Genomic DNA, 63,312 nt, shown 5'->3' with positions numbered 1-63,312 from the left:
GGAGGGAGTAGCTAGGGGCTGTGTGCAGGCAGGGGGTAGATCATGGTGCGAAGGGGGTAGCTAGGGGATGAGTACAGGCTGGGGGTAGCTAGGGGCTATGTGCAGGCAGGGGGTAGGTCATGGTGCGAGGGGGGTAGCTAGGGGATGAGTACAGGCCGGGGGTAGCTAGGGGCTGTGTGCAGGCAGGGGGTAGGTCATGGTGCGAGGGGGGTAGCTAGGGGATGAGTACAGGCCGGGGGTAGCTAGGGGCTGTGTGCAGGCAGGGGGTAGGTCATGGTGCGAGGGGGGTAGCTAGGGGATGAGTACAGGCCGGGGGTAGCTAGGGGCTATGTGCAGGCAGGGGGTAGGTCATGGTGTGAGGGGGGTTGCTCAGGGTGCAGGGAGGGAGTAGCTAGGGGCTGTGTGCAGGCAGGGGGTAGGTCATGGTGCGAGGGGGGTAGCTAGAGGATGAGTACAGGCCGGGGGTAGCTAGGGGCTATGTGCAGGCAGGGGGTAGGTCATGGTGTGAGGGGGGTTGCTCAGGGTGTAGGGAGGGAGTAGCTAGGGGCTGTGTGTAGGCAGGGGGTAGGTCATGGTGCGAGGGGGGTAGCTAGGGGATGAGTACAGGCCGGGGGTAGCTAGGGGCTATGTGCAGGCAGGGGGTAGGTCATGGTGCGAGGGGGGTTGCTCAGGGTGCAGGGAGGGAGTAGCTAGGGGCTGTGTGCAGGCAGGGGGTAGGTCATGGTGCGAGGGGGGTAGCTAGGGGATGAGTACAGGCCGAGGGTAGCTAGGGGCTATGTGCAGGCAGGGGGTAGGTCATGGTGCGAGGGGGGTAGCTAGGGGATGAGTACAGGCCGGGGGTAGCTAGGGGCTGTGTGCAGGCAGGGGGTAGGTCATGGTGCGAGGGGGGTAGCTAGGGGATGAGTACAGGCCGGGGGTAGCTAGGGGCTATGTGCAGGCAGGGGGTAGGTCATGGTGCGAGGGGGGTTGCTCAGGGTGCAGGGAGGGAGTAGCTAGGGGCTGTGTGCAGGCAGGGGGTAGGTCATGGTGCGAGGGGGGTTGCTCAGGGTGCAGGGAGGGAGTAGCTAGAGGCTGTGTGCAGGCAGGGGGTAGGTCATGGTGCGAGGGGGGTAGCTAGGGGATGAGTACAGGCCGGGGGTAGCTAGGGGCTATGTGCAGGCAGGGGGTAGGTCATGGTGCGAGGGGGGTTGCTCAGGGTGTAGGGAGGGAGTAGCTAGGGGCTGTGTGCAGGCAGGGGGTAGGTCATGGTGCGAGGGGGGTTGCTCAGGGTGCAGGGAGGGAGTAGCTAGGGGCTGTGTGCAGGCAGGGGGTAGGTCATGGTGCGAGGGGGGTAGCTAGGGGATGAGTACAGGCCGGGGGTAGCTAGGGGCTATGTGCAGGCAGGGGGTAGGTCATGGTGCGAGGGGGTAGCTAGGGGATGAGTACAGGCCGGGGGTAGCTAGGGGCTATGTGCAGGCAGGGGGTAGGTCATGGTGCGAGGGGGGTTGCTCAGGGTGCAGGGAGGGAGTAGCTAGGGGCTGTGTGCAGGCAGGGGGTAGGTCATGGTGCGAGGGGGGTAGCTAGGGGATGAGTACAGGCCGGGGGTAGCTAGGGGCTGTGTGCAGGCAGGGGGTAGGTCATGGTGCGAGGGGGGTAGCTAGGGGATGAGTACAGGCCGGGGTAGCTAGGGGCTATGTGCAGGCAGGGGGTAGGTCATGGTGCGAGGGGGGTTGCTCAGGGTGCAGGGAGGGAGTAGCTAGGGGCTGTGTGCAGGCAGGGGGTAGGTCATGGTGCGAGGGGGGTTGCTCAGGGTGCAGGGAGGGAGTAGCTAGAGGCTGTGTGCAGGCAGGGGGTAGGTCATGGTGCGAGGGGGGTAGCTAGGGGATGAGTACAGGCCGGGGGTAGCTAGGGGCTATGTGCAGGCAGGGGGTAGGTCATGGTGCGAGGGGGGTTGCTCAGGGTGCAGGGAGGGAGTAGCTAGGGGCTGTGTGCAGGCAGGGGGTAGGTCATGGTGCGAGGGGGGTTGCTCAGGGTGCAGGGAGGGAGTAGCTAGAGGCTGTGTGCAGGCAGGGGGTAGGTCATGGTGCGAGGGGGGTAGCTAGGGGATGAGTACAGGCCGGGGGTAGCTAGGAGCTGTTCTGTGGCCCACAGCGTGGAAACTCCTACGCTAGAGGCAGAGCTTATCTGCCACAGTGAGAGCAGCGGGAGGGGCTGAATGCTCCGAGTACAATCCTGCTGAGACCGTAGCTATGTACCCAAGGCGCCTGCCCTTCCCCCTGTTCGCACGGCTGTGGTGCCCGAGCTCGGCTATGTCTCCTCCCGCTCGTGGCCTCGCTGTCCCCTGCAGAGTTGCCCCTCCCCAGCTCCAGCATATCAGATGGGATACTTAGCAAAGGGGGCTTCCTTCTCCCCACCTGGGGTGCTCTAGATTTCCGCCTTGTTGCCTGTGGCAATGTTGCATGGTGCTGGGAGCTGCCCCTTCTGGCTGTGCTGCAGGTCCTGTTCCAGAGCTCTGTATAACTAGTCTGGCACGGCCTTGTGCACACGCACTGCCGTGGGGCACAGGGGTAGAGCTGGTCTCCTGGTGAAAAGGCAGGTACCTCAGTCACACTGGTGCTCTGCAAACCGCCTCTCCTGCACCTATGGCCAAATACTATCCTACGACTAGCTCTGTTCTTCAGTCGCTCTCAAAACACTTTACACAGGAGGGCAGTGTCGCTCTCCATGCTGTACGGCTGGGGAAACTGAGGCCACATGACTTGCCCTAGGTCACCCCGGCCAGTACCCTGTCCATTAAGCCACGCTGCAGATTCTGTAGGTCAGGCCGTCTCCCACCTAACTATCCCTCAAGGGAGGGGGGTGATGGCTAACTGCGAATCGTGCTGGGGGGGCAGCATTGCTCGCTCTGTCCTTGAGAGACACGGAGGAGACGCTCCTGCAGGCACAGGCTGCCAGGGGTTCGGCTGAGCACGGAGGTATTTTTATCATAGTTTTTACCTTGAGGCAGCAGCAGTGTGTGAAATTCGTTCAGCTGCCTGACGAACGTACTCATTGCTTGGCTGTGCTGACTGCCTGCGCTGTGGAGCGCTGGCCCTGGGAGAGTTCCTGTCCTATGGAGTATCCGGTACGAGGTGTGGGATCGCGCCGTGAGCCAGTCCTGTGCTCCCCCGCTCATCAGGGTCGGGCAGCATGAATGATCTCATTCCGTTGCTGCTCAATATCCCTTGAACGCTCCCGAACCGTCAGGGTGGTCAAGCACTGGAATAAATTGCCCAGGGAGGTGGTAGAACCTCCATCATTGGAGATATTTAAGAGCAGGTTAGACAAACACCTGTCAGGGATGGTCTAGATAATAGAGTCCTGCCATGAGTGCAGGGGACTGGACTGGACCTCTCGAAGTCCCTCCAGTCCAGTGCGTCTGTCACTATGGGAAGTGTGCTTTGGGGCAGGAGGGGACACAGGGACATGAGACAGGCGCCTCCGGCCCAGCGGGGGTGTAACAGCTGAGCAGCCGGCTGCTCTGTTGTCCCGTTGCAGCCGGAGGAGGGGCCCACAGTGGAGGGCGGCTGGGTGGAGAATTTGGAAGCAAACCCCCGCCTGAAGAGTCAGGTGTGGCTGTGCAGGGCGAGCTACCCCCCGACATGTATTTAGTCCTCGGGCCGCCCTAGGAGGGCAGCAACCCAGGCTTGATGCTCGCTGGCCAGGGCCCTCTGTGGCTCTGCTGCTGGTCCCCAGGGCCAGGAGGCAGGGAGAGAGCCTGCTGCTCTATTTCTCATTCAGTTAACAGTCCTGGCAATGCCCTGGGTGCAAACAAACCCTAAATGCACCCCCCAGCCCTGGGACTAGGGCCCCTTCCAAAAGCCCCCCTGGAGAGGTGGAGCGGGGCTGACAATCTGACCCCACGTCACCCCCCCAGCGGGACTTGGGTCTAATCAGCAGGTCGTGGCCCTGCCAGAGTCTCCATGAGCAAAAGTGGCTGACGCGCAGAGAGCCGTGGCCTGCGTTCCCCCTGGAATGGTGCTGTTACCACGGCGGTGGCTGAGGGGGTTTCCATCAGCCCCGGCGACAGGACTGCCTGGGTTCCCCCAGCTGGCTCCAGCCAGAGTGGCTCCGGCGCGGAGCCGCATCACCTGCTGGAAGGGGTGCAGACGTCCCCAGCACGGCTCGTGCAGGGGGCTTGGAAGATGCTGTGTGCCACCACCAGACAGATTCCTACCAATGCTCTAGCCCCCATCCATTCCCATTCACCTCGCGCTGCCCGTCCCTTAGCCCAGGGCAATAATCTAGGCATGGCCCAATATCTAAACAAATACTTTGCCTCAGTCTTTAATAAGGCTAAAGAGGATCTTAGGGAAAATGGTAGCATGACAAATGGGAATGAGGATTTGGAGGCAGATATTACCATATCTGAGGTAGAAGCGAAACTGAAACAGCTAAATGGGACTAAATCGGGGGGCCCAGATAATCTTCATCCAAGAATATTGAAGGAATTGGCACCTGAAATTGCAAGCCCATTAGCAAGAATTTTTAATGAATCTGTAAACTCAGGAGTAGTACCGAATGATTGGAGAATTGCTAATATAGTTCCTATTTTTAAGAAAGGAAAAAAAAGTGATCCGGGTAACTACAGGCCAGTTAGTTTGACATCTGTAGTATGCAAGGTCCTGGAAAAAATTTTGAAGGAGAAATTAGTTAAGGACATTGAAGTCAATGGTAAATGGGACAAAATACAACATGGTTTTACAAAAGGTAGATTGTGCCAAACCAACCTAATCTCCTTTTTTGAAAAAGTAAGTTTTTTTTAGATAAAGGAAATGCAGTGGATCTAATTTACCTAGATTTCAGGAAGGCATTTGATACCGTGCCACATGGGGAATTATTAGTTAAATTGGAGAATATGGGGATCAATATGAACATCAAAAGGTGGATAAGGAATTGGTTAAAGGGGAGACTGCAACGGGTCCTACTGAAAGGCGACTGTCAGGTTGGAGGGAGGTTACCAGTGGAGTTCCTCAGGGATCGGTTTTGGGACCAATCTTATTTAATCTTTTTATTACTGACCTTGGCACAAAAAGTGGGAGTATGCTAATAAAGTTTGCAGATGATACAAAGCTGGGAGGTATTGCCAATTCGGAGAAGGATCGGGATATTATACAGGAGGATCTGGATGACCTTGTAAACTGGAGTAATAGTAATAGGATGAAATTTAATAGTGAGAAGTGTAAGGTTATGCATTTAGGGATTAATAACAAGAATTTTAGTTATATGTTGGGGCGCATCAATTAGAAGTAATGGAAGAGGAGAAGGACCTTGGAGTATTGGTTGATCATAGGATGACTATGAGCTGCCAATGTGATATGGCTGTGAAAAAAGCTAATGCGGTTTTGGGATGCATCAGGAGAGGCATTTCCAATAGGGATAAGGAGGTTTTAGTACCATTATACAAGGCACTGGTGAGACCTCACCTAGAATACTGTGTGCAGTTCTGGTCTCCCATGTTTAAAAAGGATGAATTCAAACTGGAGCAGGTACAGAGAAGGGCTACTAGGATGATCCGAGGAATGGAAAACTTGTCTTATGAAAGGAGACTTAAGGAGCTTGGTTTGTTTAGCCTGACTAAAAGAAGGTTGAGGGGAGATATGATTGCTCTCTATAAATATATCAGAGGGATAAATACAGGAGAGGGAGAGGAATTATTTCAGCTCAGCACCAATGTGGACACAAGAACAAATGGGTATAAACTGGCCAACCAGGAAGTTTAGACTTGAAATTAGACGATGGTTTCTAACCATCAGAGGAGTGAAGTTTTGGAATAGCCTTCCAAGGGAAGCAGTGGGGGCAAAAGATCTATCTGGTTTTAAGATTCTACTTGATAAGTTTATGGAGGAGATGGTATGATGGGATAATGGGATTTTGGTAATTAATTGATCTTTAAATATTCAGGGTAAATAGGCCAAATCCCCTGAGATGGGATATTAGATGGACGGGATCTGAGTTACCCAGGAAAGAATTTTCTATAGTATCTGGCAGGTGAATCTTGCCCATATGTTCAGGGTTTAGCTGATCACCATATTTGGGGTCGGGAAGGAATTTTCCTCCAGGGCAGATTGGAGAGGCCCTGGAGGTTTTTTGCCTTCCTCTGTAGCATGGGGCATGGTTGACTTGAGGGAGGCTTCTCTGCTCCATGAAGTCTTTAAACCATGATTTAAGGACTTCAATAGCTCAGACATGGGTGAGGTTTTTCATAGGAGTGGGTGGGTGAGATTCTGTGGCCTGCGCTGAGCAGGAGGTCAGACTAGATGATCAGAATGGTCCCTTCTGATCTTAGGATCTATGACCTGTAGGGCCAGCAGAGGGCTGAGACATAAGGCCCAGATCCTCGGCTGGTGCAAACCAGCCTTCCCCCATTAAAGGCGTGGAGTGAAACTGGCTTAGGCCAGCTGTGGGAGGATCTGGCCTGTGGCCATGTTGCTAGTCAAGGGTGAGTGTAGCGCCCACCATGCGTGAAAGCATCGAGCATCGCCGTGCGGTACTGGAGCGTCCACATGCAAGCGCCAGTGTGTCCTGGTTCTGCTCAGCCTGCAATCAGTAAGAGATGCTGTAACAGACGCTGGGCAAAGAAAGGAAACGCCCTGTACCCTGAACCCGTCTGATGGAAACAGCCAGCCAGTCTGGCGGGTACCGGAGCAAAGTTGGGCCTGTCGGGCCTGGGTCTTCATGCACTAACATTGTTTATACACCAAAAACACAGCAAGACGCAAACATGAAGGTTTACGTGGAGCGAGAGGAACATGAGAGCACAGTTACAGAGAGAGAGGGTTATGTGCACACAAAGGGAGACAGAGAGGGGTACACAAAGTGAGAGGGACACATGCATACACAGGATCACAGGGAGAGAGGGACACGCACAGCCAGGGTCATAGGGAGTGAGAGGGACACACACACACACACACACACACAGATGGAGAGAGTGATATGCACATACAGGGTTACAGGGAGAGAGAGGGACACACAAACCAGAGGGATCCAGGGAGACAGATGGACACGCACACCCGGGGTCACAGGGAGCAAGGACACGTACACAAAAGGTTACAATTACAGGGAGAGAGGGAGACGCACACACAGGGTCAGAGAGAGAGGGACACGCACAGAAAGTGTCACAGAGAGAGAGAGGGACACACACACACAGTGTCACTGGAAGAGAGAGAGAGACATGCACAGAAAAGGTCACGGAGAGAGATGGACACACGCACACACAAGGTCACAGGGAGTGAAAGGGACACACATAGAAAAGGTCTCAGGGAGAGAGACGTATATGCACAAACACAGGGTCACGGAGAGAGGGACACACACAGGGTCACAGAGAGAGACACAGATGCACCCACACAGGCTCACAGAGAGGAAGATGTACATGTACACACACAGGGTTACAGGGAGAGAGAGGGACACACACAGAAAGGGTCACAGGAGAGAGAGGGAGATGCACACCCAGGTTCACAGGGAGAGAGAGGGACACACACGCAAAGCGTCACAGGTTTGCCTTTGACTTTAGAGCTGTGATCTTTTCCCTCTAGGTTGGGAAGCTCATTTCATTGTTTCCTGGGGGGGCCAGAAACCGGCTCAAAGGGCTAGTATGTGTTATGGCTCGTTGCACTGCCAGGCAGTGGACATCGGATCTTGCATGTGTAACTCATTGTTAATTTGAGCAGCCTGAGGCTGTGGCGGATTTAGAATTAGTGGGGCCTTGTGCGCAGCTTCATTTCCGGGGCCCCACCTCGGGACCCAGCCAAGAAAAAGGACATTCTCTCTTACCTCCCCCCCATTTTCCATTCTTTTCTTCTTCATCCTCCTCCTACATTATAAGTAATAGGAAGTAAATGAAAATAAAGTGAGGTACCTTGACTGGGGAAGGGGGTTGGGGGGCAAGAGGGGGAGCAGGTGTGCAAGCTTTGGGCTGGGGCAGGCAGTTAGGGTGCAGGAGGGATGCGGGGGTCAGGCTCTGGGAGGAAGTTTGGGTGCAGGATGCAGGCTCTGGGCTGGGGCATGGGGTTGGGGTGTGGGAGGGGCCAGGGGGGTGGCATTTGCCTTGGGCAGTGTGGCTCTCAAAGTGATCGGCACAGCCCTCTGGCAGCAGCTCCTAGGCAAGGGGGCCAGGGTGTCTCTGTGCGCCACTGCCCGCAGGCGCTGCCCACAGCCCCCATTGACCACAGTTCCTGGCTAATGGGAGCTGGGGAGTCAGCTCTCGGGGCGGGGGCAGCGCACAGAGACCCCCCCATCCCAGGGGCCGCAGGGACATGCCAGCTGCTTCCGGGAGCGGTGTGGCGCAGAGGGAGGGAGGCAGCAGGGGCAAGGGGCCGCCTTAGCCCAGCTGTGCTGCTGGTGGCCCGTCTCTGCGCCCCTTGGTGAGAGGGGGGCAGAGGGTCTCCGTGCACTGCCTGGGGTGGAGGCAGCGTGCGGAGCCGCCTTCCCCCTGCCAGGGGCACTCAGAGGCCTGCCAGCAGCCGGCCACTTCTGGGAGCAGCCTGGGGCCACCGGCCCAGGAATGCAGGCAGCCTGCCTGAGCCCTGCTGTGCCACCGGCTGGGACTTGGGGGCAGGTTGTCAGATGAGATTTGTCCTGCATTTTGGGCCCCCCCTGTCATTGGGAGCCCCATGCCACCTCACTGTTTGTTTCATGGTAAATCCGCCTCTGGCCTGAGGCCTGTTAAAGATTTAGCCAGGATTAGGTAACGTTTAACAGTTAGTGTGTTTGCTCTTGGACAACTGGTGCAGTCAGCCCTGATCCCTTTCTCACGTGAGTAGTCTTTATTCATGTGAGCAATCCCATTGGTCTATGGTAAGCCCCATAGATAAGTTGGAGAGGAGGGGAAGCCTGGGCCATTTACAGATATGCTTTTTATCTTCTGCAGAGGAGTCAGCATTAATAGGGTCCAGGATGCTCTGTTTCCTTGGGAAGAGCCCTCTGCTTTTGGGGAGAGACACCAGCACTGTGTTGGTGGGGCCTGGAGAGAGAGTGCTGAGATTCATAGATGCATTCATCAATGCCATGGCCAGAAGGGACCATTGTGACCATCTAGTCCATGGGTGGGCAAACTTTTTGGCCTGAGGGTGCTCCAGACTGGGACCAAGAGGATTGGAGAGTGGGAGGGGGATCAGGGCTGGGGCCGAGGGTTGGGGAGAGGCTCAGGGGTGCAGGCTCCGAGTGCCGGAGAGGGCCATTGGAGCACGTGGGAGCCGGAGCGGGGCCATGCCATGGATTCTGGGAGCCGCATGGAGTAGCCCCCAACTCACTGCCCCAGCAGAGCCCTGGAATGGCGCCGAGCCGCATGGTACAGCCCCCAACCCAGCGCCCTGGCCGGAGTGGGGCCAAGCTGCATGGTGTGGCCCCTGACCCAGCACCCTGGCTGGAGTGGGACAAGCCACTGACCCCGCTCCCCAGCAGGAGCTCGCGGGCCAGATCCAGCTCATGGGCCCGGATTTAGTCGGACCTCCTGTACAGCACAGGCCAGAGACCTGCCCCACAATCATTACTACTGTAAGCGGGGGAATAGTCCCGCTTTTGTGGGGAACTTTCCTGGCTTCTGCACTACCCCGGTGAAGTGGGCTAGTGAAAGGATCTGAGTCCTCACTCCCACTTCCTTTACCCAGAGGCCTCTCTGCTCTTAAGGACTCCCCTTCCACTCTCCTGTCTGGCAGAGACCTCGTAACCCCGACAAGGCTGGGCCCAGGATTCCTGGGGGGCTTGACCCGCAATCTTATCATGGTCACTTTGGGCAGGGGCCAGGATGTCCCCACTCCGGGGTGCTCTCTCTGCACTGGGCACTTCCCTGGCCCACTGACCATCACATACAGTTCAAAGCAAATATGATTTATTAAACAGCAACCAATTTTTAAAATATAAGGAAAGAATGGGAAAGGTGAAAGGAAAACCCGTCACCCTGCTCTGTGGCCCGGGGACGTCACAACCAGCGTCTCTGGAACGTCCGGGCAGTTCAGTCTGTTCCTCACACGTCCCAGGCCTCCTGCCCAGGCCCTGGCTGTGCTGCAGGGAGGCTGCGGGTCGGACACTTGCTCTGGCGGTGGCCACACGCCCTCAGGCTCTAGGTGGCAGGACCCTTCTTCCCAGCGTCATCTCCCCGTCAGAGTTATGATCCACACCCAAGTCTGGCCTGCAGGGTCTATTGGCTGGGGGCGTCTCCCTGCACTGGGCCCACTGCCCAGGGTTCTCCCTCGCTCTCCCCAGCTGCTCCCTGCACCCGGTTCTGGACTGCTCCAGCGCCAGCTCCTGCTCCATTCTCCTCAGCTCCAACTCCAGCCCCAGCCTGCCTCAGCACTGATGCTGCTGCTCTGTCTCCAGCCCCCCGGGCTCCTTTTTCTGGCCCCTCTGCCTCTGGTTGCTGCACACATACAGCTCTCCTCCCAGCACAGGTCTGCTCTCTGGGCTGCTTCTGTGGCTCTGCCCCCAGGACCAGCTTCCTGGGCTTCTTCTCTGGTTGTTCTCTCTGGCTGGCCCAGCCCTGCTCCATAGCTCAGCTCGGGCCCCTGCCCTGCTCTCTCCTTAGCTTGGCCCCACTCTGTCGGACCCAGGCAATTCCAGCTCACTGAGGATGGGACACCCCTGGCCTCCTGACTCCTTCATTGGCCTGCCCACCCTTTCAATCAGGCTGACCTGAAACATTGGTCTCTCCCCATTCCCCCTGGGGACTGTCAGTCTCAGGGTCCTGACTTCCCATCAACCCTTCCCCTTTCTTATGGTACTGGGAGGTACCCAACCCACTGAACGTTAGTAAGGGGCCAACAGTCCCCTTACATTCCCCCCCTTGCTAAAATGCTGCCACAGGTCACAGTATTCACACCAGTGCATCCGGGCCCCTTAGTAACAACACATGCCCACATCATGTCATATACAAAACACTAACGATTAAGAAAAGAACATTTAACATTCTGTGTCTACTTCTTCATACAATACATAACAATATTCATTAAAACACTACGTAGAACAAATAACATCATCATTTCCAAGTTTAACAGACAATATAACCTTAGTAGTTCTCTAGGACCTTCTTAAGACTGATGGTTCATTACCCATATTTTCTATTGCCCTGTCCCTGGGTAACACCAGGTCAATGTGAGGGATCTGGCCATTTTCATCAGGGTTTGGGTTTGCCCCATTGGTTTCAGTCTCCTCAGGAAATGCTGCTTTATGCCTCCTACGAGACTAAAAGTCCAACGTTTGAGCTGGTCCCTGTGTACTACTCTCTCAGGACCTCCTCGTTCAGGCTGGATAGTGTAAACCAGCAGTTCAGAATTGTTGTTGGTGGCCACAGTGTGGGGATTTGACTCTCACTTGTCCTGTATTTTATTATGTCTCCTGTGTCTATGTCGACGAACTGGTACACAGTCACCAAGTCTGATGAGAGCCCCACTGGACTTGCGATTGTAAGTCCTTCTCCTAGTTTGGACTGTGTCTTTAGTTATACCGAGAGCAACTTCACTGGCTGTCTTTGGCCTGTCATGGACACGTTTGACCCAGACATCAAAATTGGTCACCTCATCCTTTGAAAAGACTTCTTGATGCTTCTGAGGCAACGCCCTTAAGTTAGCCACCTGTGCAGGAATCAGCCCTTTGAGCGCTGCTTGAACTGGCACTGGCAGTCTCCCACCACATCTTTCTCAAGGAAAGGTAACTTGTTCCCCCTTCTCCCTTCTGATCACCCGCAGCTCATTGCCATTCTCTTCAAATGTTACCTTCACCTGAGGAACCAACTCCTCAGGTCGGTGAACCTCTGCAGTTCTGTGTCCAGGATGCAACTCCACAGCCTTTGCACTCGAGTTTAGAAGACTCACTGGTACTCTTCCTTTGAGGGCATTAGTCAGTACATTGGCTGGCTGGAGCCCATTAGGTAGGTTTACCCCAGATGTAGGCTCTACAAGAGCTCGCTATCTATTGGTATTTGCTGGTACCCAGCAGTGTTTGTCAAGGATCTTCCCTCTCTGAGGAGGAATAACAGTTTTCTGCCCACTTTAACATTTCCAATCTGCCCCACGGGGCCCAGGGAATGATTCTGCCTCTCTGCTTGAGCCAGTACTCTAATTAGCACAGCATTCTTCTTAGAGTGCCCATGATGGTTCATCATCGTAGTTCCTTCTCCTGGCAACAGTAGCTCTTTCAGATCATCATAGAATCATAGAATATCAGGGTTGGAAGGGACCTCAGGAAGTCATCTAGTCCAACCCCCTGCTCAAAGCAGGACCAATCCCCAATTTTGTTTGCCCCAGATCCCTAAATGGCCCCCTCAAGGATTGGACTCACAACCCAGGGTTTAGCAGGCCAATGCTCAAACCACTGAGCTATCCCTCCCCCCGAGATCACTAATGATATTCATCCCTAGAATCCCTGGCACTCCTTCTCCCATATGGCTCCCTTCAGAGGCTTTGTCTTTTCAAGATGAAGTTGCATTTTCCTGGCAGTGACTGACCCATGTAGTCTATGACTGCTTCAAGGCATCCCGCCACTGGGATTGCCAGTCCATTAACTGCTGTTAGATGTACAAACCATGTGCTGTGCATGGTCAGATCCTTGTCTTTCAAATATTTTTGAAAATGCGACTCAGCAATGGTGGTGACTTCAGAGCCAGTATCTAACAAACATCTGGTCTTCGCCCCTGCTGTACATACTTCAGCAGTTACACAGTCTCCAAATGCTCGCTTGCAGATGTCACTAGATATGCTAAAAGAAAAGGAGTACTTGTGGCACCTTAGAGACTAACAAATTTATTAGAGCATAAGCTTTCGTGAGCTACAGCTCACTTCATCGGATGCATTTGGTGGAAAAAACAGAGGAGACCACCCCCCCACTGTTCCTCTGATATTCTTGTTAACTGCTGGAATTAGCCTACCTGCTTGTCACCATGGAAGGTTTTCCTCCTTTCCCCCCCCTGCTGTTGGTGATGGCTTATCTTAAGTGATCACTCTCCTTACAGTGTGTATGATAAACCCATTGTTTCATGTTCTCTGTGTGTGTGTATATAAATCTCTCCTCTGTTTTTTCCACCAAATGCATCCGATGAAGTGAGCTGTAGCTCACGAAAGCTTATGCTCTAATAAATTTGTTAGTCTCTAAGGTGCCACAAGTACTAGATATGCTGGCACTGCCCGCTTTCCTGTCAACACTGTGTGCAGAGTGATTTTCCACCAAGGAGTGGCCTAGGAATCCTTCTGCCACTGCTTGGCATTCTACTGCAGATGGACCACTCGCTCCTGGTGCCCCATTGGTTTCGAGAGTCTGGGACTCTGTTCTCCTTCTGCATGGACATTCCCAGCTAGTATGTCCTGGCCTTTCACAAGTGTAACAACTTCCCTGCTCATCCTTCAGGGGGATCCCGGTGCCTTTGGATATTTTGGCATACTAATGGGATTTTTTTCTTTCATCAACTCAGTCATCACTTTCAGCATCTCTTCCTATTGGACCGCCAGTTTTTGGATGCCTTCGCTTAAATTTTCCAATCTTAACCATCTGTTCCACAGGAACTTCCTTTTCTTCCGACCACATAATGGCAGCCTGCATGAGTTCATGGAACTTCTTACCAGGCTCTTCCTTCAACCTTCTTTTCATTTCACAGTGGAGGGAGTCATCCCAGAGCCCCTGCACCAACTGCTCTTTTAGAACCGTATCTGGGTCTGGAACTTGTTGAGGGTCTCGCCGCTCCACTTTTCCCATTCTCTCCTGGAGATCATACTTGTAAGCCCAGATAGTTTCACTGGGCTCTTGCTTTCTCTCACAGAACTCCTTTAGTTGGGTTCCAATAGGTGCCTTGTCTCCATACACTTCTAGGAGGAGTACAAATACCTTTTCCCACATCTTTCTTGTCTCTCATTGCCATGAACTTTACTGTGGCCTTGGCCTGGCCCTTGAGGTGTTCCTCTATGAAGTCCAAACAATCTTCTTCAGGTACTCTTAGCACACGCAGAGCTGCCTTCACAGACTTGACCCACTCCTCTACCATAATGTCTCCTGGTCTAATCAGGAAGTCACCAAACTCTGTGACCTTCTGCTCCCATAGGACATAAATAATCGGGGGTTTCTTAGCTTCTGCTGCCTGTTGGTCTATTACTGCCTTAGTCAGCAATAAGGCTTCTCTCTGTTCGGTTCTAGTTTGTTGTAATGCCTCAGCTTGGTCTGATAATCTGTGCTGAAGTTCAGCAAACTGGGCCTGTAGTTCTGCAATTCCAGACATGGTAGGAACTCAACCAGTGAACCAATGGGGTGGACCTTATGGATAGGAATCTGTCCATGATGCCAATTATGTAAGGGGGAATGCTCCCGCTATTGTGGGGAACTTCCCTGGCTTCTGCACTACCCCAGTGAAATGGGCTAGCGGAAGGATCTGAGTCCTCGCTCCCACTTCTTTTACCCAGAGGCCTGCCTGACCTCGAGGGCCCTCCTTCCACTCTCCTATGGGGCAGAGTCCTCGTAACCTCGACAAGGCTGGGCCCAAGATACCTGGGAGGCTCCAGCCCCCTGAGGTCCGACTGGCGGAGTCTCAGAGCAGCAGGAACAGGAAGTTGCCCAACAACTGGACTCTGCCCTGTTCTGGACTGTGTGCCTTGTGCTTTCTGCTACCCATTTCTGCTGCCCCCCACCCCCAGCTCATTTTCCTGGCATCCTGACCCAGCCTGATGCCTGGCATCTGACTGGTGGTTCTGATCTCCAGTTTGTCCCCTGCCTCTGACCCCTGGTATCCTGACCCAGCCGACTCTTGAGAGTTCTGTCTCATGATTGCAGACTCTGACTACTAGGTAGGCAGGCTCCTTGAGATGATCCAACGACAGGGGGGAGGGGGTAGAGGAGCGAGTGATGGGGGTGGGGCCTTTTGCGGGGAAAGAGATGGAGAAGAGGCCATGGACTTGAGAGAAGAGGTGGGGCAGGGCCTTGGGGAGAAGAGGCAGAGCAAGGGGAGGGTCTTGGGGGGGAAGAGGTGGGCCAGGGGGCGGGGCCTCGGGGGTTCAGTTACCAGCAATTACAAAGGTGGCAACCCTTTTACCCTTTTTAAATATTGGCACAACATTGACTTTCTTCCAGTCTTCTAGAACTTCCTTAGTGTTCCAAAACTTACTGAAAATCAACATTTAAGGGTCCAGCAAGCTCCTCAGTCAGCTCTTTTCAAACTCTTTGATGCAAATTATCTGGACCTGCTGTGTTAAAAATGTCTAACTTTAGTAGTTGCTGTGTGACATTTCCCTGAAATGATAGTGGAAAGGAAAGAATGTTGTCATCATAAGATGAGATTACATCATCCGTTTTCCCCCCCAAATACAGAACAGAAATATTTACTAAACACTTCTGCCCTCTTTAATCATGAATAATGCAAAAAAAAAATTCTACCTTTGCCATATAATAAGGACCAATATTGTTGTCAGGATTCTTTTTGTTCCTATGTATAACTAAATCCTTGCATGTCTATGTCTAGGATTTGCTTACCTCTGTCTAGGATTATGAGCACAGAATAAATTGTGGGCAACTGAAGAAAGTGTCTTGTATGATTGATTTATCAGCAAAAAAAAAAAAAGTGGAGGGGGAGATGATAGCCTATCAACTGGGGTATAATTTGTGTCTTATTCTGTTGTAACAAAAACATATGTTTGTATTTTATTTGTATTTTAGAACTGCTGTTACATGGGTAAATAAATATTGGCTGCTCTTAATGAAACTTAATCAGTCAACAGCCTGACAACAGAGACTAAAGTCCAGGTTGTAACAGAGCAAGACTTGACCATTAACGTTCCAGGTACAAACGATCCGTGAGTGCAGGGGTATCACTCCTGAGTGACACCAGCATAAAGGACAGTAGACTCAGGCCAGTAACTAGAGGCCAGGTGGGCCTTCCCTGCCAAAAGTTTCCTCTTATTTGTTTAATTAAGAAACTCTCCTTCTATTGGCTGCAGTTTTGGGTAGTTAATGAGAAACCCTGGAGATTGGGAAAGGTCACTGGCTAGGCCGTATAAGGCGCCTGCTCTTCTAGTTCCATTTCTGCAGCCACACAGATCAGAGCAAACACCCAGTGCGGTCCAGGTCAAGGCCCTCCCCTGGGAGGAACGAAACCAGCACAATGTCCAAACTGGTGGAGTGTGTCCCCAACTTTTCCGAGGGCAATAACAAAGAGGTAAGGGGCTGGGTTCTCTCTGTGCTGCGTGACTTGCTTTGTGGAGATAAACTGTGTGCAAGGGCCTTGGCTTGTTTGCTTTTCACCTGCCCTGGGTGCTGCTTTGTGTTGATTGCCTCTGGGCCAAAGCGATGGCATTTGGGCCAGAGTTAATGCTTGTAGCTTGTCCTTGGATGACAGCTCCTCTGACACGTATCTGCGGCAGCTTACAGCATGGCCCCCCGGGTGCACGGCCCAATGACCTCACCTCCCCCGGCGCGTCTTAAATGCTCTCACGGGAATCCTGGGTGAGACTCCCTGAGCTCCAGGGGCATGGAGAGGCCCTGCGGTGCGCATGTCACAACCCTTTGTTCCAGATCACCTCTGCTGCCCCAAAGGGGAGACTCGTGGCTGTGGCTTGGCTCCCACGTCGTCCGAGCTGGGGCTGAGCGAGGATGTCATCCCCTCCCCCGGAGCGCTCCTGGCTGGAGCAAGCTAGTTTTTTCAGTGCCATGGGGAGCTGCTGAGGAGACCATCCAGCTCCAGGGGCTTTGGCACTGAGCAGCCTTGCTCCGGTTCTCCAGTGGGGGCCAACTTGTGCGCTTGCCACGCCCTGCCCTTGCTCCGTTGCTGCTGGTGGAGGTTTCCTTTGCCCGGCCAGCACTGGAAAGGCCCAAGGCCAAGCTCACTGCCCCGCTCTTCTCGAAGAACAGCAGCTGGAATCCCCACTCGCTCCTGCTGCCCTCTGGTCCCAGCGGCTCCTCCTCCTCAGAGCTCCCAGGGTTAATTACAGGTGGGGCCAGCAGCACCAGCACTTCCCTGATTCAGTTGCTTATAAGTTTGCCAAACTTTAACCATTTGGGCTGAAATTTTCCATGGCAGGTGTTGTCCTCAGCCTTCTCTTCAGTTTGACTTTACATTTCACCCCGAACAGTTCAGTCATTTCTGAGAAAATGGTCAGGGAAAAATACATCAGTTTGCCCATGTTAAAAAATTTGGACCCCTTTCTTATGAGGAGCTCCAGTGTTTGGAGAAGGCACTGGAAACATGGCATTCCCGGCCATTGTGTCTGGAAAGTGCCTCTGCCATCCCTCTAAAAATCCAACCCGATTTGGCCACAGAAAAATCGCAGTTTGCACACATGCAGCTTGCCCTGCGTTGTAATGTCTATCTGCACTGAGCAAGCTCCACCCAGGGCTGAGCAGCTGTTTGAGGAGGAGACTGGGACACGGAGCGGGGAAGGGCACTGAGGCGGGATGGGGAATCCAAGGAGACAGCCAGGGATGGGGAGCCAGCGGTGTGTGGAACGTGGGTGATGGTGGGAAGTGACGGGAGAGCCAGACAGGTTGCACAAAGAGCTGGAAGAGGGAGAGCGGAGGAGTGGAGACTGGAACTGGCTAGGGGAAGAGAATTGGGCTGGGATGTGGGGAAGAGGTGGGACTGAGACAAGGACAGGTTTCAGGGGAGGGGGAAGAAGGGTCTGTGACCTCTAGAGAACATGCAGGCCCCCGCCCCACAGAGCCTGGGATCTCTGAGTCTCACCCTTCCTCTGCTGCCAGCAAAAATCTGTGAAACCCACTGGCAGAGTGGGTGTCTCTCCCCCGTCTAGTGCTCCTCTGGGCGCCGAAAGAGGCAGGAGTCTGGAGGAAAAAATAGCATGTGATCATGTCATTGAAGGCAGTGCAATCCTGCATGTGCACCAGGGGGCTCTGTTAAGGGTCCACGGGCAGCCTTGTTTCTGGCATTTCCGAACTTTTGAGTGTTTGAGTTTGCAGCGTTAGTATTTTTAGCATAGCTTTTGTGTGAAACTCTGATGTGTGTATTTGGAGGTGTATAAAAGGGGCATCAGGCCATTGTGCTGGGTGCCCCCGCCATAAAGTTCAAAATCAGAAATAAAATTGTTAGCAGAAGACAAAACGCCTGTTCCCCACCTCCCCCAGAGCAGCCTTCACCAAACCCCTCTTTCTGCAGCAGTCTGTGTACACAGAGGCCCCTTGAAGGCCAGCTGCCCTAGGCTAGTCCAGCCCCTCCCAGGGAGAACTCGTCACCAACAGCCCCCGCTCTTTTAAACTGAGGGCCCCTCTGCTGAGCAGCGCTGTAGCTGCATGGCACAGAGAGAAAGGCGTCTCTCTAGCATCAGGTCCTGGGCCAGGCAGGGCTTTATAGCTCAGAACCATCACCTTAAATTCAATCCAGGAGTCACGAGCAGCCGGAGCAGACCACAGCCACTAGAAGACAACAGTCATGTGTTCCCACCAAGCAGCAGCACTGCCTAACAGGCGCTACTGCACTCTGCATCGGCCTACACTCTGGGCTTGAGTTAAGGATCTGACTGTTTGGATCAGCTGATTGGATTTTCGGAGAACAGCATCTTGTTGCCACAGCAACACAAGGTTCCAGCCCCAGAGCTTGGTACGCTCCCATCTTATGAAAAAGCCAGTTGAGAATGTTTTCACACACAGCTTCTTTCATTGCCACGTCCTCTGGGTGCCCAGCTTTGTGCTCTGATTACTTACATTGTGAGCTCTTTGGTGTGTGTTTGTACAGCGCCAAGCACCGGGGGGGCCTGGGCCAATACTGGGGCTCCTAGGCACTACTGTAAAAGTAATAATAATAAATGGACTGCAGCTTTAACCCTGCCTTCTGTGCATTGTATGTCTTCAATTACATGATCACATGCCGATTTGCAACTCATACAATAGTAGACCATTTTTTCTACTTCCTTAGTCACATGTGTAACATCTTGTACACTGGCTTCTTTTCAGAGCAGTGTGGCCTAGCAAACAGAGCACAGGACTGGGACACAGGAGACCTGGGCTCTGTTCCTGGCTTTGTCACTGACCTGCTGAGTGGGCTTGGACAGGTCACATCACAGCTCTGTGACTCAGTTTCCCCACCTGTAAAATCGGGGTGATGATACTGAACCCCCCCTCCCTTTGTAAAGTACTTTCAGATCTCCCAATGAAAAATGCTAGATGTGAGCTAGGGATTATTGTTGTTATTATCGATATTAGTCTTGTGCGCTCACACATTTTGAGATAGGATCCTCAATTGGGGTAAATTGTCATTGTTCCATTGACCGCATGATAATTTACAATGGCTGATGCTCTCCCCCACCCCTGTTCCACTGTACCTTAACCAGGTGAGCACCAATGGGGAGAACAGCCGTGTACCAATTTCAGGGTTCCCTCCCCACTATGAACTCTAGGGTTCAAATGTGGGGACCCGCATGAAAGACTCCCTAAGCTTATTTCTACCAGCTTAGGTTAACACTTCCCCAAGGCACAAACTCTTTGCCCTTGGAGGGTACGCTGCCACCACCAGGGAATTAATCATTCTTTGATTAACAAAGAATCAGGGAAAGGACCACTTGGAGTTCCTATTTCCCCCATATATCCCCCCCAAGCCCTTACACCCCCTTTCCTGGGGAGGCTTGAGAATAATATCCTAACCAATTGGTTACAAAGTGATCACAGACCCAAACTCCTGGGTCTTACGACAATAGAGAAATCAGTCAGGCTCTTAAAAGAAACAGAACTTTATTAGAAAGAAAGAAGGTAAAAGAAGCACCCCTGTAAAATTAGAAGGGAAGCTAATCTCACAGGGCAATCAGATTTAAAACACAGAGGATTTCCCTCTGGGCAAAAACTTTAAAGTTACAAAAAAGAAAACCAGGAATACACCTTCCTCTCAGCACAGAGAAAATCACAAGCCAAAACAAAAGTAAGCTAACACATTTTCTTGCTAGTACTTATTAATTCTAATGGAGTTGGATTGCTTGCTTTCTGGATCTCTCTCCGGCAAGCACACAGAATAGACAGACAAAAACCTTCCCCCTCCCACAGATTTGAAAGTATCTTGTCCCCTTATTGGTCCTTTTGGTCAGGTGCCAGCCAGGTTACCTGAGCTTCTTAACCCTTTACAGGTAAAAGGATATTGTGCCTCTGGCCAGGAGGGATTTTATAGTGCTGTATAAAGGAAGGTTGTTACCCTTCCTTTATATTTATGACAACCCACAACTCCCACTGCCTTCAGGGGGCCAGGCTTTCCTGCTGACATCCGTGGGCAGTGCAAATGTTTAGCATCTCTCAGGTTGGGCCTTCGCTTCTTTCCCAGACTGGCAGTTCCAGCCATTCTCAGCACCCGTGTGCTCTGGCTATTGAAGAGGAGTTTTGCCCTTTCAGACATGCAGTGTTGTTGTAGCCATGTCAGTCCCAGGATATTCAAGAGACAAGGTGTCAGCAGACCAGGTCAGAGGCGGTCAGGCCTAGTGGTCAGAGGCTGAATGCCAGAGACAAGGGTGGAGGCAGAGTCGGAGTCAGGAGGCAGAGCCGAGAGTCAGAACCCGTTTACCAGGTGTCAGGGAAGGCAGGGGCTGGGCTGGCTCTGAGGCAGGAGCAAGGCTGGAACAGGATGGGCACAGGGCTGGGCGCAGGGCGGTGGAGGAGCAAAGCAGGAGCAGGGCTTGGAGAGATAAGCCCAGGGAGGCAGAGTGTCCATGGGCATTGAGAGGTTTCAGAGTAGCAGCCGTGTTAGTCTGTATTTGCAAAAAGAAAAGGAGTACTTGTGGCACCTTAGAGACCTTAGAGAATAAATTTGTTAGTCTCTAAGGTGTCACAAGTACTCCTTTTCTTCATGGGCATTGAGCAGCCAGCAAGCTACTGCTGCTGCTAGCTTTAAAAGTGGCCAGCTGGCTTCCTCCGCCAGTCCTTCCGGCAGCCTGGCGGGCTCGTTAGGGTGTCGGGGTACTGAGCAGGCACAGCTGGGGGCCTCACTCCTGACACAAGGCGGAGGAGGTAATGTCTTTTACTGGACCAACTTCTGTTGGGGAGAGAGCCAAGTTTTCGAGCTGACGCAGGTTGCATATGACCTACAATCTGATTGTCCATAAACAACTTCCCTGAGTAAAGCACCTGCTGTAAAATATTGTTACTCTGTTACTTGAATGCAGGTGACCTTGTATACCAGAATTTGTACTTGATTTGAAAGGTATCAGTATATTTCTAAGTGGACAGCAACAAGGGTATTGAACAGTGAATTATCTCATACACCGACATCAAAATGTCTCTGTCACGGACTCACTGGCCCGGTGCTCTCTCCCCTGGGAGTAACCCCCTTCAGTGTGTCATCCTTTCGTGAAGGTTGCCCTCTCCGGGGTTAGGCCCTCTGGCCCCCTTGCCTCCCAAGACCACACATCTAAGCTTTCCGGACGCCTGTCTCTCACCATGGGCCCCCTCAGGGAGTTCACTCGCTCTGGACCCTCAGGGCCTCCATCCCCAGAGGGAGCAATGCCACCGCGATCGCTAGCCTGCAGTGACTCTCAGCCAGCCTAAAACAGAGGGGTTTATTGTGTGCCTGGAACACAACACAGACAGTTCTCAGGGCCTTGAGCACACAAAATCTCAGCACAGTCTGGATGGGACTGTCCAGCGTCCAGGTGGCTCAGGCTGCTGTTTGTCCCTGGTCTAGAAGCCCCCTCCTTCCAGCTGACCACCATATATCAACTTCCCCAAAGCCCCTCCTCCATCCTTCATCTTCAGTCCTGGGCAAAGAGATCACCTGGGCCCTCTCTCTTCCATCCCTGCCAGGTCTGATCACCAGAGTCCCCTCTTCTCAGCCCTTTGTCCTTCCCTTGGCCAAAACCATCTGGCTCCCAAGATGGGGTGGGCCTCTGGGCCTCCAAGTCACTGGTTACTAAGTTCCACAACATCCAGGCCCTTGTCCAGGGGCCAGCTTGCTAGGCAAGGTCACACCTGGCCCTTTGCAGCAATAAACCCCTCTCTGCCACACCTTGTTACACATGCAGCACGCAGGGAAAACCGACACACGCAGTGTTCATGCACAACGCTAAGAAAATCTCCCCCCTTCACCACAGTATGCTTGTTTCCAGATGGAAAGAATTTACTGAAAGCTACATTAATGAAACCCCATTAACAGTGTTACAGTCTTGCTGCAATTTAATTCTAAACCCTTGTATTACATATGCTAGCCCTTTTCCATTATTCTGTGTTGCTATACATCATCTGTAGTCAGTTTTCTAAGTACAGCATACTGTCTAATATTCATATAAATGACTTCTGTGGACTGTCTGGCATGCAGTGTAATACATAGGTTACAAGCAGCTCACATGCATCTCTATGGTTGTAGGAAAAAACAGTATATGGGAACTTTGTATTATGTGAGCAATTCTATATGTTCGTGTAATTAAATACATTAACATGACGCATAAATAACAGGGGCCAGGTTAAGTTGCACATTACGAAGGAATAATCAATCACACAAATAAAATGGGAAATGACTGCCTAGGAAGTAGTATTGCAAAAAAGGATCTGGGGGTTTTAGTGGATCACAAACTAAACATGAGTCAACAGTGTTAAACCATTGCAAAAAAAGCGAACATCATCCTGGGCTGTATTAGCAGGAGTGTTGTAAGCAAGGCACGAGAAGGCACTTCCACTCTACTCAGCACTGATTAGGCCTCAGCTGGAGTGTTGTGTCCAGTTCTGGGTGCCACATTTGGGGAAAGATGTGGACAAATTGGAGAAAGTCCAGAGAAGAGCAACAAAAATGATGAAAGGTCTAGAAAACATGACCTGTGAGGGAAGATTGAAAAAATTGGGTTTGTTTAGTCTGGAGAAGAGAAGACTGAGAGGGGACATGATAACAGGCTTCAAGTACTTAAAAGGTTGTTACAAGGAGGAGGGTGATAAATTGTTCTCCTCAACCACTGAGGACAGGACAAGAAGTAATGGGCTTAAATTGCAGCAAGGGAGATTTCCTAACTACCAGGGTAGTTAAACTCTGGAACAAATAGCGCAGGGAGGTTGTGGGATCTCCGCTGTTGGAGTATTTAAGAGCAGGGTAAACACCTGTCAGGGATGGTCTAGACCTATGCTTCTCAAGCCATCTGATGTGGGGGACCGGCAATTTTTTTTTCCAATGTGCGCGCAGACCGGCAGCCGATGGCTCGTGGACCGGCACCGGTCCCCGGACCACCACTTTGAGTAGACTGGACTAGACAATACGTAGTCCTGCCTCAGCACAGGGGACTGAACTAGATGACCTCTCAAGGTCCCTTCCACTCGTACATTGCTCTGATTACACTGAGCAGCTACTTTTCAGTCCCCAGTGCAGGCCGTGATTTGGAGCTGGCGGGCGACATTACGGGCTGTGCTTTGAACATGAATGATTCCTCTGCGAGCAGACGTTTGGCTCCCGGCTCACTTTTAGGGGTGCATTTGAAACATTAACAAACCCAGCCATGCCTTGGCTCCTTTCTTTAGCAGACTTCATGCTGGGCTGCCGATTGAGAGGAAGCGTTAATGGGCTGGGCGTAGCTCTGAATGGCGGAACACCCTTTTTCGGCTGTGCTCTCTTGCAGGTGATCGATGCCATTGGTGAGGCCATCTCTCAGACACCGGGATGCATCCTGCTGGATGTGGATGCCGGCCCATCCACCAACCGGACGGTCTACACCTTTGTGGGGAGTCCAGATGCCGTTGTCGAGGGGGCTCTGCGTGCAGCCAGAGTGGCTTTTCAGCTCATTGACATGGGCAGGCACAGAGGTGATCAGGGTGGTGGCGGAGCAGGAGGGCAGGCTGCTTGGCGGGGCCCAGGAGAGTGAGCTGCCAAAGGTCTCAGCTGTCAGGTCCAGCATGGATCTGGCTGAGGTGATTTGCCAAAGCCAACGCAGAGCAGCAACTACTGGCCCAAACCGGAGCAGCCATGAGTGCGGGCTGTGCTTGAGTCACAGGGTCTCCCTGGGAGCACTATTCAGATTGCTACTGGACGGCTCTCCCTCTCCGGTCTCATGACGTTAAGGGTTTTTCCTCCCTGTGATGTACAATGGAAGCCGAGCCCAGCGGGCAGCTATTAAGGGAGCCGTGCGCTCCCTGCAGCTGGAGCTACATTGCACAAACACAAAGGGCAGCCACTTTTCAAACAGCCTCCCCATGTCCTGTGGGAGGTCAACAAATCTACCCAGGCAGGTGCAAGCTGCAATAGGAGCAGAGATTCCGCATCTCCCTCTGACGACCCTGAACTTGTGGTCGTTTTCTTTTTGGCTGGAATAAACAAGGTGGTCAATTGAGCAAATACAGACAGCGTAATCGTTTAGTCCTGTCACATCAATGGCCCAGATGCAGAAGGGGTGTTAGCCTAGTCCTGAGATCATAAGGAATGAATAAATAAAGTCTGGCATTATCTAAACTGGTTCGTCCTTCCCTCCCCTCGATCCCACCCACCCCCATACCCCTCAAACCTCTGTGCACATCTCTGGAATGGTGCTTTGCTTTCCTAGGAGAACATCCACGGATGGGTGCCCTGGATGTCTGTCCTTTCATCCCAGTGAGGAATGTCACCATGGAAGAATGCATTTGCTGTGCCAATCTGTTTGGGCAGCAATTGTCAGTGGAGCTGGGCGTGCCTGGTGAGTTGGTGATGGGGAGGGGAGAAAATTCTGCCTCTTTTCTGACCTCTTCAGTAATTCCACCATCTTCTCCTGAAAATAGAAAAGGAGTACTTGTACTTGTGGCACCTAACAAATTTGTTAGTCTCTAAGGTGCCACAAGTATTCCTTTTCTTTTTGCGAATACAGACTAACACGGCTGCTACTCTGAAACCTGTCATCTCCCCCTGTGCTCACATGGACACAGTACATTGTTCTGTTCCGCTTCTGCACTGGGACTGTCCTGCCATGATAAAAACAAACAAACCCCTTTTAAAAGAGTTAACTCAATGGTAAATGGGACAAAATACAACATGGTTTTACAAAAGGTAGATCGTGCCAAACCAACCTAATCTCCTTTTTTGAAAAAGTAACAGATTTTTTAGATAAAGGAAATGCAGTGGATCTAATTTACCTAGATTTCAGTAAGGCATTTGATACCGTGCCACATGGGGAATTATTAGTTACATTGGAGAAGATGGGGATCAATATGAACATCAAAAGGTGGATAAGGAATTGGTTAAAGGGGAGACTTCAACGGGTCCTACTGAAAGGCGAACTGTCAGGTTGGAGGGAGGTTACCAGTGGAGTTCCTCAGGGATCGGTTTTGGGACCAATCTTATTTAATCTTTTTATTACTGACCTTGGCACAAAAAGTGGGAGTGTGCTAATAAAGTTTGCAGATGATACAAAGCTGGGAGGTATTGCCAATTCGGAGAAGGATCGGGATATTATACAGGAGGATCTGGATGACCTTGTAAACTGGAGTAATAGTAATAGGATGAAATTTAATAGTGAGAAGTGTAAGGTTATGCATTTAGGGATTAATAACAAGAATTTTAGTTATAAGTTGGGGACGCATCAATTAGAAGTAACGGAAGAGGAGAAGGACCTTGGAGTATTGGTTGATCATAGGATGACTATGAGCTGCCAATGTGATATGGCTGTGAAAAAAGCTAATGCGGTTTTGGGATGCATCAGGAGAGGCATTTCCAATAGGGATAAGGAGGTTTTAGTACCGTTATACAAGGCACTGGTGAGACCTCACCTAGAATACTGTGTGCAGTTCTGGTCTCCCATGTTTAAAAAGGATGAATTCAAACTGGAGCAGGTACAGAGAAGGGCTACTAGGATGATCCGAGGAATGGAAAACTTGTCTTATGAAAGGAGACTTAAGGAGCTTGGCTTGTTTAGCCTAACTAAAAGAAGGTTGAGGGGAGATATGATTGCTCTCTATAAATCATAGAATCATAGAATCATAGAATATCAGGGTTGGAAGGGACCCCAGAAGGTCATCTAGTCCAACCCCCTGCTCAAAGCAGGACCAAGTCCCAGTTAAATCATCCTAGCCAGGGCTTTGTCAAGCCTGACCTTAAAAACCTCTAAGGAAGGAGATTCTACCACCTCCCTAGGTAACGCATTCCAGTGTTTCACCACCCTCTTAGTGAAAAAGTTTTTCCTAATATCCAATCTAAACCTCCCCCATTGCAACTTGAGACCATTACTCCTCGTTCTGTCATCTGCTACCATTGAGAACAGTCTAGAGCCATCCTCTTTGAAACCCCCTTTCAGGTAGTTGAAAGCAGCTATCAAATCCCCCCTCATTCTTCTCTTCTGCAGACTAAACAATCCCAGCTCCCTCAGCCTCTCCTCGTAAGTCATGTGCTCTAGACCCCTAATCATTTTTGTTGCCCTTCGCTGTACTCTTTCCAATTTATCCACATCCTTCTTGTAGTGTGGGGCCCAAAACTGGACACAGTACTCCAGATGAGGCCTCACCAGTGTCGAATAGAGGGGAACGATCACGTCCCTCGATCTGCTCGCTATGCCCCTACTTATACATCCCAAAATGCCATTGGCCTTCTTGGCAACAAGGGCACACTGCTGACTCATATCCAGCTTCTCGTCCACTGTCACCCCTAGGTCCTTTTCCGCAGAACTGCTGCCGAGCCATTCGGTCCCTAGTCTGTAGCGGTGCATTGGATTCTTCCATCCTAAGTGCAGGACCCTGCACTTATCCTTATTGAACCTCATTAGATTTCTTTTGGCCCAATCTTCCAATTTGTCTAGGTCCTTCTGTATCCTATCCCTCCCCTCCAGCGTATCTACCACTCCTCCCAGTTTAGTATCATCCGCAAATTTGCTGAGAGTGCAATCCACACCATCCTCCAGATCATTTATGAAGATATTGAACAAAACGGGCCCCAGGACCGACCCCTGGGGCACTCCACTTGACACCGGCTGCCAACTAGACATGGAGCCATTGATCACTACCCGTTGAGCCCGACAATCTAGCCAGCTTTCTACCCACCTTATAGTGCATTCATCCAGCCCATACTTCCTTAACTTGCTGACAAGAATGCTGTGGGAGACCGTGTCAAAAGCTTTGCTAAAGTCAAGAAACAATACATCCACTGCTTTCCCTTCATCCACAGAACCAGTAATCTCATCATAAAAGGCGATTAGATTAGTCAGGCATGACCTTCCCTTGGTGAATCCATGCTGACTGTTCCTGATCACTTTCCTCTCCTCTAAGTGCTTCAGGATTGATTCTTTGAGGACCTGCTCCATGATTTTTCCAGGGACTGAGGAGAGGCTGACCGGCCTGTAGTTCCCAGGATCCTCCTTCTTCCCTTTTTTAAAGATGGGCACTACATTAGCCTTTTTCCAGTCATCCGGGACTTCCCCCGTTCGCCACGAGTTTTCAAAGATAATGGCCAAGGGCTCTGCAATCACAGCCGCCAATTCCCTCAGCACTCTCGGATGCAATTCGTCCGGCCCCATGGACTTGTGCACGTCCAGCTTTTCTAAATAGTCCCTAACCACCTCTATCTCTACAGAGGGCTGGCCATCTCTTCCCCATTTTGTGATGCCCAGCACAGCAGTCTGGGAGCTGACCTTGTTAGTGAAAACAGAGGCAAAAAAAGCATTGAGTACATTAGCTTTTTCCACATCCTCTGTCACTAGCTTGCCTCCCTCATTCAGTAAGGGGCCCACACTTTCCTTGGCTTTCTTCTTGTTGCCAACATACCTGAAGAAACCCTTCTTGTTACTCTTGACATCTCTTGCTAGCTGCAGCTCCAGGTGCGATTTGGCCCTCCTGATATCTTTCCTACATGCCCGAGCAATATTTTTATACTCTTCCCTGGTCATATGTCCAACCTTCCACTTCTTGTAAGCTTCTTTTTTATGTTTAAGATCCGCTAAGATTTCACCATTAAGCCAAGCTGGTCGCCTGCCATATTTACTATTCTTTCGACTCATCGGGATGGTTTGTCCCTGTAACCTCAACAGGGATTCCTTGAAATACAGCCAGCTCTCCTGGACTCCCTTCCCTTTCATGTTAGTCCCCCAGGGGATCCTGGCCATCTGTTCCCTGAGGGAGTCAAAGTCTGCTTTCCTGAAGTCCAGGGTCCGTATCCTGCTGCTTACCTTTCTTCCCTGCGTCAGGATCCTGAACTCATAGAATCATAGAATCATAGAATCATAGAATATCAGGGTTGGAAGGGACCCCAGAAGGTCATCTAGTCCAACCCCCTGCTCAAAGCAGGACCAAGTCCCAGTTAAATCATCCCAGCTAGGGCTTTGTCAAGCCTGACCTTAAAAACCTCTAAGGAAGGAGATTCTACCACCTCCCTAGGTAACGCATTCCAGTGTTTCACCACCCTCTTAGTGAAAAAGTTTTTCCTAATATCCAATCTAAACCTCCCCCATTGCAACTTGAGACCATTACTCCTCGTTCTGTCATCTGCTACCATTGAGAACAGTCTAGAGCCATCCTCTTTGAAACCCCCTTTCAGGTAGTTGAAAGCAGCTATCAAATCCCCCCTCATTCTTCTCTTCTGCAGACTAAACAATCCCAGCTCCCTCAGCCTCTCCTCATAAGTCATGTGCTCTAGACCCCTAATCATTTTCGTTGCCCTTCGTTGTACTCTTTCCAATTTATCCACATCCTTCCTGTAGTGTGGGGCCCAAAACTGGACACAGTACTCCAGATGAGGCCTCACCAGTGTCGAATAGAGGGGAACGATCACGTCCCTCGATCTGCTCGCTATGCCCCTACTTATACAACCCAAAATGCCATTGGCCTTCTTGGCAACAAGGGCACACTGCTGACTCATATCCAGCTTCTCGTCCACTGTCACCCCTAGGTCCTTTTCCGCAGAACTGCTGCCGAGCCATTCGGTCCCTAGTCTGTAGCGGTGCATTGGATTCTTCCATCCTAAGTGCAGGACCCTGCATTTATCCTTATTGAACCTCATTAGATTTCTTTTGGCCCAATCCTCCAATTTGTCTAGGTCCTTCTGTATCCTATCCCTCCCCTCCAGCGTATCTACCACTCCTCCCAGTTTAGTATCATCCGCAAATTTGCTGAGAGTGCAATCCACACCATCCTCCAGATCATTTATGAAGATATTGAACAAAACGGGCCCCAGGACCGACCCCTGGGGCACTCCACTTGACACCGGCTGCCAACTAGACATGGAGCCATTGATCACTACCCGTTGAGCCCGACAATCTAGCCAGCTTTCTACCCACCTTATAGTGCATTCATCCAGCCCATACTTCCTTAACTTGCTGACAAGAATGCTGTGGGAGACCGTGTCAAAAGCTTTGCTAAAGTCAAGAAACAATACATCCACTGCTTTCCCTTCATCCACAGAACCAGTAATCTCATCATAAAAGGCGATTAGATTAGTCAGGCATGACCTTCCCTTGGTGAATCCATGCTGACTGTTCCTGATCACTTTCCTCTCCTCTAAGTGCTTCAGGATTGATTCTTTGAGGACCTGCTCCATGATTTTTCCAGGGACTGAGGTGAGGCTGACCGGCCTGTAGTTCCCAGGATCCTCCTTCTTCCCTTTTTTAAAGATGGGCACTACATTAGCCTTTTTCCAGTCATCCGGGACTTCCCCCGTTCGCCACGAGTTTTCAAAGATAATGGCCAAGGGCTCTGCAATCACAGCCGCCAATTCCTTCAGCACTCTCGGATGCAATTCGTCCGGCCCCATGGACTTGTGCACGTCCAGCTTTTCTAAATAGTCCCTAACCACCTCTATCTCTACAGAGGGCTGGCCATCTCTTCCCCATTTTGTGTTGCCCAGCACAGCAGTCTGGGAGCTGACCTTGTTAGTGAAAACAGAGGCAAAAAAAGCATTGAGTACATTAGCTTTTTCCACATCCTCTGTCACTAGCTTGCCTCCCTCATTCAGTAAGGGGCCCACACTTTCCTTGGCTTTCTTCTTGTTGCCAACATACCTGAAGAAACCCTTCTTGTTACTCTTGACATCTCTTGCTAGCTGCAGCTCCAGGTGCGATTTGGCCCTCCTGATATCTTTCCTACATGCCCGAGCAATATTTTTATACTCTTCCCTGGTCATATGTCCAAGCTTCCACTTCTTGTAAGCTTCTTTTTTATGTTTAAGATCCGCTAGGATTTCACCATTAAGCCAAGCTGGTCGCCTGCCATATTTACTATTCTTTCGACTCATCGGGATGGTTTGTCCCTGTAACCTCAACAGGGATTCCTTGAAATACAGCCAGCTCTCCTGGACTCCCTTCCCTTTCATGTTAGTCCCCCAGGGGATCCTGGCCATCTGTTCCCTGAGGGAGTCAAAGTCTGCTTTCCTGAAGTCCAGGGTCCGTATCCTGCTGCTTACCTTTCTTCCCTGCGTCAGGATCCTGAACTCAACCAACTCATGGTCACTGCCTCCCAGATTCCCATCCACTTTTGCTTCCCCCACTAATTCTACCCGGTTTGTGAGCAGCAGGTCAAGAAAAGCGCTCCCCCTAGTTGGCTCCCCTAGCACTTGCACCAGGAAATTGTCCCCTACGCTTTCCAAAAACTTCCTGGATTGTCTATGCACCGCTGTATTGCTCTCCCAGCAGATATCAGGAAAATTAAAGTCACCCATGAGAATCAGGGCATGCGATCTAGTAGCTTCCGTGAGTTGCCGGAAGAAAGCCTCATCCACCTCATCCCCCTGGTCCGGTGGTCTATAGCAGACTCCCACCATGACATCACTCTTGTTGCACACACTTCTAAACTTAATCCAGAGACACTCAGGTTTTTCCACAGTTTCGTACCGGAGCTCTGAGCAGTCATACTGCTCCCTTACATACAGTGCTACTCCCCCACCTTTTCTGCCCTGCCTGTCCTTCCTGAACAGTTTATAACCATCCATGACTGTACTCCAGTCATGTGAGTTATCCCACCAAGTCTCTGTTATTCCAATCACGTCATAATTCCTTGACATCACCAGGACCTCCAGTTCTCCCTGCTTGTTTCCAAGGCTTTGTGCATTTGTATATAAGCACTTGAGATAACCTGTTGATCGCCCCTCATTCCCAGTATGAGGCAGGAGCCCTCCCCTCACAGACCTTCCTGCCTGTGCTTCCTCCCGGTATCCCGCTTTCCCACTTACCTCAGGGCTTTGGTCTCCTTCCCCCGGTGAACCTAGTTTAAAGCCCTCCTCACTAGGTTAGCCAGCCTGCTGGCAAAGATGTTCTTCCCTCTCTTCGTAAGATGGAGCCCGTCTCTGCCCAGCACTCCTCCTTCATGGAACACCATCCCATGGTCAAAGAATCCAAAGCCTTCTCTCCGACACCACCTGCGTAGCCATTCGTTGACCTCCACGATTCGACGGTCCCTACCCAGGCCTTTTCCTTCCACGGGGAGGATGGACGAGAACACCACTTGCGCCTCCAACTCCTTTATCCTTCTTCCCAGAGCCACATAGTCCGCAGTGATCCGCTCAAGGTCATTCTTGGCAGTATCATTGGTGCCCACGTGGAGAAGCAGGAAGGGGTAGCGATCCGAGGGCTTGATGAGTCTCGGCAGTCTCTCCGTCACATCACGAATCTTAGCCCCTGGCAAGCAGCAGACTTCTCGGTTTTCCCGGTCAGGGCGGCAGATAGATGACTCAGTCCCCCGGAGGAGAGAGTCCCCGACCACCACCACCCGCCTTCTCCTCTTGGGAGTGGTGGTCGTGGAACCTCCAACCTCAGGACATCGCATCTCATGCCTCCCAACCAGCGGAGTCTCCTTCTGCTTTCTCCCCCCAGACATATCATCTGGTCCACTCTCCGCATTGGTACCTGTGGAGAGAACATGAAAGCGGTTAGTTACCTGTGTCTGTGTTACTGGAACCCGGACATTCCGCTTACCTCTTCTGGAGGTCACATGTTGCCAAGCTTCTTCACTGGCCTCTTGGCTCCTCTGTGCAACCTGCTCTACATCTTTAGAGCTTTGTGCCCCTAGAAGGCTATCCTGAGTTTGGTCCAGAAAATCCTCAGTCTCTCGTATACAACGCAGGGTCGTTACCTGTTGCTCCAGACCTTCAATCTTCTCTTCCAATATGGAGACCAGCTTGCACTTTGTACAGACAAAGTCGCTTCTGTCCTGTGGAAGAAAGACAAACATGGCACATCCAGTGCAGGTCACAACAGCTGAATTCCCCCCTTCCATATCACCTACCTACTACGGAGCTTTCTCAGAGACGTTGGCAAGATGTAAGCCTCACTGGGCTCACTCCAGGCGAACTCCCAGTTCTCAACCAACTCAACCAACTCATGGTCACTGCCTCCCAGATTCCCATCCACTTTTGCTTCCCCCACTAATTCTACCCGGTTTGTGAGCAGCAGGTCAAGAAAAGCGCTCCCCCTAGTTGGCTCCCCTAGCACTTGCACCAGGAAATTGTCCCCTACGCTTTCCAAAAACTTCCTGGATTGTCTATGCACCGCTGTATTGCTCTCCCAGCAGATATCAGGAAAATTAAAGTCACCCATGAGAATCAGGGCATGCGATCTAGTAGCTTCCGTGAGTTGCCGGAAGAAAGCCTCATCCACCTCATCCCCCTGGTCCGGTGGTCTATAGCAGACTCCCACCATGACATCACTCTTGTTGCACACACTTCTAAACTTAATCCAGAGACACTCAGGTTTTTCCACAGTTTCGTACCGGAGCTCTGAGCAGTCATACTGCTCCCTTACATATAGTGCTACTCCCCCACCTTTTCTGCCCTGCCTGTCCTTCCTGAACAGTTTATAACCATCCATGACTGTACTCCAAATATATCAGAGGGATAAATACAGGAGAGGGAGAGGAATTATTTCAGCTCAGCACCAATGTGGACACAAGAACAAACGGGTATAAACTGGCCACCAGGAAGTTTAGACTTGAAATCAGACGAAGGTTTTTAACCATCAGAGGAGTGAAGTTTTGGAATAACCTTCCAAGGGAAGCAGTGGGGGCAAAAGATCTATCTGGTTTTAAGATTCTACTCGATACGTTTATGGAGGAGATGGTATGATGGGATAATGGGATTTTGGTAAGTAATTGATCTTTAAATATTCAGGGTAAATAGGCCAAATCCCCTGAGATGGGATATTAGATGGATGGGATCTGAGTTACTATAGAAAATTCTTTCCTGGGTATCTGGCAGGTGAATCTTGCCATATGCTCAGGGTTTAGCTGATTGCCATATTTGGGGTCGGGAAGGAATTTTCCTCCAGGGCAGATTGGAGAGGCCCTGGAGGTTTTTTGCCTTCCTCTGTAGCATGGGGCATGGTTGACTTGAGGGAGGCTTCTCTGCTCCTTGAAGTCTTTGAACCATGATTTAAGGACTTCAATAGCTCAGACATGGGTGAGGTTTTTCATAGGAGTGGGTGGGTGAGATTCTGTGGCCTGCGCTGTGCAGGAGGTCGGACTAGATGATCAGAATGGTCCCTTCTGACCTTAGTATCTATGAATCTATGAACTTAGGCTAAAATGTCGGTCATTAAATTATCCCAGCAAGAGAAGTGTATGAACTTTGAAATCTGCCACACATGAGCAAGGAGGGCCAAGGTTTTCAAAAATATCACAAGTGATTTGGGGAGCCCAACTTGAGAGACAAGGGAGAGAGTCTAATCGTAGACGGGGGCTGCTCAGCCCTTTTAGAAGATCCACTCACTTGAAGAGTCTCAGAACCAGAGGCACCAAAATCACTGGCTGCTTTTCAAATTTTAAGCCCTAATTAGTAGGCACTCTTGAAAGTACTAGTAAAAATGTATAGGCCCTGCTGAGAGCACTTCATACATTACCTCTGTTCTCGGTGGCAGGGAAAGTGCCGAATCTCTAACTCATGACTTGGCCAGCAAATGAAGGAGAAGCTGGTTTCGGTGTATATTTGTTATATCCAGGCCGACACAAACGTAGTTATTGAATTAGGACCCGAGAACTTTTATCTCTTTTAAAAGCTTTCCCGTTTCCCTTAAGCTACGTATGATTTCACAGGGGGCAGAATGTGATGTCCATTGCCTTGGCACTTTATGTTAGAGCTGGCCTGTATTTGAACACCTTGGGCGATATCCAGGGCTTTCCCCAGTGTCCACACCCACACTAACATGCATGTGTTGGATGGTTCCAGGCCAGTGGTCTGTCACGTATGCATTTCCTCTTGCAGTGTACCTGTACGGAGAAGCAGCGCAGAAGGAGAGCAGGAAATCTCTGCCAGCAATCCGAGCTGGGGAATACGAAGCCCTCCCTGAAAAGGTTAGAGTCCTTGTGGTGTCTAGGAATGGCGGGGAGGAAGTAGCATGCTGCACATGGACCCAAAGGGGCACTGCTCACATTAGAGTGAGGGAGCTTCTGTGGATGCTCTGGGCATTTTCACTGTTACACTTACAGTCTGCCAGCAGGGTGTCAGGTGGTCTTGTGCACTGGACCTGTCATTGGCTAAGGATGGGATTTTGATAGTATCACAGTGTTAGGGACCAGAGAGATGGTTTCAATATGCTTCTCATTCCAGACAAACACTTTGTTAAGGCTGAGAGGAATGGCCGTCCTTGGGCCTGGATGGGAGGTTGACTAGAGAGTTTTGACATCACCACGTCAATGGTGTTTTCCACTTTTCTCTGAAAATGCACAAGCCAAATACGGGTATTGTGACTGGAGGAGACTTTTACCTTAAAAACTTTCAAATTCCTGGGGGAAGGGGAAGGCCTGGGTCTTAGTTAGCATCCTGTACAGTGTCAGCACTCAGTTAGTGATGGTAATCACCTTGGTACTTTTCTCTTCTTGCTTTTGCTTTGGAAAGCTGTGGGAAATATGCATGTGCAGCTGTGTATGAGAAAGTAGGCAGCTTCCCATTGCCTCGCCTGAGCAGAGGAGAGGTGGGGGCTGGCTGGGTGATGTCTACCAGGTCTCCGAGACTCCGGAATTTGCTGCCAGCCTTCGTTCACAATACAGTGTTGCCAACACTTGCGATTTTGCAATGAGTCTCCTGGTATTTGGTGAGTCTGTTAAAGCTCCAGCTCCTGGAAGCATCTGATGAGATGAAACTCTTGGCTTTCATTTCCCAACCAAAGGAAGTTTCTAGCTCTCTTGGTTACAGAAATAAACATAAACATGTGACCCAAGTGCAGCCAAGGTCTAGCAAATAGAAAGAACCTGACGTTTCTTATTCAGTCTTTTTATTTTTAAGTCTCATGATTTTTAAGGCCATCTCACCATTTTGGGGGTCCCGACTCATGATTTTTAAAAGTTTGGGGCTGGCAATACTGACAGTAGCGCCCATATGGTGACTTTCTAGGTGTACTGCAAAATGGTGTTTGGAGGGCGGAGGTTGTCCTTCCTAGACCATGCAGGGATGGAAAGGAGTTTCTGGACGTGGCCAGCGGAGCTGCTGCTGAGCAGATCCTGTTAATGCTGCTGAGATTGTATTGTATTGTTAAGGTGTGTAGGGGCTTCTGGGGCCAGATTTTTACAAAAAATTTAGGTGCCTAAAGATGCAGAAGCACCTAATGGGATTTTCAAATGAGCCTAGGTGTCTTTGGTGCCTAAATACCTTTAACAAGCTGAGCCCTAGAGCCTTGCAAAGGCAGGTTATTGGTTATTTTAAAAATTGAAATAAATTTGAAAAGTCAGTGAACTTGATAAGCCTGAAGTGCTTGGTTTTTTCAAGCATAAAAGAGCTTCTTAAAAGTGCTGGACCAGCCCTGGAGCAAGTGGAAGATCAGCTATTTCTTGTGACATTTCTAGCACTTTAGACTGCTAAGAAAGATTAAATCCCATGCTGAAAGCTGGTGATTGGTTACCTTTCCCGGAGCTATTTTTTGCCCAATTGCAGTACCCGGAGTTGGCACTAGGGGGCAGTGTAACGATTCTCATTAGACAGGTTTCAGAGTAGCAGCCCTGTTACTCTGTATTCGCAAAAAGAAAAGGAGGACTTGTGGCACCTTAGAGACTAACAAATTTATTAGAGCATAAGCTTTCGTGAGCTACAGCGGATGCATCCGATGAAGTGAGCTGTAGCTCACAAAAGCTTATGCTCAAATAAATTTGTTAGTCTCTAAGGTGCCACAAGTTCTCCGATTCTCATTAGCGGCTGGCTGTGCTTTGTTGGGACATGTGATACAGTTCTTGAAGCAGAGAAAGCCCAGCTCCCACCCTGTGAGTGGCCATGGCTGTGATATGTACAGTATAACCTCAGTGGAACAGGCATGTAATCGTGCCCTGTGGGTTTGCTGGATTCGGATTACAGCTGTGTGAATTACAGCTGTATGAATAAGGGATTTTTCAGTTTGCCAGCCATTCTGAAAAATTGGGGGGGGGGGAATAATCTTGGGATGGTCCCAAACCAGTTTTCACACACAAACACACACACACACCCATCCATTTTGGGCCAAACCAAACATTTCGTTCAGCCTGAAACAAAATTTCTTGTTTTGATTTACAGCATTTTTGAATGTTTTCAAATTTTTCAAAATAAAATCAGGGGAAGTGTTGAAACGAAAAGCCGTCTTGAGTTGAAGGTTTGAATTGTGGTGTTGCGATATCGCATACTTAGCACTGGCTGATCAGGCAGCATCAGCACTGCCCATGCCAGGAGCTTTGCTGACTAACTCTTACAGGTTTCAAGAAATGTTAATTGACAGGAAAGCCCCCTTACTTTCAGCATAAACCCCCATGTTTTAAATATTTTATTTTGGAGGCAATGAAGAGAATGCCCAGCAATCGGAAACCTCTTAGCTTATTTTTGCCTTTGCTCAGTTTTACCTGCTGTTAACAAGTGGAGATGAATAAGCCACTTCTCTAAGTGGTGGTACAAGGTCTGAGCCTGATTCTTCCCTCTGACACCCCAGTTTCACCCAGGCATGTCTTCATTCCAGTGGAGTTACACGGAGTAACACCTGGGTGACACATGCTACAATGCCCAAGAGATGTTCTGCAGACGGTACCTTCATTACCGCTGTGCAAATAACCAAGTTTTTAGTTCGCTGACCAAACTGAAAACCTGGAGGGGAAATTTTGTTTAATTTTGAGTTTTATTCAAAGGTCTTCCAGATGGTACATCAACTCAACTAGATATTTGCCTAGTTTACCACAGGCTACATAAAAAGCACTAATGAAGTTAGTACAAACTAAAATTTCAAACAGACAATGACCTGTTTATACTGTGCTCTATATACTGTACACTGAAATGTAAATACAATGTTTATATTCCAATCAATTTATTTCATAATGATGTGGTAAAAATGAGAAAGTCAGCAATTTGTCATTAATAGCGTGCTGGGACACTTTGGTATTTTTATGTCTGATTCTGTAAGCAAATAGTTTTTAAGTGAGGTGCAACTTGGGGTAGGCAAAACAAATGAGACTCCTGAAAGGGGTACTGTAGTCTGGAAAGGCGGAGAGCCACTGGGCTAGATGGACCATTGGGCTCACACAGTATAGCCATTCTTATTATTATGTTCTTATGAATTTGTTTGTTTTTTCTGTACAAACATGCTAAATATTTTGGTCAACCCAAATTGGAATTTTTTTGTGAGAAATATATGTCCGACAATTTGTAGTACAATTGGTTTTACAAATCTCACTCCTCAAGGCTGCACCCCCTTCTCAGATGAGTCTAGTAAAACCAGAAGGGTAAACCCAACGGAGGAGCCTAACCCAGTGCTCAGTAAAGTCGTTGGCCAAACTCCTCCAGGAGCCAGGCTTGGCCCTGACCCAGGTCTCACCCAGACCCCCCTGCACCGCAGCTGCCCCAGGCGTCACCCAAATGAACCCCCTTCCCCCCAGTTGCCCCAGGCCTCACCCCAATGATCCCGCTGACCCCCAGCTGCCCCAGAACTCACACCAATGACCCCCCTGCACCCAGCTGCCCCTGGCCTCAGCCCAATGACCCCCCCTACTCCCAGCTGCCCCAGGCCTCATCCCAATGACCCCCCTGACCCCCAGCTGCCCCAGGCCTCACCCAAACAAACCCCCTTCCCCCCAGCTGCTCCAGGCCTCACCCCAACGATCCCGCTGACCCCCAGCTACCCCAGAACTCACACCAATGACCCCCCTGCACCCAGCTGCCCCAGGCCTCACCCCAACGACCCCCTCTGCCCCTCATCTGCCACAGGCTTCACCCCAACGATTCCCCTGCCCCCCAGTTGCCACAGGCTTCACCCCCAATGACCCCCATTCCTCCCAGTTGCCCCAGGCCTCATCCCAATGACCCCCCTGCCCCTCATCTGCCACAGGCCTCATCCCAACGATTCCCCTGCCCCCCAGTTGCCACAGGCTTCACCCCAAGGATCCACTTGCGCCCCAGCTGCCACAGGTATCACCCCAATGATCTCCCTGCCCCCCAGCTGCCCAGGCCTCATCCCAATGACCCCCCTGCCCCCCAGTTGCCCCAGGCCTCATCCCAACGACCCCCCTGCCCCCCATCTGCCCCCCATCTGCCCCAGGTCTCACCCCAACGATTCCCCTGCCCCCATCTGCCCCAGGCCTCACCCAACAACCCCCATGCCCTGAGCTGCCCCAGGCCTCACCCCAACGACCCCCCTGCCCTGAGCTGCCACAGTCTGCACCCAACGATTCCCCTGCCTCCCAGCTGCCCCAGGCCTCACCCCAATGACTCCCCTACCCCCCCAAGCGGCCCCAGGCCTCACCCCAACAATCCTCCTGCCTCCCAGCTGCCACAGGCTTCACTCCAATGATCCCCCTGCCCCCCAGCTGCCCCGGGCCTCACCCCAATGACCCCCTGCTTCCCAGATGCCCCAGGCCTCACCCAGACCTCCCTGCCCCGCAGTTGCCCCAGGCCTCACACCAATGACCCCCCTGCAGCCAGCTGCCCCAGGCCTCACCCCAACCACCCCCCTGCCCCTCATCTGCCACAGGCCTCACCCCAACGATCCCCCTGCCCCCCAGCTGCCACAGGCTTCACCCCAACGACCCCCCTTCCCCCCAGTTGCCACAGGCTTCACCCCAACAACCCCCCTGCCGTGAGCTGCCGCAGACTTCACCCCAACGATCCCCTGCCCCCTATCTGCCCCAGGCCTCACCCCAATGACTCCCCTTTCCCCGAGCTGCCCCAGGCCTCACCCCAAAGATCCCCCTGCCCCCGAGCTGCCTCAGGCCTCACCCAATGACCCCCTGCCCTCAGCTGCCCCAGGCCTCACCCCAACGACCCCCCTGCCCCCAGCTGCCCCAGGCCTCACCCCAACGATCCCCCTGCCTCCCAGCTGCCCCAGGCCTCACCCCAATGATCCCCCTGCTCCCCAGCTGCCCCAGGCCTCACCCCATGACACCCCTGCCCCCCAGCTGCCCCAGGCCTCACCCCAATGACCCCCCTGCCCTCAGCTGCCCCAGACCTCACCCCAACGATCCCCCTGCCCCCCAGCTGCCCCAGGCCTCACCCCAAACTCCGCCTGCCTCCCAGCTTCTACAGGCTTCTTCCGAGAAATATCTCCTAGTTTCCTCAGGCCCTCCTTCAATCCTTCTCCCATCTCCAGCGAAGCCCCCTGGCTTCCTCCTCCATTGTCAGTCTCTGACTCCCTGAAATTGCCTCGTCCTCAGTGGGAGAGCTGATATGGGACTCGATCAAAACAGCATTTGAGGACAGGGATATAATTACTGCCACTCATTGCAGTGGTATGGAAATAGGTCATGTTCAACAGACCTATTATGGTTTTTTGAGGCGCTCACACATTTGGTTGGTGCAGGTAACTGTGGTAATACACATTGAGTTTTGGAAGGCAGTTGACTTTGCACCACACAAGACTGTTTGAAATTAGCTCTCTACAGCATGAGTAGTGCCTGGTAATGGATGAAGGACTGGCTAACGGACAGATCGCACAGGGTAGTTGTCAATGGGGAATCACCATCAAATGGGGCGGTTCCCAGCTGGGTTCCATCAGGATCAGCAGTAGGCCTGGTGTTGTTCCATCACCGAACTGGAAGTAGATCTAAAATCACTGCTGATCAAATTGGCCGATGACACAAGGATTGGTGGAGTGGTAACTAGTGAGGACAAGGCCGTCATACCGCCTGATCTGGATCACTTAGTAAGCTGGGCCCATTTAAACAAAATGCTTTTTAATACAGCCAAATACAAAGTTATAGACATCTGTGAAGAAGGGATGCCGACAGGGCGGGGCACTGTGACCTGGAGAGCCATGGCGCCGAAAGGAGAGTGGAGAACAACTCAATGTGAGCTCCGGTGTGATGGTGACACAGAAAGGGCTAATGCAATCCTGGGAAGTGTAGAGCGGGGAGTGCAGAGAAGTAGGGCAGTGATTTACCTCCGTACATGGCACTGGTGAGACAATGCTGGAATTGACTCCAGTTCTGGGGTCCCCATTTTAAAAAGGATGCTGGGAAATTGGAATGGGTGCAGAGAAGAGCCACAAAAATGATCGGGGGTCTGAGGAAAATGCCGTACAGTGGGAGATTAATGAGCTCAGTCTGTTTAGCTGATCAAAAAGAAGCCAGGGAGGTGCTTCGATACTTCATAGCTTCATTAGGAGAAAGTACTCGGTACTAAAGGGCTCGTTAGTCGAGCAGAGCAAGGCAGAGCAAATAGCAATGTCTGGAAGTTAAAACCAGACGAATGCAAAGGAGAAGTACGGCACCAATTGTTAACAGTGAAGGTGATTAGCCATTGGAGCCAACCACCAAGGGAAGTGGTGGATTCTTCATCTCTTGATGTCTTCCACTCCAAACTGGATGCCTGTCGAAGAGATTGGCTTTAGCCAGGCACAATTCATTGGGCTCAATATAGGGGTAACTGGAGGAGTTCTTTGCCCAGGTCACATGAGATAATCTAATGGTCTCTTCTGGCCTTAAGCTCTATTGATCTGTGAATCAATGGCTCCCCATTTACTCTGGCTGCCCCATTGGCCAAGTGCCCCCTGCATCTCCCCAATCCCCCGTCACTACCTTCTCCATGGTGTAAGGGATGGCTCGTGCCCCCCCATGTCCCACAGCCTGGAGTGCCCAGAGGGCAATGGTTGGTTGCTGGTAAGACATGTCGCCCACAGAGCTGTGCAGAACGTGGCAGCTCTGTGAGCTCCTGTTTTCATTTCCTAATAGTTTCTCAGAGTCTCCCGTAATGGGTGAAATGTCTCTTGTTTGGCGTCAGCCAAGAGGGGGCATTGGGAGAAATTTGAGGAAAGGTTAATGAAGCTGGTTGTGCTGGCTCATGGGGAGAAGAGGGAGCATTTCTGAGTTGTTCCGGAATTTCCCAGATGCTTTCTGTGCAGCCAGAACATGTTCTTTCGGCCAGGCAACCGGTGTGCTGCACTGAGGCTGCTGCGGACTGCACTCAGCATGGTGGTTCCATTGTGACCTTGTCCTTCCTCTCCACCCCAGTCATTTGTTTGAGCCACACGTTGTTTGGCCTTGTGCTAAGATCGGGGCTCTTGGCTCCAGTGGAACACACACACACACACTGACACACAATACTGGCAACTGGGCGTGGAATAGCTCTGAGTGAGGAATGCACCATGTCTCCAGTGCTGATTTCCAAGAGCGGGAATTGTAAATCAGGACTGGATGGTCTCGAAAAGATCGGCTCTAGCTCAGCCACAGGTTCCTGAGTTTCCTGCCAGAATGATGGGCCGAGGTTCTCCAGCCCGCATTACATAGAACATTAGACTAGAGATCCTAATGGCCATTTCTGGCTGGATAGTCTATGAACTCTGAATTAACTCTTGCAATCAGCTCTCTGGAGAGACAAATAAACCCGGCTGACCTTAAACAATGGGGAGTTTCTTTTTAATGGATTTTGTTCCTTTCTTTTGCTCTCTTCTAAGCTCACAAAGGCCGAGTGGGTTCCTGATTTTGGCTCTGCGTCCTTTGTTCCAAGATGGGGAGCTACAGTCACTGGTGCACGCACATTCCTCATTGCGTACAACATCAACCTCCTGTGCACAAAGGAGCTGGCACATCGGATTGCTCTCAACATCCGGGAGCAGGGCCGTGCAAAGGACCAGGTAAGCCCATTAAGTTCCTTATTCAGAATAATGAGGCTTCCCTGGGAGAGGGCACTAGATAACTAGAGCGTTGGCTCAAAAATAAAAAAATGAATAAATCCCTCTCCCACCCACGCCTAATTCCACAGTTCTTCAGATTTGAGTTGTCCATCTTTGCTGTCCCAAAGTAAGGGAGACTGGTGCCAGTTTGTGTTACAAGCTACACCTGAATTGATCACTACAAAAATTACAATCTGGGCTTGTACAGGTCTACTACCCCTCTCAGCTATTTTCATACTGCTGAATTATGGTTCTAGGGGAGGAGGAATTTAGGATCCTTAGATCAGAGTAGCTGGGTAAATGCAATCTTTGTTGTAGCAATATTGGCTTGTTTGAGCAGGCAACAAATGACCTTTGATGTGAAGAGCATATGAGGATCTGATTAATATAAGGTGGTTTCTATATTCCTTGACTTATTTACCCATTTATAGTATATGATGGTGCTCTCTGGCTTAGGGCAGGCATGATGTCCCAGCAGGCGTGTGCTTGGATTCCCACTGGGGTGGTGTCTGTTGTTGTTTCATCAAACTCTGTACATGGGAGTATCCCATGTTCTAAGTGTGTCAGTTGAGTCATCCCCCAGGGCCATCCCAGACCCTTGTCTGAGGGTCCATCTACTGTATCTGGGAGAGAAGGGAAGCTGCTTATGACTCTCCCCAGCACCCAGAGATACTTTGGACTTTATAGAACTGCCTTGTCAATCTCTCACGTGATTCAACAGCCTGACAGCAGCAAGGAGGGCTTGCCAAAGTGAGCTCACAGACAGGAGAGATTTCAGGATGGACTCCCTTGTCTGACAGTGGGAATCTAGTGCTCCACAGGATGGGAGTGTATCTGAGCAGGCGATTAGAGGGATCCATCTGGAAGGAGATTGAGGGTGGGTTTCTGGGGCTGAGCAATGGGAGGCTGGACACCGAGGCTGTCACCATAAATAAAACAGGATGCACTTGTTTGTTTGTTTGATTTTTTGTTGGGGGGAATGTTACTGGTCTCTGGCCAAGTTGCTTTCAGCATAAAACACGTGTTTGCTGGAGCTAGGCTGTGGGTCTGTCTACACGGCAATCAGAGGGGTGTCTGTAGCATGTGAAGACAAACCCAAGCTCGCTTTGGTCTAGAGAGTGTGGGTACCAATAGCAGTGTAGCTGAGCAGCATGGGTTAGTCACTGATATACATATCTAGGGTCCTACATGGGCTTGTACAGTCTATGCTGCTGCCGCTTCACTGCTATTATTCTCTAACTAGATGAAAGTTGCCTCAGGTGTGTCTACACATCTACACAGCTCCTAGTTCCGTGTGGAAATACCCTCAGTCAGTCTGGCAGGAGAGCTTAAGGTCTTTGTTAGCACAACGTGAAAATGCACTGCAGAGCATGGTATTGGAATGCATAGTCTGGGCAGAGCAGACGTAACATGGAACCACTGACCCCAGCAGTGCTTGGGCATGTCTGACTACAGCCAGGGTGATTCCCAAACTGTACCATAGCATCTCTATGGATAGTAATTCCATGCTTGAATAATAAGAATATAGCACTAGGGGTATATTACTGACCACCTGACCAGGATGGTGATAATGACTGTGAAATGCTCAGGGAGATTAGAGAGGCTATTAAAATTTAAAAAAAACTCAATAATAATTGGGGATTTCAACTATCCCCATATTGACTGGGTACATGTCACCTCAGGACGGGCTGCAGAGATAAAGTTTCTTGACACCTTAAAAGACTGCTTCTTGGAACCTCTAATTAGAACCCACCAGGGGAGAGGCAATTCTTGATTTAGTCCTAAGTGGAGCACAGGATCTGGTCCAAGAGGTGAATATAGCTGGACTGCTTGGTAATAGTGACTATGATATAATTAAATTTAACATCCCTGTGGCAGGGAAAACACCACAGCATCCCACCACAGTAGCATTTAATTTCAGAAAGAGGGATTACAAAAATGAGGAAGTTAATTAAACAGAAAGTAAAAGATTCAGCGAAAAAAGTGAAATCCCTGTAAGCTGCATGGAAAATTTTTAAAGACACCATAACAGAGGCTCAACTTAAATGTATACCCCAAATTAAAAAATATAGTAAGAGAACAAAAAAGTGCCACCGTGACTAAACAACAAAGTAAAAGAAGCAGTGAGAGGCAATACGGCATCCTTTAAACAGTGGACGTTAAAGTCTAGTGAGGAAAATAGAAAGGAGCAAAAACTCTGGCAAATTAAGTGTAAAAATATAATTAGGAAGGCCAAAAAATAATTTGAAGAACAGCTAGCCAATGACTCAAAAAGTAATAGCAATTTTTTTTGTAAGTACATGAGAAGCAGGAAGGCTGTTAAACAACCAGTGGAGCCACTGGACGATGGAAATGCTAAAGGAGCACTCAAGGACGATAAGGCCATTGCGGAGAAACTAAATTAATTCTTTGCATCCGTCTTCATAGCTGAGGATATGAGGGAGATTCCCAAACCTAAGCCATTCTTTTTAGGTGACAAATCTGAGGAACTGTCCCAGATTGAGATGTCATTAGAGGAGATTTTGGACCAAATCGATAAACTAAATAGCAATAAGTCACCAGGACCAGATGGTATTCACCCAAGAGTTCTGAAGGAACTCAAATGTGAAATTGCAGAGCTACTAACCGTGGTATGTAACCTACTATTTAAATCAGCTTCTGTACCAAATGACTGGAGGATAGCTAATGTGACACCAATTTTTAAAAATGGCTCCAGAGGTGATCCCTGCAATTACAGGCCGATAAACCTGACTTCAGTACCGGCCAAACTGGTTGAAATGATAGTAAAGAAAATTTTCAGACACATAGATGAACATAATTTGTTGGAGGAGAGTCAACAGGGGTTTTGTAAAGGAAAATCATGCCTCACCAATCTACTAGAATTCTTTGAGGGGGTCAACAACAATGTGGACAAAGGAGGATCCAGTGGATATAGTGAACTTAGATTTTCAGAAAGCCTGTGACAAGGTCTCTCACAAGAGGCTCTTAAGCAAAGTAAGCTGTCATGGGATAGAGGGAAGGTCCTCTCCTGGATTGGTAACAATAGGAAGCAAAGGGTAGGAATAAAGGTCAGTTTTCAGAATGGAGAGAGGTAAATATTGGTGTCCCCCAGGGGTCTGTACTGGGCCCAGTGCTATTCAACATATTCATAAATGATCTGGAAAACGGGGTCAACAGTGAGTGGCAAAATTTGCAGATCATACAAAACTGCTCAAGATATTAAGTCCCAGGCAGACTGTGAAGAGCTACAAAAGGATCTCACAAAACTGGGTGACTGGGCAACAAAATGGCAGATGAAATTCAATGTTGATAAGTGTAAAGTAATGCACATTGGAAAACATAATCCCAACTATAGCTATAAAATGATGGGGTCTAAATTAGCTGTTACCACTCAAGAAAGAGATCTTGGAGTCATTGTGGTTAGTTCTCTGAAAACAACCACTCAATGTGCAGCGGCAGTCAAAAAAGTGAACAGAATGTTGAGAATCATTAAGAAAGGGATAGATAAGCAGACAGAGAATATCATGTTGCCTCTATATAAACCCATGGTACACCCACATCTTGAATACTGCGTGCAGATGTGGTCGTCCAATCTCAAGAAAAAACATATTAGAGATGGAAAAGGTTCAGAAAAGGGCAACAAAAATGATTATTAGGGGTATGGAATAGCTGTCATATGAGGAGAGATTAATAATACTGGGACTTTTCATCTTGGAAAAGAGACGACTAGGGGAGATGAGAGAGGTCTATAAAATCATGACTGGTGTGGAGAAAGTAAATAAGGAAGTGTAACACAAGAACTAGGGGTCACCAAATAAAATTAATATGCAACAGATTTAAAAAAACAAAAGGAAGCATTTTTTCATACAACACACTGTCAATCTGTGGAACTCTTTGCCAGAGGATGTTGTGAAAGCCAAGACTATAACAGAATTCAAAAAAGAACTAGATAAGTTCATGGAGGATAGGTCCATCAGTGGCTATTAGCTACGATGGACATGGATGGTGTCCCTAGCGTCTGTTTGCCAGAAGGTGGGAATGGGTGACAGGGGATGGATCACTTGATAATTACCTGTTCTGTTCATTCCCTCTGGGGCACCTGGTATTGGCCACTGTCAGAAGACAGGATACTGGCTAGATGGACCTTTGATCTGACCCACTATGGCTGTTCTTATGTTGTTATGTTCTTATCTGTGCACACCGTCTTTAGCCTGTAAGTTCCTCAGAGCAGGGACCTGCCATTTCTATTAGTATGCAAGGCCCCATGCAAACCTATGGAGCAGAACAAATAACTAGAGGAGAGTTGGTAAGGGTCACAGTCTCACGCCATTAAATCTGTACAAGTAAATATGAAGGCAACTTTATCCGTTATCAGTATGGGATAATGGATATCCCTTCTTCCTTCACAGTACAATATCTGGCTGCTGTTACTTCTGGGTCATCAGTAAACCCAAATATATGGGCTAGTGGCCTCCAATTGTGAATCAGTTAGTTCCCCTCATCTGCAGAATGCTTTCTCTCTCACAGGCTCATTCTCAGGGTTGAGTTGGCTTGTCAACCACCATAGCTCTGAAGTGTGTTGTTCTTTGCAGCCGGGGCGTTTGAAGAAGGTCCAAGGCATGGGCTGGTACTTGGATGAGGAGAATATTGCCCAGGTTTCTACAAACCTGCTGGACTTTGAAATCACCTCCCTCCACACAGTCTATGAGGAGGTCTGCAAAGATGCCCGGGTGAGTTGCACAGGTGCTATGCAAGTTTGAAGCAGCTTTACCCAGCATAACCAGCCTCCTTCAGAGAAGTAAAATTACAGTCAAATTTCCCGTGGCTGGTTAAGCAGGAGAAAGTTCTCGCACCTATGGCATGAGAGCTTGTCTTGTAGGAGGTGTGTGTGTGAATACACAGGGAGCCACAACCTACCCTCCATACTTAAGGCATTAAGGGAGTAGGAATGTGTGCCTCATAAGACATGCCAGCTGTTGCACTGTCCCCTCCGGGCTGGCAGTCACGTGGCATGGGACAGCGGCATGGCCAAGTTTGTTGGCCTAGGCTTAAGATCTATGAGCCTATACAGGGAACACCCTGGACCCCAAAGTTATTTGTGGGCTCCCCTCTGCTGCTGTACTCTACCTTCAGTGCCTTTCGGGAGGGAGTCCAGATGGCCTCATTTGGTGAGTTGCCAGCTATCCTCTCCTCTTCCCATGTTTTCAGGAGGCTACTAAATGGCATACACCCATTTCTTATCCCTTAGGGAGCCAGCCAGCCAGCCCACTCCCTCCATCCCCTGTACAGCCTTCCCTGGCATTTCCCCATAAGCACTGGGATGTCTACCCCTTGGAGTGAGGGGCATGGTGGCAGCAGGCCCCCATGGTGACATTAAGGTCCCACTGCTGTAGAACTGGGGGCGAGGAGGTGAGCAGGTGACCAGCTGCGCAGACCCTGTGTGCTGCGGATGGGACTGAGGGGTCAGTTGGCTGAGTCCAAACAGCAGCAGGAAGGACCAGCAAAGTGAGATCTCTGACTATGAGTCCCAACCCCTAGAATGGGAAGGGGCCTGCTTGAGTCTGGTGCACCCCTTGGTGTGGATCAAGAGTCGGGGGCAGTGGGAGAGGTGGCCAGGCAGTGAGGCTGTAATGCTAAACGGCTGTTAAATGCTAGTCCTTGTTTGCAGGAGTTGAGCCTGCCCGTGGTGGGCTCCCAGTTGGTGGGGCTTGTCCCCAAGAAGGCCATGCTTGATGCAGCGGAGTATTACATTCAGAAAGAAAACCTCTTCATCCTGGAGGAGGAACAGAAAATCAGACTGGTAAGGCCAGTGCCCATTGACATCCCTGCTCAGAAATCTTTCCCTGGAGGGAACTGCAAAGGATAGCACCTGAGCTGGCAGCTTCTTGCCTGTGAAAGGGTATGATGGGTTTCCCTGGGGTGCAACCTGGAACTGGGGTACTGCTGAGCCCTCTGACATACCAGTCTGGGCCCCCTCTCACACTGTGAGGCTGTGACAAGCTGCTGACTGCTCCAGGTCCTGCACTCGCACAAACATTTACACAGGCAGGGACACACTCAGCTGCAGTGACATGAATGCTTCTCCTCAGTCACTCATGAATTAACAATGGAGAGGCCCCAGACAGCTCCCCGCAGCTCCACTGCCTAGGACCCCAGAGCTGTACCATCTTGCCCTGGTCAAAGGCCTGACCAGTATAAGTTTATTACCCAGTCCTTCCCACTCTCAGTGTGGAGAAGACCATGCACCAGTTTTTATTCCTGAGCAGATTCCCCAAGCACTTCTAGCAAAAAACACCATTTTAGGTAAAAAAAAAAAAAAAAAAAAGTATTAACTGCTGAAAGATAGATTTTAAGTGATTATAAGTACTGAGCATACAGATCAAAGAGGGTCATATAAGAAATAAAACAAAAAAGCAATCTAAGCTTTACAAACTAGGTAGGGTTTAAATCAATCGTTGTCTCACCCTGTTAGCTCGTACAAGCAGGTTACAGCTTTTACATACACAGGCTGGAATTCTTCTGTCCCACGTGAGACCTCCTTTCCCAGTTCAGTTTTTGTTCCTAAGGTGTTTCCAGGTGTTCAGTTGCAAGGGGAGTGAGGCCAAGTGATGATGTCACTTCCCCTGTTTTATAGCTTCTTCCAGCTTGCTAGAAAGATCTTTGCTCATGACATGGGTGTCTGCTTCACTCTCCCCCAGCCCCTGGTTAAGCATCTTCCATTGCCTACATGTGATCCCTTTGGGAAACCTCCATCGTAAATAATTCCTGAGATAGTCCCTGGCGTGTGGATTCCCCTTAATGGGGCCATTAGTACTGTCTGGCTTCTTCATTGTTGTACCTGAAAGGCTGTTTGTGGGTGTTACAAGCTTCACAACATATTTCAGTAGCACACACAGAGCAAAACTTCATAACTTCCCATACAATGACAACACATACAATCCAACAGGATATTAATGTTCAACAGATCAAGACTTTTAGAATGATACCATACAATGCATACTTTGTACACAACATAGCCTAATTATATGACAGTGGTGAATATGGGGGTGCTAGGGTGTTGTTTTGGGGCACAGAGGATCACAGAGGGTCAGGTGTTTAGCTCTGATATCACACTTCAGGTTAATGTCTTGCTAAGGCATTTTGATTGGGTGGGTGAAAAGCCCTAGATAAGAGTTAGTTAATTACGATGATGATGATGAGGATGGTGATGGACAGCTTGGATGTATATCAGAACATATTCATGGCTGGGACCAATTGTAGGTTACTAGCTTTGATACTGTTCCTTGTAAAAACTTAACATTGACTTTTAGAAACGTGTACATGACTCAAGTGTCCCAAGTGAGGCCAGTCCTTACTGGCTGGATATTTACATAAAATCACTCGCTCGGAATTCCTGGCCATCCGATGAGCCCTGGAACTGAATATTCTGCCCCAGAAGTGAGCAAGGCTAATATGTTGATTCTGCCTTGATGAATGTGTCTTTCTTCATTTCAGGTAGTCAGTCGGCTGGGCCTGGATTCCTTGTCTCCATTTAACCCCCAGGAGCGCATTATTGAGTATGGACACCTTGTCCATTTTTTTTTGTCACTCTCCTTGTTTGTAGCCCGGGTGCCTGCAGCCTGCATCTGCTCATGAGTCTCTAAGAATAGCTGGTGACTCAATTTGCTGTTGCTCTGTCAGATCCCAAAGTAGCACAATCTTTCTGGGATGCCATTAGGATGCCTGTGTTCCTACAGGGTTTAAAATGCTCCTGGCTGCCCAATGAAATGTTGATTTCAACAACATTTTTGATGGAAAAAGTCGAAAAGAACAGCTTTGATTTTCTCATTTTGTTTCAATAACCCTGAAGTGTTTCATTTAGATAAGGTAAAAAAGTTTTGGTTCAACTTTATCACTTTAATTTTGTTTTGACTTTAAGTTTTTAATAAAATATAATGTGTGTTATGTTTAATAGTTGACATATTTATATATAACATATGTTAAAAATAAAATGAAACACTGTCAAAACGACACATTTTTACCTTATCGAAACAAAACAAGCTGACTTTATTGAAATGAAACTTTTCAGTGGTCCAAATCAAACTTTTTCAGAATTTTGATTTCATAGGAAATTTCAAAATTTTGGCTTTTTGTTCTAATTCAGAACGGTTTTTTTTCTCTTCATAATGTCAGAATTTCCCACAGGCAAGAAATTCCAGTGTCTGCCCAGTTCTAGTACTGGACAATGAAGTGCTGGGTTTAGGCAGCACCATCAGGAGCATCCAGGGTTTGCTTAGTAATCAGCATACCTGGCTTAACATGCCACTGCATATCCAGTTTAGCCAGCGTGGGTGTCTACACTTGCTGCACTCACACCTGCCAATCGCAGTGCAGACACACCTGCAGGGTTGTATGCTGCTTCCCTTCACCATAGTATCTAGCACCTTGCATGTAAAGTCATTAGCAAGAGCAAAGTTCCTAGAGGACTTTATGGAGTCTCTGGTTTATTGTGGAAGGGCTGTTTCCAAGAGGAAGGGTTTGCAGCATTTCCTAGAGCTGGTCAGACTCTGGAGGACTGTTCTGTAGCTGGATACCCTCTGCTGGCCTCCCTCCTGTCCTCACCCATCATTGGCCATTGCAAGCTGAGCCCAGCTGGTGGCTCTCCCCTGAGAAAAGCAGCATGGCCATTCCCTGTGGGGTTGGGGGAGGATGCCTTGGTAAGTGGCAGTGCCCAGTTCCTTCTCTGCCCTGAAGAGCAGCTCCTCTCATTTCACGACACTGCTGCCAGCTCCAGGATGCCTCTGCTCAGAGCAGTGGAGGGGATTTTTAAATGGGAAGAATTCGATTTTTGTGGGGATGGTTCATGCGTTGCAGGAGAGAGGAACGATCCCTCCTGCCAGAAGTGTCTCCACTAAGGGCTCCCCTATGCAGGCCCTGGAATAAGCAGTTCTCCTTCAGGACAGGCTGCTGCTGGTTTTGATTTCCCAAACTGGGGTGGAATTTCTCTCACAGATACAGCCCCGAAAGGCCCAGTGAATTCAGTGTGGCACCTTGCTGTGATGGTCTAGGCTTGAGGGTGCCACATGGGACCCTGGTTCAGGTTTCTGGTAAAGGAATTATCAGGGGCATTCTGGGAAGAGCCATTGGAGCATGGTTGGGACTGCTCAAAGAGCCTGGCTTTCCTGCAGTTGCTTGACACTCTGGCCTGGAGCAGGGAAGGGCTGAGTTCATCCTGATTTGCTGTTGGCAGGTACCTGGTGCAGAGCGGTCAGGCAGACAGAGGCTTGGTGTCCAAGTCTCTCCACACATTCGTGCATGCCGTTGGCGCGAGGTCAGCAGCTCCTGGGGGAGGATCAGTGTCTGCAGCAATGTCTGCTCTGGTAGGTTCATGCTTGGCTCTCCTGTCTTACAGCAGGGTGACTGCTTCGCAGCGGGGTGGAGAGTCTGCCCTGGGTGGGGTGGGAGCCCACTCTGAGTCAAACACTAACATTGTCCACAAGTAAGTAGTAGGAGAAACTGTAGCCCGGGGTTCTCAAACTTTTGTACTGGTGACCCCTTTCCCATAGCAAGCCTCTGAGTCTGACCCCCCCATTATAAATTAAAAATACTTTTAAATATATTTAACACAGTTATAAATGCTGGATGCAAAGCTGGGTTTGGGTTGGAGGCTGACAGCTCACGACCCCCCATGTAATACCTTGCGACCCCCTGAGGAGTCCCGACCCCCAGTTTGAGAACCCCTGCTATAGCTCGTCTGCCAGGGGGTGTTGGCAGCAACAGGGACTGGGCTCACTATCTAGGGGAATCTCTTTGACAATGCACACCAGAACTGGCTCGAGCCCCCATCTGGAAAACTACACACTGCCCTGGGTGACTCTAAGAGGCCATACCTCTCCTCTCACAAGCCCCGAGTCTTTCCGCTTGACACACATTTTCTTTCGTTATACAGAGGGATCACAGCACTAATTTGGGAAAACCCAGCAACAATGATTCCAAAGGATGCAAACAATGAGTAAACACCTACACTGCATACCCTGCACTGTGTATTTTGCCTCAGTTTCCCTCCTTGCAGTGTGAAAGTCCAATGAATGAATGCCCCTGTAACACACTGCTGCCCTTTCCCCTCCAGCCCTTTCCCCTCTACTGCACCCCCTCCCACCTAGTTGGCTGAGGTCAGCAAAGTCCCAGAATTGTGGGGTGTGGTCACATGGGTTCACCTTCCCCCCCCGCCCGGAAGGGGGATCGAGTAAAGCCTCTGCTGCTGCTCACTTGCTGCCCTTGTGGTCGCTGCAGCTTGCTGCCACCTTTGCCACTGTTCACCGCTGTCTCTGCTGCCTCCACCCCTTCTGCTTGCCACTTGCTGCTCCCTCTAGCTGCCACGCTGTGTTCTGCAGTTCCATCACTTGGCCTGCTCCTTAGGGACTTCATCAGCTAGTGCGTGCAGCCCCTGTGTTGTCTTTCACCACAGCACTGTCCCCACATTGGGTCAAAGGCTCAGCGCCTAGGATTTCAGCTGTTTTGGTCACTTACAGTAGATCCGCAGAGTTCCGGACCCCTCGGGAATGGAGGTTGTTCATAACTCGGAACAAAAGCGTTATAGGTGTTCTTTCAAATGTTTACAACTGAACGGTGACTTAATACAGCTTTGAAACTTTACTATGGAGAAGAAAAATGCTGCTTTCCCTGTATTTTTTTTTAATACTTTACGTTTAACACAGCACTGAACTGTACTGGCTTTTTGCGTGGGTCTCTGCTGCTGCCTAATTCCTATCATAGAATATCAGGGTTGTCAAAGGCGATGAACGTCAGGGTCTGAATGAGCTCTCCCCTGCCACCTAGTGATGGACTGGGGGAAAAGACCTCATGAGCAGGCCACATTTGCATAGACACGCCTACTCTGCCAAGGTTCTCAGCAGATGAATCTGCTTTGCCAAAGTGATCGATTATGGCTGTTTTGGATTAAAATTCACTTTAGTGTTGGATACAGGGTAATGAAATGTTGTTCTTATTGTACAAGTAAAGGGAAGCAAAACAGCGCTTAATATGTCCTACTTGAGGGGGGTCACCCTCACTTGCTAAGCACAGGTAATGATGCCAAAGCCAAGGTGGGGGGGGTGGGAATGGGTCCTAGTCCACCCCCCTGCTCAAAGCAGGACCAATCCCTAATTTTTGGCCCAGATCCCTAAGTGCCCCCCTCACGGATTGAGCTCACAACCCTGGGTTTAGTAGGCCAATGCTCAAACCACTGAGCTAAAACTCCCTCCTTCCAGTTCTAAATGGGGTGTGTAGTTGACTGGTCAGTTCATAACTCTGGTGTTTGTAACTCTGAGGTTCTACCGTAGATGAAACAAAGGCTCCCCATTGAGTCTAATCAGCTCTATCTTTAAACGCTGCAGGGAGGATCAAATGGTGTCTAGGACTCTTTAAACAGAGCTCATGCCACCCAACAGGAACACCCGTTCCCACCCCCCCGACTTGGCTTTGGCATCATTACCCGTGCTTAGCAAGTGAGGGTGACCCCCCTCAAGTAGGACATATTAAGTGCTGTTTTGCTTCCCTTTACTTGTACAATAAGAACAACATTTCATTACCCCGTATCCAACACTAAAGTGAATTTTAATCCAAAACAGCCAAAATCGATCACTTTGGCAAAGCAGATTCATCTGCTGAGAACCTTGGCAGAGTAGGCGTGTCTATGCAAATGTGGCCTGCTCATGAGGTCTTTTCCCCCAGTCCATCACTAGGTGGCAGGGGAGAGCTCATTCAGACCCTGATGTTCATCGCCTTTGACAAATAATACCTTTGCATTTGGGCCAGTGTAGCCACCTAGCTGAGGTCACTGAGGAAGCCTCAGAAGCCAGGTGCATGTAACGAGCAGGCACCCCCTTCCAGCAGCTGTCGGGCAGTGCAGAGTGCACTCTGGGCTGGTGGGCCTCTTGGCAATGGCATGTGGCAAATCAGCCTCCTCGGTGGCCCAGTGAAAGTGATACGTGGTAACTGTTGCACTCACTCGCCTGCGTCTGGCGTGGTCTCACTGCTGGCTTCACATTCAACTCTCTTCCGAATAGCGCTTCCTGGCTGGTTCTTTGGTGCCCAAGTAACCCTCGTCCTTCATGTGAGTGTCTCGCTGCACTCTCCCTGGGCAGGTTGGGGGCTCTTTGCCCAGTCACGGGCATGGTGGTGTGTGTGTCGTGGGGGGAATGGCAATGGCAATCCACTCAGGTTAATGTCTCTTGTGGCTGGAGGAGGGCACGTGCGTGGAGCTTTTGCCATGTCTCCTTGCAGGGGGCAGCTCTGGGCTGCATGGTGGGGCTGATGTCCTACGGGAAGCGTCAGTTTGAGGCACTGGAATTGGTCATGAGGAAGCTGATCCCTCCGTTCCATCAGGCCATGAATGAGCTGATCGTCATGGTGGACACGGACTCACTTGCCTTCAGCAGTTACATGGTGAGTGAGATTTGTAAGCACTGCACAAGCTGCACGTCTCTCCATTTCTCACCCCTTTATATCTGGGGACAGCTCGCAAGCCTGCTCTCTCTCTGGTCATTCCCATAGCGTGGTGCTCTGGGTAAAGCTAAGGAGCTATGCTGCAACTCTCCGCAAAATTTTGGCTGACTTGATAGTTGCCTGTGGTAGATTTCCTACTTGACCCTGCTTTGGTGGAGGGCTGAGCTTGCCAATGTCTCTTGGGCATAGACATAATGACAGATAGAGAGGACTAGATCCTCAGCTAATGTGAATCCCTGCAGCTCCATCGAGATCAGTGAGCCTGAGCAGAGTTCAACTAACTGAGGGCCTGGCCCTGAATTCTGAAATGAAACAGTTCTTAGATAAGCCAGAGTTCAGGAAAGGTGCATTGTATCTAACTAAGAACAGCCCCAAAGCCAAATTAATACAATAAACCGAATCCATGCGGATGACATTCCAGTGACCTTACAGGATACATCAAAGGCGGATCCTAAAATCTCTCGCGATGTAGCTGTCTTGTCTGTGCCGAGAGTTCGGCTCCACGGATCAGGCTGTGAGGAGAGAGGCACGCAAAGGACTTCTCCTGCACAGAGATACATACAGGGCATACCAGGGTGCTGCTGCGTAACAAGAAGAGACCCACGACAGAACCAGCGAGCACAAACTAGTTGAATGGAAGGATGACGTGGGCTGGGACGAGGGGCAGAGAAAGCACAGCTCAACATGTGAGCCTGCCCCTCACAGATCCACAGCCTGCTTGAGCTCTGGTGTCCAGAGCTGCTCCTGGGGCCCTGCCCCCCTAGTTTTGCACTCTGGCTCCCCAGGGTTGCATTGCAGCCATCACACTGTGCCGTCCGTTCCCACAGGTGTTCAGGCTGAGAGTCACAGCAAAGAGTGACCGGAAGGGTGACACACCAAGGAATGTCCTCACATGCCCAGTGGGACAGATTCCCTCTGGCACCAGCACTTGGCTAGGCAGAAGTGCAAGGAGAAGGGGGCAGTTCTGTCTTCTTCATCCCAACACTGAGGGTCCGCCCCAGCCTTCATGTGACTAAGCAACTGCCGGGCAACTTTATTGTGCACCGCAGGGTAGCGTCCTCAATGGAGGGTGTCTGGCATGTCACTTCAGCCAGCAGTGTGATATAAACACACTGCCCAGATGGAAACATTCCCCCTTTGTGCAGACAGGCCCATGCTGGGGTCAGGCAGTGGGGAAGGGTGAAGGCTCAAGGAGCTGTACTTTATCTGGGGTAGTTCTTCCATCTCCAGCATCCTCGGTCTGATGCCTGTTTGTTTGTTTGTATCTCAACAGGATGCAATGAAGCTGCCTAAGAATACGCCAGAAGAGAGAGAAAAGTTTGTATTGTGTGAAGAGCGAAACACAAACACTGGTGTATGATCCCCTGGGGTAGCCGCTGGAATGAGCTGAAGGCCAATGGCCTGATCCAGAGCTACTGAAGTCAATGGAGGGGCTCTCTTTGGCTTCAGTGGGCTGTGGCTCAGGCTCTCATTTTGTGTATGTGTGTGTGAGAGAGAGAAGGAAATCCTCACACCATACTGCAAAGCTAAAGTTTGGCTTCCCTCAGGCTTCTTAGGGGGGCAGCAGACCCAGTGAATTGCCCTGAATGGTGGGTGTTTGGGTGGATTTTTTTTGACATTTGTCCTACTTTCAATGTTTGTTAATCATTCTTTGTGTATGCCCCATGCTCTTTGGAAAGGCATATTGTTAACTCATCACAGGGTGGATCATTTTTGGATGAGCAAATAGAAGCTAAAACCAACGTATTTGCCTAATGGTTTGGCCAGTCTAGTGTCCATGGTGCGATATCACCCCTTCTCACAATGGTTTCCTTGCTTGCCTTTTGCAGTCAGGTTGACTTTATGTCTTGCCTTTCACAGGCGCACAGCTGCTATGCAGCAGGGGCTGAAGAAGGCTGTAGGTGTCCCCTTCTCGCTGGCAGAGAAAGTGAACGCCTTGTGGCCCATGTTAAAAGAGATGGCTCAGTATGGGAACCTCGCTTGCAAATCAGATCTCCAGGTACTGGCCTGAGTGCTGGCAGTGGGCTCAGAGTCTTTCGCAGCTCTTTAAGAAGTTTGGCCCAGCTGGCGTGCAGAATGGAGGAAATCTGCCTTTGAGCACTGGGAGGACTTGTACAGATTTTTGTTTATGTTGTTAGGAAGCAAACAGTCTGTCGATTACAGGTACTTGTATGACTCCCCTCACCAGATTGAGCACTTACAATCTGTAATGCAATCCTCCCCTCCCCCCGGAGAGTATTACTGCTATGGTACAGGTGGGGAACTCAGGTCTAGAGAGACTAAGTGACCTGCCCAAGAAATCTGTGATTGAGCAGGGAACTGAGTCTAGGTCTCCCAAGTCCCAGGCAAGCGCCCTGACCACTGGACCATCCACTTCTCTGCCCAAGCAGTGGAAAAATCCTGGTGGTGGCCATAACTTTTCTGACTTGCTACAGAAGTGCAGTGCCCCAGAGTCTGTCCCACATCCCCTGCTGTCTTGTACCAGCAAGATCCAGTGGCCAGGCTGCCAGAATGAGAGGTGGAGGAGCTGCCAGTGGCTCATCGTCTGAGTTTGGGCAAGTCACCTCAGCCAACGGGTTCAAAGTTAGCCACTGATTTTAGCTGCCTAAATCTTTGGCAGGTTCTGATGGCCAAAACCAGTGGCATCTTTAGAAAATGTTGACCGTCAGAAGGGGACAATAATGCTTCCCTCCTTTGAGATCTACAGCTGACAAGTGCCACACCTCATAGGAAGTTTGGAGTGTTGGTCTGAGTATCAGTATCTGGACACGATCCACTTCCTGGGTCAGATCTTTGCGGGTGTAAATCAGCCTCAGGCTGTTGAGGTTGGAGGAGCAGTGCCAATCTACAGCAAGGAAGGGCAGCCCGGCATGCGTAAGCTATACAGGTAGCTCCTCACACATGCCTTTAACACTTGCATTCAGGTGGCAGCTAAAGCACTGGAAGCGGGAGTGTTTGGTGCCTATTTCAATGTGGTGACCAACCTGAAAGATATAACGGATGAAGCCTTCAGGAAGGAGGTAGGTCACTCCTCCAGGTGTCCCCCAGGCCCTCGCTGGGGACACAGGGTCCTGAGGAGTCATAATGCATCTGAACCTTCACCTGCCCCTGGGCTGTTGCCCAGTGGGGGAGAGAGGTGTCAGGCGATGGCACTGCAGGCTAGAATTACACCTCTCCTGTGGATACTCTCTGTGCCCTGGTTCATCCCTGCTCCAGGGGGGAGCACAGTGTAGGGCCCCCTACCCTGAGAGCTGCTTAACCTTGGGTCTGGCTGCCAGAGTGCTGTAGTCCTTATGGCAGCCTGGGAATAGCTGGGATGTAGGAACAGGCTCTCTCTTGTCCCCAGCACCCTCTCTCCTGCCCCCTGGCCGGCCCAGGAGCTCCTGCTGGGGGGTAAAGGCCCCACGAAGTAGTTCTTTGCTCCGAAGGGGGAAGCAGCCCACTTAGCCCCGTGTATGCCGTGCACATTGAGTCTGTCCCTCAGCCTTCCAGAGAGAGCCCAGGGAGTAATTCACAGTGCCACCCCCTGTAGGGCACGGGCTCTTCTGCTGCTCCCCTGCCCTCTCGGGAATTTAAAATAACGGGTAAGTTCAAGAGTATGAGAGAAGCACAGTTAGTACACTCCAGCCAGCCAACCTTGCGCCATCCCAGTGAAACACTGGCCCCTTCTCAGAGCCGCCCTGCCCGGCTGTGTCACTTGTGTGGTATCTGGTGCATCTCAGGGCGTCATAGCAATCAGGAGCCTCCTGAAGCTGGATGAGGGGAGCTCAGACAAATGCTGCATCTCTTGCCCTGGCTCGTTGGGGCATCCAGCACACCAACTCCATTGCCCTGCTGCCTGGGAAATGACTTGTACGCCAGCCATCCTGTGACACTCCCTGCTGCAAGGACCAGAGGATACTCTGTGGCACTGAGGAGGGACAGGATTTTTATTTCCTTTCCAATCTCACTTGTTCCGGTGCTGGTCCACTGTGCGCTGGGCTCCTTGCATGGGGAAACTGAGACCTGCAGAGCGGGAGGAGAGAAATGAGCCTGGGGCCTGCAGAAAGTGACAAGCTGTTGAGCCGCTAGGCACAAGTTTCAAAAGTTCCCAAGTGACTTAGGAGTGTAAATCTGGAGCCATAGCCTCCTAAGTCACTTAGGTGCTTTGGAAAATGTAACCTACTGCTGGAACCATCAAAAGCCACAGGCCTCTGAGCCCCTTCTGGGGAGAAAGTGTTGCAGAATCAGGAGATTGGGTGTGTGTGTGTGTGTGTGGGGGGGCTGCTTATCTGACCTTGCCCAATAGTGACTTCTCATGCTACTCACCCACTAAATGCCCAATTCAGGCCAGCTGCCTTAACCACATTAGCACTCACACCCACTTTGGACCCATTTACACTATGCATGTAACTAGGGTTGCCAACTTTCTATTTGCAGAAAACCGAACACCCTTGCCCTTCCCCCGTCCGTCCCCTTGTCCGAGGCTATGACCCTGCTCACTCCATCCCCTCCCTCCGTCGCTCGCTCTCCCCCACCCTCGCTCATTCGCTCATTTTCACAAGGCTGGGGCAGAGGTTGGGATGCAGGGGGGAGTGGCGGTGAGGACTCCAGCTGTGGGTATGGGCTCTGGGGTGGGGCTGGAGATAAGGGATTTGGGGTTCAGGAGAGGGCTCCAGGCTGGGGCAGGAGCTTGGGGTGTGGGAGGGGGCTCCGGTCTGAGGCAGAGGGTTTGGGTGTGGGAGGGGGTATGGGTTCTGGGCTGGGATGCAGGCTCCAGAGTGGGGACAGAAATGGGGGGTTCAGGGTGTGTGAGGGGGATCTGGGATGGGGCGGGGGTTGGGGTGTGGGGGTGGGGGCAGTGCGCAGAGCTGTCCCTCTGACTAGGAGCCAGAGGCAGATGCCGGCAGCTTCCCGGGAGTTGCACAGAGCCGGGTAGTGAGCCTGCCTTAGCCGCACTGCACTGACCGGACTTTTAACAGTCCCGTCAGTGGTGCTGACTGGAGCCGCCAAGGTCCTTTTTTGTCAGGAAGGTCCAGTCAAAAACCGGACCCCGGGCAACCCTACACGTAACTGACATCACTGCTGAGTTTGTCCTAAAGCGCGAACTGTTAACTGCAAGGGAAGCCTGCTGGGAGAGGGTGCTGGCCTATTCAGCCGATACGATGGATTGGGGGGGAAGCTCCTCTTTGGCCTGTGGGCTCTCGCGCCTCAGGCTGGGGGCGTCGGGCAGGCTCTGGAAACGTAGCTCACCATGTGCTGCATCCACATCTGACAAGGGACCCAGCATGGAATGAGGGGTATATACACAGTGTAAGAGGGGGGACCCCCGGGATGGGGGCTGGAGAAGAGGAAATAGTTCTGCTGCCCTTTCAGTGGGAAACAATTCACTTTCTTTTTACACACAGACGCATGGCAGAGTCTCTAGCTTCTTGGTGGACGCCCAGCAGAGCGCGGCGTTGGTGCTGGAGCTGCTGGAGGGCCGGGGGCAGTGAGAGAGGGGGGCCGCTCGTTGGCAGTGCTAGCGCTGAGGCCTGGCTTGGCTGGGCCCAGCTGCACAGAATACAAACCTGAAATGTTCTCGCTCCTCTTGTGATCTCTTCATGAGGTGGCTGTCCTTGCTCAGACAGACCATGCTCTCTGATCCCATAACGGGCCCATGGCTGCGGCCAGTGCACACTTCACCCGTGGCCGGTGGCCCGTACTCTGGGTCGTGCTTGTGGTGCGAAGGGAAGCAGTGTGAGCCGTGGAGGGGAGCTGATCAGTGGGGAACTCGAAGCTGCCCTGCAGCTCCCCGTGGGACGCCTTTCCCTCTATCTACTGCCTGGCCTGCCCATCCCTGCAACAGCATGGCTCCTATGCAGTGGCTTTGCCCTGGGCTCTCCCTGCAGCACCAGCCTTCCCCCTGCTGCAGCTGTGGGGTGGATTTCCACCTGTTACCATACGGCGTGGGCAGCACAGAGTGGTTGTCCCCTGCCCTGCCCCTTCCCACCCCATCCCGCACCCCAAAGTCTCCGTCATCTGCACAGGTGAGGCCTTGGAGGGCCAAAGAGAGATGGGACCGGGCAATGGTGGCACAGCTCTCCTCCTCCCTGCCTGGGGCCCCTCGGCCCTGGTTTGCCCTCTGGAGGGGATGGGGCTGCAGCAATGAGGCTGGGCTCCGGGGGAATAGGCTCATTTCTCCCCCTCTGACCTCACTGGCTGCATTTTAGGGCTTTTCCGGGGGGGAGAGTCTCACATGCAGCACATGGGCTCTGCCACACCAGGGCAGTGGCTCTAGCATTGGCAGAGGCCAGGTGATATCTGTGGCTGTTCCCATACAAACAGGGCGCCACCAACAGTGTGGCCGGGATCCTCCTGCGAGGGACGACCTTGGGTGCTCTGCTGGTGGGAAAAGGCCTGGCAGCACAACTCCAAAGAGCCAGACTGCCAGCGAGCCAGGGGCGACCAGCACCCAGAACCTCCACAGAGAGGCTGAGGCAACTCCTGGGGAACTGCTGGCTTTGCAGACAGGCCCTGTGATCTGTTTGTGGGGCAAATCCATCCCACCAGTGGAGCAATTTGGAAGGAAAACCTCATGCCCCCTCACCCCCCGCCCCTCTACTCCTTCCAGCAAGGCTTTCCACAGGAGAGAGTGATCCGGCTCAGCATTTCCTGTCCCAGACAGCCCACGGCACCAGATCTCAGTGAGGACAAAGATAACACAGCCAGCCCTTGCCAAGAGGGCATGGTCCAGTGACTGGTAAGAAGTTTTACAAAGAATGAAAAGCCTCCTCTCTTCTTTCAGTTTCTCGTAACTCAGAGCTGCCCTGTTGTCTGACCACAGCCAACTTCCCGCAAAGTTCGGGGAGGTGTTTTGAAGAAGGAAGAGCTGGGGACAATAACCACGCATCCAATGGATACTCTTTCACCACCTTAGCTATTTGGTTTCATGGGTCTTATAAGCAAAGGGAGAGTGACTGGTACTTTAATTTCCATAACCCCCTCGCTTTCATGGAGTTCATTATGCTTGCAGATAACCTTGAAAAGAATGACCCAGTGCACCATTGTGCTATAATGTAAGGCCCTTACTTCAGAATGGCCATACAGGGTCAGACCAATGGTCCATCTAGTCCAGTATCCTGTCTTCCGACAGTGGCCAATGCCAGGTGCCCCAGAGGGAATGAACAGAACAGGGTAATTTATCAAGTGATCCACCCCCGTCATCCACTCCCAACTTCTGGCAGTCAGAGGTTTAGGGACACCCAGTGCATGGAGTTGTGTCTCTGCTGCCCATCCTGGCTAATAGCCATTGATGGACCTACCCTCTATGAACTTATTTAATTCTTTTTTGAACCCTGCTATAGTTCTGGCCTTCACAATATCCCCTGGCAATTGGTTCCACAGATTGACTGTGCGTTGTGTGAAGAAATACTTATGTTTGTTTTAAATCTCCTGCCTATTAATTTTATTGGGTGGCCTCTAGTTCTTGTGTTATGAGAAGGAGTAAATAACACTTCCTACTTCACTTTCTCCACACTAATCACAATTTTATAAACCTCTGTCATATTCTCTCTTATGCATCTCTTTTTCAACCTGAAATGTCCCAGGTTTATTAATCTCTCCTCATATGGAAGTTGTTTCATACCCCTAATAATTTTTGTTGCCCTTCTCTGTAGCTTTACCAATTCCAATATATCTTTTTTTGAGATGCGGTGACCAGAACTACATGCAGTATTCAAGATGTGGGTGTACCATGGATTTATATAGAGGCAATATGATATTTTCTATCGCTGTCTTTACGATTCCCAACATTCTGTTCACTTTTTTGTCTGCCGCTGCACATTGAGTGGATGTTTTCAGAGAACTCTCCACAGTGACTCCAAGATCTCTCTCTTGAGTGGTAACAGCTAATTTAGCCCCCATCATTTTATATTTATAGTTTGGAAAACATAATCCCATGTGCATTACTTTGTATTACAAGAGTGAATTTCCCCTGCCATTTTGTTGCCCAGACCCCTGGGTCTGATACATGCCTATCACAACATATGATGTACCTCCCACAGTGCCCTAACTGCCCCAATAACAACGGTGTGGGTGAGACCAGGCAATCACTGCACTCTTGGATGAACGCTCCCATCACCTGTGGGTGAACACTTCTCACAAAGCGATCACTCTATCTCCAACCTCTGAGTCTTCATCCTTGAAGGAAACCTGCACAGCACTTAAATTCATCATTTTCCTAGACACAAAAAACCATGGTCTTACTAAAGACACTGGATTTATGGCTGATTACAACAATCTGTAACCTACTAACCCCCTCTTTTTGTCCTATGACTACTGGGGTGTTACCGTGTTACTCCACCTCAAATGGTCCTTTAGAATATGCGCTAACTACTTATGCTAAACTATCTGTTCAACCTTGTGCTTAGCTGTGACACTGGGAGTACCCTTCCCAGCCCTGAAGAAGAGCTCTGTGTAGCTTGTAAGCATGTCTCTCTCACCCCAACAGAAGTTGGTCCAATAAAAGCTATTCCCTCACCCACCTTATCTCTCTAATATCCTGGGACCGACATGGCTACAACTACACTGCATACATTTTGTTGCCCAGTCACCCAGGTTAGTGAGATCCCTTTATAGCTCTTCGCAGTCTGCCTGGAACTTAACTATCTTGAGTAGTTTTGTATCTGCAGAGTTTGGCACCTCACTGTTCACCCCTTTTTCCAGTTCATTTATGAATATATTGAACACCACTGGTCCCAGTACAGACCCCTGGGCGACACGACTATTTACCTCTCTCCATTCTGAAAACTGACTATGTATTCCTACCCTTTGTTTCCTATCTTTTAACCAGTTAGGGATCCATGAGAGAACCTTCCCTCTTATCCCTGTACTTGGACTGGTGCTGTTCAATATGTTAATAAATGATCTGGAAAAAGGGGTAAACAGTGAGGTGGCAAAATCTGCAGATGATACAAAACTACTCAAAGCAGGCTGAGAAGAGTTATAAAAG

At 50.5% G+C, this 63,312-nt stretch overlaps 1 protein-coding gene across 1 annotated transcript; it reads left to right on the top strand.

Moving 5' to 3' along the window:
* Positions 1-15,994: 15,994 nt before the first annotated feature.
* Positions 15,995-59,943, top strand: FTCD (formimidoyltransferase cyclodeaminase). The gene is made up of 14 exons (XM_038422178.2): positions 15,995-16,141; positions 23,502-23,685; positions 24,420-24,548; positions 34,013-34,101; positions 41,637-41,816; positions 46,448-46,585; positions 47,524-47,655; positions 49,350-49,411; positions 51,085-51,214; positions 54,120-54,281; positions 55,615-55,658; positions 56,202-56,340; positions 57,266-57,361; positions 59,729-59,943. The coding sequence occupies exons 1-14, from the start codon at positions 16,088-16,090 to the stop codon at positions 59,813-59,815; spliced, it is 1,626 nt and encodes a 541-aa protein (XP_038278106.1). The 5' UTR covers positions 15,995-16,087; the 3' UTR covers positions 59,816-59,943.
* The last annotated feature ends 3,369 nt before the right edge of the window (positions 59,944-63,312 follow it).

This window comes from Dermochelys coriacea, chromosome 11 (genome assembly GCF_009764565.3).
Source record: "Dermochelys coriacea isolate rDerCor1 chromosome 11, rDerCor1.pri.v4, whole genome shotgun sequence".
Lineage (NCBI taxonomy): Eukaryota > Metazoa > Chordata > Testudines > Dermochelyidae > Dermochelys > Dermochelys coriacea.
The sequence above is the reverse complement of the archived record's forward strand: the minus strand, read 5'-3'. Positions and strand labels throughout refer to the sequence as shown.

Coding starts and splice junctions, on each gene's coding strand:
- FTCD (XM_038422178.2), top strand. CDS start 16,088: ATGTCCAAACTGGTGGAGTGTGTCCCCAACTTTTCCGAGGGCAATAAC. Junction 34,102..41,636: donor ACGAAGCCCTCCCTGAAAAG/GTTAGAGTCCTT, acceptor CTCTCTTCTAAG/CTCACAAAGGCCGAGTGGGT. Junction 54,282..55,614: donor TTGCCTTCAGCAGTTACATG/GTGAGTGAGATT, acceptor GTATCTCAACAG/GATGCAATGAAGCTGCCTAA.